The sequence below is a fragment of the Botryllus schlosseri genome, chromosome 3 (assembly GCF_051294905.1).
Source record: "Botryllus schlosseri isolate E-star chromosome 3, Bs_hap1, whole genome shotgun sequence".
NCBI lineage: Eukaryota > Metazoa > Chordata > Ascidiacea > Stolidobranchia > Styelidae > Botryllus > Botryllus schlosseri.
In genome coordinates this window covers 21,651,622-21,723,710 of record NC_137238.1, presented here as the reverse complement: position 1 = coordinate 21,723,710, position 72,089 = coordinate 21,651,622, and the positions used below count along the sequence as shown (strand labels likewise).

The window sequence follows — 72,089 nt, the reverse complement described above, 5'->3', positions numbered from 1 at the left end:
GAAACCGCCGTAGCCTATATGCCGTGTTTTCAACGAGGGAAAGCATAGGCGCTTATGCAAGTGGCGACGGATTCCTAGTTTCAGAAATAATATATCATTATTGAATACAAAGATAAAGCTTAACAATGACACTATAAGTTAGGTGATCTTATTGGGCTCAGGTTGCAGTACATAGTTGAAGTTTTGAATGCTCTAGCGATCGGCTGAATCAGACGGTTAGGCTTAGCACTCATCAGATGTTTGCAGCAAATTGAATTCACTTGTAAATGTTTTCAAAGTCCCTAATGATGTCGCAGAAACGAGGTTTAAATGCATGCACAGGCCCTGCTTGATATGATATGCAAACTACGCTGGATACTATGCACTATGCAGCATTGTCTGTTTTTACCTTTACACCCCTTTTCTGCGCGATTATTAAGGAATTTGACATATCATATCCGGCATATTATGTGCTTACTTTTACGCCTCTTTTCTGCGTCATCATCAAGGACTCTGACAACACTTGCAAGTGAATACAGTTTGATGCAAGCATCTGACAAGTGCCAAGCATAACCCGCTGATTCAGCCGACCCTTAGAGCTTTCAAAACTTCAACTATGTACTACAACCTGAACCCAATGAGATCACACAAACTATAGTGTCATTGTTAAGCTTTATCTTTGTATTCAATAATGATATATTATTTTTGAAACTAGGAATCCGTCGCCACTTGCATAAGCGCCTATGCTTTCCCTCGTTGAAAACAAGGCATATAGGCTACGGCGGTTTCTTTCACAATAAAGCAGTCATGCTTTAGACGTTTTTGTGAAGCAGCTGTTGTTTGTTCATCATGTATTTCGTACCTCAACATACCCTTAATCAATCCTAAATCATTATCTGTCAACCTACATACAATGCGCTTTCAGAATCGCCGCCAGTAGCAGACTCCTTGTTCACCTAATCAGCAAGCTGCTGCTGACGTGGTCATTGAAGCATAGCCGATTATCCAATCAAGAGCCGTGGTTTCTTGATTACTAGTCTTCTCGCCGTTCTATGGTCGGTGGCACGCCCATTCTTCGGCAGCTACTTTCAAACGCTTTGTACGAAATCTAAACGGCCTTTCTGTGAGCTTCTTTCAGGCTCAGTGTCGTTTTTTATCAATAATCTATCGAATAAGACATTACAACCGAGGATTTGTAAGATTTTCCAAATTATGGACAACCCTATTGTCTATGCATTGGGCAACGAGAAGGGCATCCACCCGCACGCGCACTCCCGCTCTTCACTATCTCTCGCCCTCGCTCTGCAGGCGCGCAGCCAGCCAAGCAAATAAGGACGTGGTTTTGAAATAAAATGGCGGGGTTTGGATTTTCATTTATTTATATTGAATTCATCAACATAGCATCAAATCGTTATGGCTAAGTACACGCGCAAATAAAAATTATACAATCCACTCGTGTTGACGATTTTACGCGCATAATAATCTTGTCGACGAGTCTGGGAGTGCTATTATTTAGCAACTCTCTGATCTGTCATGAACGATTAAATACCAGCGCTTATCAACGCGTCGAACAATTGAATACCCGCGCTTATCAACGCGTCGAACAATTGAATACCCGCGCTTATCAACGCGTCTTTAGTAGCCTCAACGACGATTTGCGCAAGTCAAAATGTCCGAGTTTTTACGGAGTATGTGATATAATAACGGCGATTCTAGGCGTTTCCAACCTTTTGTCTTATACAACACGTATCTTCTGATGGTTATGTTCAAGTGTTAGCGGAAATCAATTACCCATGCACCCACGCGTTGCACGTGCTTGCGGACATTCGAACAGTACTAAAGACTTGCGCAAACCTTCTCGCCCCCACCTAATACTATCGAGAAATATCTTTAGTACTTATTTCCCTATTAACAGTTCAGTTTGTCCTGCCACGCGATAGTTGTTATACACGAATTTTGGTTATTTAGTCGAGCAACACCTCTAAAATATTTTTAGACCCGTTATTACAGTACTTTTTGTAAATAACATATATTAATAAGAATACGACAGACATGCATACTGCGATAATTATGGAATCAATGTTTCCCGAATTTATCAATCCTCCGCCGTTGTATTATTTAGTAAAAATGTTTCTTACCGTGTAAGTCCGTTCAAGTATTTGTAAATTATACAATTCTTCGTAAAAATCAAAATCACTTTGGATCAGTTCGTCATTTACGGTGTTCTGCGATGGGCTATGTTCATTGGAAATCGTCATCTTTAGTTCTGTATTTCCTGATCCGATCGGCAAAGCCTGTCTGTTGGTAGTTGACGACAAGATCGCCGTACCGTCTCTCGGATCAATTGTTGTTGGTCCAGATGTGCCATTTGCTGATGAAATTGAAGTGGTTATTTTGGTACTTACCTTTCGATCATGCTGTGGGATTTGGCGATCCGGCCCGGTGATGAAGAGGTGCGTATTCGTCACATAGTACGGCTCTGTTTCGATTGTTCTTCCAGCCCGTTTTATTTCCATCACATCTACGCGGCGTTGCATTGATATTGTGCGTCGATGATTTACGCGCAAAGGTTGCGTATAGGGCTTGGTTTTTAGGTTAATTTCGAACGTCTCTAGTAGTCGTTTCTAAGGCATTTTTTACACTTCACTTTTCGCACCAATAGTCCGTGCTCCCTTAGAAACCGTACGTAATCACCTACGTTGGGCAACGCTCCCGCTTGAATTGATCGCAATACGTTGTATGTCCTTCCATGAACGCCTACGTAAGCTAAATGGTAGGGCATGTGCAGGTTTTCGGGTATCTGCTGTTTCTTGTGGGGAAACGCCATTTTTTTCAACAGCGCGTCGCTAGACGGTTCTCTCCTATCTGTTTCCGTGCTATGTTTAGGCAGGGCGGATAATTTACTTGCTCCATATGAGATCTAGTGAATTTAAAAACCTTCATTTCAATGTTCATGTACAGCACACATCTTATTAAAGTGAAACATTCACACTCCTATCGCACACCCACAATTAAGTGTTCCACACTGGCGCCGTCTCTATTTACGGCGCTTACTTCACTTGAACCAAAGTTTTTGCAAGATAACGACTGAATTATGCTATATCAATAAATATGTCGCTAACATACATTGGGGGTCGCATCTGTATACTACTGGGCTCATTTGGCAAGGACAGGATTATTCGACGTTTAGACATAGCAAAATCGACGGTATCAGTGAACATGCCTCTATCATTTTGTGCAAATGTTTTGTCGACGATCTAGCTGCGAGTGCATAAGCGAAGCCGCATGTTGTACGACACGTTATCTCCTAATTGCTAATAGTTAGACTCAATTCGGTGAATAATATGTATTTATAATTTTCAGAAGGGGGCTCAAATACTGAATGCAAGAAATCTAGTGACAACGAATCATGCGAAGTACCGGGAAAAATTTCAAGTCAAATGAATCAGCTATGAAATATTCTACTTTATGGTCATACGAAGATTTGGGATAAATGTTGCTGGCCCCTGGATACGTCAATGCGTCAGAAATGTTGTTTTAGTCATCATCAAATTTCGCGGTCATGCTAATCAAATTTTGGTTGGCCTTGCAATTGTACCTGATGTCATAAATAATTTCGAGAATTACCTCGCAGGCCACACCTAACCTTCTCCTCTGCCAAATTTGGCCTTCATGCCACGGGCTGGCCGCACCTGATATGTATGGTTATTAATAACAGTGATTGGTGGTACATAAAAATTATATTGAAAATTCTTTGAAAGCAAATGTTTTCATGATAGAGAAGTTGGAGTCGGAGTCGGAGTCGAAATCAGGGTCATTCTCACAAACTCCGACTCCGACTCCAGTCAGTATTTTCCCACCGACTCCGACTCCGACTCCAGCTATTATAGTTTTCACGACTCCGACTCCGACTCCGACTCCATCAACCGAAAATTACCCCGACTCCGACTCCACCGACTCCGACTCCGACTCCACAGCCCTGGTTAGACTACCGTCAACTAAGTAAATTGGGAGTTTGTACAAGTCTGAGGCACAGCCTCCAGCACACAGTATTTCGCCATAAAGTGTTTTGTTTCATACAATATGGTTACTTGTGATACAAACACTCGAATAAAATCGTTACATCATTCTAATCAAAAATTTTACAATGACTTTATATATGAATATCTAATAGAATCACAGCATCTGTTAAATTGATGATAAAACATCGTTTCGGAAATTGCATAACAACCATTGTTTGAATACACAGATACATATCTTAGATTAAAGGCTATAGTAACATATTATTACCAAACAAAAGCTGTTCCATACTGCGTAAAATATATGTATCCAAATTCGCCCTAAACTGCAATTGAAATATATAGTTAAAGCTCGATACACGCTACAGCAAAAATATCTCATAAATATGTGATTTATAATTAGATCAGATATTCGAGAAAAAAGTCATTCCTGCTAACAAGATTAGTAACTTTGTACCAAGCTAGGATTGAATTTGAATACGGTAGTCACAACTGGGATTCTTTAGTGAAGGCATATTGGTGCATTGCTGAGCTACGAAATCACTAAGTAATATAAGGTAAATTATGATTCATCATCTAAATAAACACAGATCATGAAACGTAATCGATAGAACATGAATAGGAAATCACCGGTGAACTGGTAGTACCAAATCGTACCGTCTTCAGCAATTCATTAACAATCAATGATTATCCAGGATTTGGGGTTGAAAATCATTTTAGTTCTTGATACTGTAAAGAATTTTTTGACGAAGTACACAGTAACGTGTTTAGTCTGGTCCCATAGTAAAGCATATAGCAACAAAACAGATTTGAATCGAGTTGCCTTTATCGCCACCGCTCGTCCAAAATGAAGTCAATCTGCTCCATTGGTTTGATGCTTTTTACGTGGTAAAATGGAACAATTAACCGTGACCAAAATAATTAAAAATAAAATTCCCGTGTTCTGAATGATCATCATCCATTTTCAGGACTAGTTGTTTCGAATTCAGCATTAGTGACATTAGTGTGAACACTGGGTTCAGAGATACGCTCCAGTGCACACTGCATACCCCAGATACTAAGAGAGCGCATGTAACCGAGAGACCTGTAATGGTTATGTTTCAAAATTGCTGCTGGAGTTTGGAAAGCCATCCCCAAGTCTTCCCAAATAGTTTTATACATCCCTTCTGCGGTCTTGAAGGCTTCATCCACCATGTCTTTATGAATCATAGTGGCAGCAAGCGCATAAGTTACACCGGACCAGACTTCCTGTGATTGCATACATGATTGGTCAATCTCTCTGTTTGGTCGCATACCATTTACAGCCCCGCGTTTTCCAGCAGCAAAATCCTGCACATTGAACTTGTATATTGTTTTCAATGAACTGGTAACTTGTTCAGGAGGAAGAACATCTGCGATTTCGCACGCCAAAAGATACCACTGCGCTACGCATTGGTCTGCCATTATGCTGTCCCAATGTTTGGTACTTCGATCGCTACAGTAATTGAAGTAGTCACCATTCCAGAGTTTGTCCTGGTAGGATTTTGCAGCTATCGTCAGGATTTCCTCATATTGTTTTACTTCACTCTCCCGATCAAGAATTTTTCCTGCCTCTAGAATGCAACGCAATGCACCAAGCCATAATCCACCACAGTAAGCACTGGGACCAGACATGCTCCACCAATATAAAGTCTGATCTGCGGTTCCGTTGTTTTCGATCAAGCCGTCTTCATCCAAATCGTACTTCATGCTCGTCACCATCACTTTCAGACAAACAGGCCACATGTCTTTTAAAAATTCTATGTTTTTTGTGATATAATAGTCTCGGAATACCTGTAACACAAACTTTGGATTAAGATCAATCCAATAGGCGGTATCATGAATGAAATAAGCATTGACTCGTTGCCATGGTTCGTCTTCAGGATCACCAAGATCATGTGGTACGACATCTGGAGATTTAACAAGTCCATTGTTTCCATCCATGAAGAACTTGAATGATGTGTCGTCAGTTTGTAGAATACTGGCTGCAATGTCATATTGGAGGCTCAATTCCAAGTTTGGCCAGAGATGCGCAAGTGCAATAGAGGCATGAAAATGAGAGTCATACCTGTTGAACACTCGGCAATCATGTCCTTCAAGATATGCAAATCGACCATATTCTTGGATGATGCTGGAATTTTGAAGATACTCTTTCGTTACAGACGAGGAGTTGTTTTGTGCCTGATTATCGGACGATACGCCGGCCTTTGGTGTTTCCAGCCAGATTGTTCCCCCATCTGTGATGTAATAGAGTTGATTGAACAGTGCAGATTTGTACCAGCTCGGCAAATTCGAGTTTGATAATATCGGGTTTTGCCACCTTTCAATTTGCTCCTCCCAATTCCTATAGTTATTGAGTGCATAAATTGCGATTTTATGCCCCGCCTTGCCATCAGATCCAAAGTAACGAGTGTACCTTCGACAATATGAAAACTCTTTTGATCCAAAATACACTACAGGCATGTCCCATGAGAGTCCAAAATCCAAACCTTCTGCTGTGCTTCTCGCATTCACAGAACTTCTAATAGCGAGAGCACAACCTAAAGCTTGGCCTGACACCGTTCTATTGCTTACTGTGTCAGCACAGTCAAAATCACCATCCTTGAACAAATCATCCCATAAAGAAGAGCCATCAGATGCTGGGTCAAAGTTGAGGAATTTTGATACATTTTTGTCATCCGCTTGCCTGCCGCCCAATGTCATGGTATATGGCATTTTATCAAAATAGGTATTGTGCATCGTAACACCAGTACAATTTTCATCGCTGTCGAATTGTTGATTGTAATTGCCTTTTGTCAAACGCGCAGCTTTCGTACCAATCCCATTTTCCATAGCTAGAGCGATCGTGACCTGATAATGGCGAACTGAATCGTTTTGAATGTACCAAGAGAAAACGACCGCAGGTATGCTGGAATCTTTATATTCATGTGGAATGACCGGTGATATTTGACGGCAAGTTAACACAAGACCAAGATGAGGAATTTCATACACAGTCCATGCACGAGGGTAGAGCGCATGGTAAAAGGCTTGATCTGCTGGAAAATCCCACACCCATGATTTAAGATTTTTTTGTAAACTAGGATCTGGACTGAGGACCTTTTGATAGACAGTTTTTCCATTACGTCGAACACAGACTATAAACTGATTGGCAGAAGTCGTTACAAATTCATATATTCCTGGACGCAACTGCCAACGACTAAATTCTCCTCGCCAGCCTCGATTGAAGGTACCTCCTCCAATACCACCTGCCGGAACACCGTAGATTTGTTGAAATATCTGTTGATCAAAGTAGTTGTTTATGCATGGTCGACGATTGATATTCTTCAAGCGTCTATGAAAAAGAAGGTAGCGATGTGCCAAGCCTAAATGTGCGTAGTTTTGGTATTTGAATGGCAGCCTCCATGCTGTCCTCTTTTTTGGAGGAAATTTGTGACTCAAAGCAATCCTCCAACCGTATTGTGGCACATTGTATCCAGGTGAATTACCTTTCCACGATGACATCAAACTATTCTCTTCTGGTTTTTCGGCACCTGAAATTAAAAATTATTTTTCACGTAATGGTAAGACGGTAAAATCTTAGGGATGAAAGCTTAAAAAATCATCGAAGAAGGTTGCAATCATAGGGTATTTTGCATGGAATCTAAAAATAGCAAATTTAAATTTGGTGAAGGCACTGCGGCATTGTTTCAAACGATGTGTCATAACAATGTGTCAACACCAAACATACACATGTTGGATCAAACTAAAAGCATATATCATTTCGTGAGACGCACATGATACCGAATTCGCATTTTCTCACGCATTATCTTTCTCCATGCGCCTGGTCATCAATATCAAATGGTTTGACCGGCATTCAGCTCTCATTTTATTCCCCCGACTTTTTCGCCATCGATGTTTTTTTGCAGCGCACTTCTCAGAGTCGCATTTGGCACGAAATGTTATCCTGTCTCGATTGTCCTGACGTGACAACGACCGGCACCGAAGGTCGGGTATGAATAGGCCCACATCCAACAGGTGGAACACCTCTAGACTAAATTATTCCAGCAATCTCAAGTGATGTTAGTGATGTACTGTACTGTGCTGTTCACTCATAAGTGCGAGTACAGTTGCACTCAACTCGGACTGTATTTTATGCATTTTATTCATTTTACTAACTTTTATGAGGTGGAGAGTAGGCCTAGTTATATCAAAATGAAGAAATGCGGCGACACCGAATCGCTCGACACGCTAAGAAATAACTGCCAGATTAATAAATCTGCTCAGAAATGCTCTACGATATGTGGATACCGGTATACGAAATAATCATAGGAAGATAAGCAGTAAGCACCCCATCGAACTTTATCCCCCGTTGAGTGGATGAACAACAAACGAAAAAACTCAAATAAAAAAAAATCATTATCGCTTAATTGTGCTCACTCATTGAAATTTGGGATAACCCAAGAAGCAAACCGAGATACAGAATTGCAGATCAGTCAAGTAGAGGTAGATTGTGATGCAGGAAGCATAGTTTTCCTGCATGCATGCTCAGTGAGCATTGCTCACCCAGTTAAACTCCTGCAAGGCTAAATCTGTCAAGTATCGCCCTTTGCAATTTCTTGAGATTGAGAGCACGTAGCATTGAATTTCCAGTATTTTTGATTTTTTTGTATGTAAAATATCGGCCCCGATATCGATAATCGGGAAATCACCAAACATCGGCCTCGATAATTGGCCCGGTCGATAATAATCGGTCGACCTCCAGTTCACACTATCTCCAGTATTACTATTTTCCTAGACACACAAATAGTTTGTTGCGTCCATTGTGGAACCAAAAACAAAGTCATGGCGTTCTGAGTCACAAATCCTCTGATCTCGAGTTAAGTCGAGTCATTTTACATTTATCACCGAGTCATTCCGAGTTCGCGTATCGCCTACTAAAACATGGTTCTATGAAAGGTCGCGTCCGATTCCAAGTCGCAATTTTTAGTCATGAATCATCCACCGGTCATTAATAGGCAATGTGACGTATTACCAGATATTCCACCGCATGTTAGCGTTTGTTAGTGGGGAAATGGTGAAATTTAAGCGGTAGGCCAAGTAAAATACTTGAATATCTAAAATTTCGACGAGGGGCGCACAAAATGCGTGTTTGAGACCCCTGCACTAAAGCCTAATTACACCGGTCGACATGAATTTTGTTCTTTGGCCAAAATGATGACTACCAAGTCATATTTCGTACGCTGATTACGAATATGAAGTCGGTTTTTTCCTATCACGTCAAAATTTTCTATAATCTGTGATTTACAATTTTGCGCATCAATGCTAAAACAGCCTTTTCTTTGACGTATTCCTTGCTGTTGGGTCATAGCTATAACCATTGTGACACCATCAGAGGTGGTCAAAGTACTTACCATAGGTACTCAAGTAGAAGTAGAAGTAACGCTTTATAAGTATGTAAAAACGTAAGTATTCTAGGCCTAGTTTTTGATATCAGTATAAATTTATTATTATTTTCTTCCTTTCAAAACATCACAAGACTGCGATGCAATGAAAAGATAGGACGGCTTCGAAACGACTTAAAGTAGTCTTTGAAATCAGACACCCACCTGGGCTTAGGCGATGTAATGAAGAGAAATTCACAGCACACTGATTGAAACATAAAGCGACATTGAGGCTGTGAAGCATTTGAAAACAAAAATCTTTAGCATTGAGTGTGCCAATGGTTTGGAGAGAGCCACGAGGACATGTAAAAGATTGTTGCTTTTGCAACAGTAGATACAGCTAAAGGTCCGGTGGGGAAGTATTGGAATACACTGAACGATCAAAGGTCCTTGGTGGAGTATTGGAATATACAGTGCAACGCCAGGAAGCGGAACAGTAACACAGGACGGCTATCGGTACATAAGGAAAGGACAATCCATATTGTGGGGATTGGTGCCGGTAATAGGACTTGCTTCATTCATAATGATGTTGGAGAAAAGGACACACTTCTGTTCAAGAAAACAGTAAGTTGGTAGGCCTATACTCTAGTTTTCATAATGACTCCTGGTTAAGGGAAGAAGTCTGCAAAGGCTTCTGGTTTTGGCCACAATGGTGTTAATTCGCGGAATTCGTGAAGATAACGTAGATTCGGATCCTAATAGAATCAGGGCCGAGGATTACAAGCATGGTCACACCGTGGTACCGGGCCGGAGAACTAGAGGAACCTCCGCAGTATTTGAAAACACGAAGCAAGAGTTTAACTTCCGTGTCAAATGGTTGTTGCGAGACTGCAAAGATTTGAATGGCCTGATAGAGTCTGGGGACAATCAGGATGATGTTTCTAAAGCTTATTTGGAGATGCAAAGAACATTTGGTGAATTGCAAAATTTTTGGAGTGATCTTGAGCCTCGTCTTAGGCAAGAGGAATCGATAGCATTTTCTCGTTCGTTCAAAGATATACAAGATCATGTAGCAGAGACTGGCTACGACGTAAAGGATTATTTGGATGAGTACAATGGCCAAGTGAAGGCCAAGTCTACTCAGCCTGCTCCAAGATGGAATAGGTTCGCTGTACTAAAAGATTTGAACTCTCTTGATAGCGAGACTGCGAAATTGGTTGAACAAATGCAACGGGACCACGAGCAGGAGATCAAAGACCTGATGGCTCAGCATCAACGAGACATGCAAAGGCTAATTGATGGAATGCAGGTGTCGACACCGAGTTGTTTAATGGATAACATTGAAAATGTGATGGATTGAGCTCCTAGTAATGACGGTGCCAATGTGAGCCATAATGTTCATGCAAATTTGGATAAGGTTCAAATCGGAAGGGAATTACTCAAAGGAAAGGCTCATTGCACTCTCATTATGTCAAAATCGAGAGCTGCACCAGTGAAGCAAGTTTCGATTCCAAGGATAGAAATGACTGCAGCTGTGCTATCAGCAAAGATAAACAGTTCTCTCGCTGTTGAAAGGTTGTCAAAGGCAGAAATGATCATCTTGAACAACTTGCGAAGTGAATTATTTCATGAAGAAATGGCACGTCTTGATTATTCATTGAAGTCGAACGGTTATGTTATGAAGAAAGGCAGTCAATTGTACAAACCGGATCCATTTTTAGACGGTGATGGGTTAATGGGTGTGGAAGAAAGATCAGCGATGTACAGTTTTTGGAACGATCTATCCACAAATTGGTCGTGCTTCTCGCTGCAGAAGAAGTTACCGAGGATTCCACCGACGAGGAGCCACTAATGGACTAATGCTTTACTTAATAAAACGTTATTTGTCAGTTTATAATTTTTTTGGGGGTGGGGGGGGGGGGGGGGGTGGGGGGGGGGTATGTTACTGTGGGCATTTCATGTTAATCTTGGGGGGGGGGATTCGATAATTTAGGAGCCATACTTGTATTCGCTAGATGGCGTATGCTTGACGATACTTCCTGGTCTGGTCTAAGGGAATATTCTAGATATAGCTGTGATAGGGTAAAGTTTGTCAATAGTAATTGGCCCACTGGACGTTCCCCCACTGTATCTACCGAGCTTGTTTGGACAATATCTTATTCGTGCTACTACTGTGTCATATTATGATTTGGATATAAGGAAATCGATCAATTGGAACTTCAAGCAATATACTGTTTCTGCCGTACTTCAAGATCGCGTATATTTACATCGGGAAACTTATAGAACTTTGCGGCGCCGTAAGTTGAAGGGAAGACAGCTTACACAGAATCATATAGGCAGTTCAGCGACCGCAACAGGGACAGTTGAAATCATTGAATTAAACGTAAGTGGCCGATGAGGGAGTATCTTACACCAGGCTTTGAAATGTTCCAAAGCCTCCTCTTATCGACAGATCTAATATTGTATTTCCACCGTTATATATTAAACTGGATCTCATGAAATATATTTTTAAAGGCTCTGATCAAAGCGAGTGGATATTCTAAATACATTCACGAAAGGTTCCTTAACATGAGTTGATACGGTGGAGCAGGGGTTCTCAACTTCCCTTGTATGACGGGCCGCATTTTAACAGCAAAGGACGTTGCGGGCCGCATAACATTATTATCATGTATTCGTGGGCTACAATTAAATGTACGCTACTGTAGTCTATCTACCTATTTACCAGTCGTATACGGGCATTTTTTATCCATTCTATAGCATTAATGGACAGTTTTCGTAAGTTTGCAATTGATATTTTTCTGTGAATATGTATCCGCCAGCGGCGCAAGTCAATCCCTTCGTGGAGGGTGCATTGCATTCGCTGTCAAATCGGTATATGCACCTTCAAACTCTTCCACCAGAGAACCAAACTCTCTGTTTCAATGCGCGAGCGCGCAAGTATAAAATTTACAGAGGCCATTATCACTTTGAGCTCTTAGTGATATGAGGAGAAGTCTGGCGTTCGGCGTCATTTCTGAGCAAACCAATCAATCCTTCTTTCTTTCCCCCAGGCTGGAGCCTGCACCAATATAGTTACAGAAGTTGGCTTTGTCAAGTTGATGTTTTTCCCTGGCCCCCTCCCGACTTTTGGCATGTCAGCATTTTATCTACAAATATGTCCAGGTCCACTCTGATTAAATGCGCCCCGACTATTGAGCTGTCTAATGTGTGTGAAGTTGGTGGATTCGTCCAATGCTGGGCTTAAGTAGTCTACGCGGTAACGTGTTTCAGAACATGCGACAAAAGATCGACTGTCATTGCTGTTTCTCTTCTAGTCACGGTTGAATCAACTGTAGCTTCGAAATTTGCTGCCAAGTTCCCGAAACAGCTAATATTCTCACAATCTGTTAGAGTTTTATTGAAATGCACCTTCTCAAGCAGATTTCTTGGGTTTAGCGATATTCAAAGCAATTTTGAACGATGCGACTGTAACGTCGGCAATATTAACAATGTCTCGAAATATGGATTGCTGGGCTTGACACCTAGCTAGTAGCTACCAACGTTTTTTCTAGGAATCAGGCGATATGTATAAATCTAGAAGAAACTGCTGTCTTGGTGTCTGCTGTCTTGGTGTCAAGCATCTACGCTTCGTTAAGACAAATAGGACACATCGGTTTTTCATTTATATCTGATAAAGCAAATTAATTGTTCCATGCAGAGTTACAGACCCAGTTTTCGACATTTAATTTACCGTTCCTTGTTCTTGTTTCTGTTCAAACCATTCGCAGTGAGTGAAACACTCTTTAAAACTGTGTTACGCAGCGGGATTCCATTGAACCACAGTCCAGTCGAATACCGATTCAAAACAATATCAATCTAAACTCGACACACCAAAGAATGAGTAATCAATCGAAACAGAGGCGGAGCGATAAGAGAGCTAAGTCGCTTAATTAATATGTAACAATGCGGTGCCCGGGGTCTACGATATTCAAATGTCGTAGGCCCCGCCTTGCCAGTAGTAATTGAGTTGATAATGAAAGATGTCGCCGGCCGAGGGTTGAGAACCCCTGCAGTAGAGGGTGGGTGTATTTGTAGGACCTCAAATCAGAACACTCACCAAAATCCCCAAGTTCTTATTAGGAAGGCGGATTTGGAAAAAAATATACATGGCGCTCTTTCATTGAAGTTGCATCTAAATGTCTTGGAAAAGGATCTAGATTATTTGGAGGGTTTAGTTCAAGATAATAACACCTCAAATCCAATAAAGTAAGTATAGAGAGCTTTGTAGGATGTGTTTCGTATCATATACGGACCTAAACGGGCATAAGCGCCCTTAATACAGCTGTTTTTGATTACACTTATTATTTGATTTTCGCATAAAATTGTGACGTGATGAGCGAATTCTGACGGCAAATTCGGAATCAGCATCGTCAAATTAGGTAAATTCAATTATTCGTTCTAAAAAAACAAAAAACAAAAAGTTGAAAAATGTCGACCAGTGTTATGTGTGTAGCAGGGATCGTCAACTGAAAATTCATAATGGTCAGTTAACAGAGTAGGCGAAATCCGTGAATTGCAAGAGCGCAATACCAAAGTCCAATATTTCAAAATCTACCTACCTTTGAAAAATGGGTCATGAAGCATTTCTTTGGGTAGCGGGCGATTTTTGGAATCATGACTTAATAACTTTCGGATCAGGCGAAGCAATCGTTTCTGTTTCTCTGGGTATGGATGCATGGTTTTTTTAACACTTGTCAAGTCAGGTTCTTTGTTCTGCATTATGTTTATTCGACGAAACGCTGGGATTGGTCCATCATACGGATGGGCACCACAAGAAAATAGCATGCTGAGAACTACGCCGATAGAAAATGAGTCCGAGCGGTAAGAATATCTTGGAGGCTTCTGATGAATTTCAGGTGCTTGGTATCCTTCTGTGCCTACTATTGGTTCGCTAATGGTCACTGTAATCTGTCCATCCTGAATCTCTTTGCTCAGACCAAAATCTGAGATCAAGCAGTGGCCTTCCATTGCAATAAGAATATTTTCCGGCTTAATGTCGCGATGTTGAATTCCTTGGTCATGGATGAATGAAGCTCCTTTAACAATTTGCTCGGCATATGAAGCAGACTCATCAAAGTTTAACTTTTTCAGATCACTTTCATTGATGACGTCATTCAATGTTTTTGGACAACGAGGCATGGATATATATATGAAAGGCAGAGTCTCTTGTTCCATAACTTTGGCATCGTAAACCTTAATGACATTGGGATGATGCTCTAGTTTACGTAGGATAGCCACTTCCTCGTAGCTTTCTTCTCTAATGTGGATGCAGTTGACGATTTTGATTGCAACTTCACACCAACTTCGAGTAAGATATTGCCTTCCTTCAAAGACATTTGCTCCTTCTTTTATAGGCCTTTTATTGTTAAAGTACAAAGTTTCAGAAAGTCGTTTCCAACCTGAATGAAAGAATATATTCTTACCGAAAACAGATAGAGTCAGATTTCAATCGTCGTGTCCAGCAATTTGTAATTAAGTCTTCCTAATAAATATACCAACAATTTATCAGAGTTACTATTCCAGTTGCGGAGAAGTCAGTACCATATATGAGAACTAATAGGTTATAGCAGCGGTGACCAATCTTTTTGAAACCATGAGTACTTACGTATTGATTAATGCGAAGGGTTACCAGTTACTCCCACCGTTTATCAGTGCACAGTTGGATTACTTCAGAAATTCAGAGCTTTGGGCAGGGTTGACGCCCCTTACCAACAGCAAAAACTGTCACTCACTGGAACTCAAACCAGCGTCTCCGGGATCAGTTAGGCTACGTATCCGCAGTGCGCGTCGAAGCACCAATGTCCGCGTTGAGACTCGGGATTAACTGGATTCCCGTTAAGCCTCTGCGTGGGCGAAGACGAGCAACGCCCCGATCGAAAACTGCGTCTTATGTTCGTTAGGGTCGACTGACCTATGTTCAACTGCTGTTCACATCGAATCGTTCTCCACTGTGACCTTTGATTTACATTTGAATATTTGCTACAGCGACCGCGGGCAACTCATTTGGATCTCGCGGTAGTCCGCGGGCACCACGTGGGTGACCCCTGGATTATAGGCACCATCACATTTGCCTTCAAATATGAGTTCAGGAAGTCGGTGTTACGATGTATAATTTTCAATGTGCGATATACCACTCAGTGTTGGTGTCAAGTCAACATTGGTGGTGGGTAGTTCATCGCAGCGGCCGAGGTTCTTCAATTTCACCCATACCAGCTTTCAACATGCAAATGTGAATTTGGTCATGCCATAAATACGGGGAAATAATTTACAATTCAACAAAGTTTGAGGTTTGAGCATTTATTAGCTACTGCAGAAAGCCATATTCACGTATTGCTCAGTAAGTAGATTTTTCTTCTGCCACAAAACTGACGAAAACACGAAAAAAAGTGTCTGCTTGATGAGCTGACACCGAGAAACACCATTTCACTAGCGTATTAGAATTAGGAAATGTGGACATGGCTTGTTAACAATAGGCATCTATCGTACTGAACTTTATCAATCATTTGCAGGAGAACTTTTGACCTGTCGCAAAATGCATTGCTGCAGGAGCTACATTCTAGGAAACGAGTAAAATTGAGCATATTAAGAGTGGCTATAGTCTACGATTATAAACAGCTCCGCGTCTAACCCTGCGTCTAACCATTCTAGATTATATTAACAGGGCATGTTTGCGCTTGCGCAATTCATTTGTTAATCCTGATTTCAGTAATCATTTGTAATCAAGCCTTTTCAGATAGGCTGTTCTTGCCGCTATATAAAGCGTCTGCGAACCACCATTTGTTGGTTATTTACGTTGACGCAAAATTAATTGTAAATCTTACATTAGTTACGTTTATCTTGATTCTGTTACGTTCGCCGGCTGTATGTTGCTGTTGCTGTTGCTGTGCTTAGTGTCAGCTATCATCATCAAGTTGGGCGTGCTATTTTGTTAATAAAGTCATGGATCACGTGTATGAATTACAACGATTAGCATCCGTAGATAACCCCATAGACAGGCTTCTGCGCCTATAATCGGCAGCGCAAGATTCAGACTGCCGCGCAGAAACAGGGCATATGCATAACATACGACATGAACTTATAAGAAAGTAGGCTACTTACTGCACCGCAACCTTGCACCTATCTACGTAGCCTACTCCAGTGAAAAAGTAGCTGTAGCTGTTACGTAGTAGCCTACTTCTAACTCGAAGTTGTCTTCTGGTCAGTATGAACTCTGGTATCAAACGTCCTCACACCGATGAGACACTGGGACCGGAAATACTTGAAAAACTCGCCATGATATTCCCATGATTACACTCCGTGAAATATTGTACAGATGCATGCTGGCAGAATCCTTCCTCGCAGGCAAATAATTTTGAACTGAGCGAGTTATGGAGTTTATGTGACATATGTTATCTGTTTTGGGAGGTATAAAATAAATTTCGCTTTTCTTTGTAACCTTTAATACGAACAAATCGGCAGTCACTTTTAATGTGAAAAGTAGGGCTTGCATCAGTCTATATGAAGACACATATTTTTGTTATTCAATATCATCCTGAAGTGGATTTTTGCAATTCAATTACAAAATTTGCAGCGTGCTTGGGGTCGATGATATCATATCCAAATCATTCTACAACAGAAGCAGACATACATACAAAGAGGCTCTATATCATAATGACCTGTGATATTTGATCGCAATAACAAGCTATTTGGAAGTCACAATGTCGATTTACGGGCAATATGTAAGCCTATGTCCCCTCAAATGTATGAGTTCGAGCCTGTATCGAAGCGTCGTGTTCTGCCAACATTTGACTTAATCTTTATTCTTTATTTCTAAGGTTGCGAGTTGCGACCAAACATTCTTTTTTGACTTGCTGTAGCTTCGATAGTAGTAAAAAGTTCAATAAAAATTAAAACATCCGAGTTTTTGATCGCATGTTTCAAAGGTCTCCAGGTCGTGTGTCTTTGCACCCACCCAGTGGTTGCCGATGATATACTATCAAGCAACAAAGCTTGAACGTTAATAAATATTTTGTGAGAAGGCGGATATTCACATATAGGCCCTATATCCGCAGTAGGCAGAAATTGTATCCAAGTGTTGGGCCGGCAAAAGATCCGCTGTTCTCGGTTGAACATTTGGGCGCTGAGAATCATTTTGCAATTTTTGATCCATAGAAATACATCTCCGCTGTTGTAGCAAATAAACAAATGCATGCACAGCAAAATTGGTTCCTACCCCGACAATGTATCATTACTGTCGGAGGGCCTCAAGCCCCCTTGGTATCTTTCACGTCCCACAGTTTCAGAACCGCTGAATGAGAGTGTCATTACCGAATTAGTCTATCCAATTTGCATTCACTTCAACAAATATGGACAATTGGACATGAATGAGTATGCGAATTCAGTGTCTCTTGATGCCATTGTGATCAGCTAGTTTCGTCACTAGTATTATTCACAATATTCGAGCCGTGTTTGTGATACTTTAAACCAGGGCTGGCCAACCTTTTCGGCCAAAGGGCCACATTCGATTGATGAACTTTTGCGCGGGCCACTATTCGCGCGAAGCGCGAAAATTTTTTGAAGTTCATAGGTCAATAATATTGTCACTTGACTATATTGCGGGCCTGCTGTATATCGCTGGGCTAAGTTTGCGAGGACTGGGCTATTCGGCGCATGGACATATCGATATCGAAAGCTGTGACCAACATGCGTCAATCATTTCGTGCCTATAGGTTTCACGGTGGACGGTCTTACTGCGAGCGCAAACGCAAGGTCGCATATATTGAACGACACTCTGTCTCGTAATCGCGAATATAGTCAGACTCAATCTGATACATTGGGTGTTCTTCCATTTTCACAAAAGGGCAACAATATTAAAAACAAGAAATCGAGCGACAACATATTGCGCTAAGCTTGTAGAAATTTTTTACCTTTGATAAATCTATCGCAAATTATTCTGCTTTATTGTAGTGTACGAAGATGTACCAATATGTGAATGGCTGATGGATCTGTCAATGCATCGGAACTGATATTTTCGTCATCACATCTCAAGTATTGCGGCCAGACTAATCAAAGTTTTGGTTGGCCTTGCAAGCTCAAAATCTGTGTAATTCATTTTTGATGATATTAGAAATTTCGGAAATTACCTCGCGGGCCACTCAAAACCTTCTCGCGGGCCATGGGTTGGCCCGCGGGCCACGGGTTGGCCGGCCCTGCTTTAAACGAAATTAGAGTGGTTATAGGGAGTTGGGAAATGGCACTTTTGATTGAGTGATAAAGATGTGGACTCAAAATGTAAAATGAGTCACATTGTTCAATACACATTTACCATATATCTTATCCCATAAAATACTATAAAATTACCCACCTTCTCCAACAGGAGCATTCTTGAAAGAGTCAACTTCGTGACTTGAAGGTAATGAAGGTTTTTGAAATTGATCTTAAGGAAAAATACATTCAGATCCAAGTAAAATATTGGACTTCAATAGTAAACTAGTACCTAGAATTAAAGTTGTTGTCCAAATCGAGAATAGTGATATATCGCGTCGGATTTTATATGCCTTTTTTTGGCCTGACCACATGAATTGGTGATTCAGAGTTAGTCAGACACCATGCAAAATATTTTTTCATGTAATCAATCAGGATTTTGGTTTTAGTACTACTCAAGTGGTGATGTTTTCAAAACTTCCACTCATATTTCAACAGTTTCTCACGACACACTACTGACTTTTTACACAATTTAGATTTTATCAAGTATAAATTGGTGCTTGGAAACATTTTCATCACTTCTATGTATGAATTTTTCATATAAACTAGGCCATGTAGCTTTTGCTTTACGGTAACAGAATATGATATTAAAATTGTCGCCGTTATTCAAGTTTTTTTGTTCAATTTCTGCCATATGATCAGAACAGAATACTGAAATGGCGTTTGGTTAAATTGGCAGCACTGGTATACGGTACTCGAGCTGTAAATAGCTCTTTGGAACAATATTATGTCATGAGGTTTCACCCATGTGAAGTATGAGTAAAGATTAATTCTGTAGTAGCCTCCGAGTTTACTCATAGACTATTACCTAGCTAAAGCGTCCCTTGCGGTCACATTAAATAACGGTCATTTGATGCAAAAATCCGAAGTGAGGACAAATCCAGGCCAAAGTCATATCATTTTTTGCTTGAATTGTCTTAATTGGTGTGCTATATTCGTTTGTATTGGTTGAACCCAGGGCCACAATATTTGATCCCTGTCGGCCAGGTTTAAAAAATGAGCAATAACACAAATAAGATTGCGTTATCCGGTTCATTTAACTATTTTGTAAAACCAATGCAACGATGAGACAAATTACAAACATCACAACTAGGAACATAGATATTAGTATGACTTACCTGATACATTAGTTAGTGCCATACTATATAAATTGTAGACAATCTTGTCGCCATAAACATGGTCTCCACTATCGACTTTAATTGAACTGTTAATGAACGTTTGGCCAACAGATTCACCTTTAGCAAGTGTTGCTGCAAACAAAACATAAAAAAGCGATACTTTTCAGTATTCACACAGAATAAAAAAGATTTGTAAGAATTTAATTCGGCTCGTGGTCCCGGAACCCCGAAAATTAGCCTCGAATTTTGCATTGTAACGGAGTTCGATATTTTGACGCAACAATGCCGTCTGGCAGCAAGTGAGGAGCAGTGCACACCGCAAGTGTATTGTTCATTGTTGCGCAAGCGATTGAGCATTCACACTCTCACTCTCACTGTGCACTTACTCCTGCGTTGCGCCATACTATTCCAGAGGGCATTGTTGCGACCAGGGCTGTGGAGTTGGTGAATTTTACCACCCACTCCGGCTCCGACTCCGACTCCAATAGTATTACCAATGTACTTCGAACATTATATGCCACAGTGACGGTTAAATAACTATCATATAACCATTAAACATATGCAAAAATATATGATTACCGATGGCATGTAAAATTGTTTCATTGTGGCACAGCTCGAATTATACACTATGCAATTAACATGAAAAAGTGATTTTCAAAATATCCTTCCTTTTCATATTTTATAAGTTTTTATAACATGAACTTTCTAATATCCTAATATGTATGAATCATTCAAATATGACATATATCCAATCCTGTATAATTAAAATGTTGATGAAAAATATAAGTGTAGCTCTTGCACATGTGTATGAGTCAGCAACTAATAAAGAGATTGAACTTACTAATTTTCTTATTACACACTATACTGATTACATGCACACACACTCTTACTACTAATAGACATTGGTCATAAATGAAATTTAGTAAGTAGTCAAATACCATAGCCTATATCTAGTCTACGTGTACTTAGTCAAGTATTCAAGGACCATGACTTGCAGTCTTTCTTAATCATTTGTTCGACCCAAACAGCTAAGCTACACTACAAATATTTTTGATTTTGTCAAGTGGGAAGCATCGTTTGGTTAGATTTACATCAATTATATAATTTTAGAAAACCAGCCGATGCATTTTCTCAGTCACAGTATCATGGTATAGTTCCAAAAATTGCATCAATTAGTGACTGCATCGCGAAACTGCATATTGCGATTTTCTTCCTCTATGCAACTGAATTGTAATTTACAAGTATATTGTCTAATTTTATCGATATCAGGGGTAGCCAAGTTTTTCAGCCTAAGGGACACTTGAGATTTACGAACCGTTGCGCGGGCAACTGGAATAACGTTTTTAGTCGTCCGATAGGAGCGAACCGAATTAGGTACCATTGTAAACAAGACTTATATTACTACGCTCCAAAATTGATAAGAAATATGTCATGAAACTGTGCAGTGTATGGTCATGCCATGGTCGCGCCAAGCGCGAAATATTTTCCAAGGTAATGACTGAATTCTATCAATGAATATGTTACTAACATATATCGCGGGTCGCATCTGTATACCACTGGGCTCATTTGGCAAGGACAGGATTATTCGACGTTTAGACATTGCACTATCGACGGTTTCGGTGAAAATGGATCTATCATTTTTTGCATATGTTTCGTCGTTGACGATCTCGCAGCTTGTGCACAAGCGAAGCCGCCCTCAGGCTTTACGCTATTTCGGCTACTTATCATCTAGGTTGAGTGTGAGTAGCATTGTCTCGTCTATCCGCGCCAAGCGCGAAAAATTTGTATAATTAATGATTGAATCGGTCAATATGATCGAGAATTGCATATAGATTTTTATTCTCTCTCTGCTCACGTATTAAGATTTGCCGGTAGAGCGGAATGAGGTGGGTTTGAAAAGGTAGGACCACTCAATAATAATAATTAAACATATCCAGGCATAGGAGAGATGTGGTACCGATGGATCAAAAATTGCAAAATGATCTCTGGCCCTCAAATCTTCAGCCGAGAATAGTGGATCTTTTGCTGTCTCAACACTTCGATACAAGCTCTACCTATCGCGGACATTTACATGAATATCCGCCTTTTCAAAATATATTTATGAACGTTTAAAATTTGTTGCTCGAACGTGTCATCGGTCCCCACCCGGTGGGTCCAATGGTACACGGCCCTGGGACCTATGAGATATACGCTCAAAAACTCAAATTTGTTAACTTGTTTTGCTGTGTACTATAAGCTAAGCTACAGCTAGCCAATGAGGAATGTTTCGTCGCGACCTTCAAGAATAAAATAGATTATATCAACTCAAATGTTGGCCTAAAATCATGTTTTGATTTACGCCTGAACTTAAAAAATTAATGCCACATACATATTACCCGCAAATCGACATTTTGACTTTCAAATACCTCGTAATAGCGATAAAACACCACAGGTGACCAAGATTTACAGCCTATATACAGGTAGGCGAGTTTCTGTTGTTAAGTGATTATTTGGCCCATCTATTTTGCTTGATTTGGCCACCGTATCACAGGTCCCCCACCCCATAAATATTGTAATTGACTTGAAAATAGTCCACTCGAGGATGGTATTGATTCAAAAAATATGTGACATTATATACCCTGATACAAGCCTATTACTTCACATCACAAATTATGGCGGGTTTGTTAGTCTGAAAGGTGATATAGAAAAATGCAAATGTCGATCCAAATTTACTTTACACCCCCTAAAACGTAAATCATTCGTCACAGACCCTATAACTTACGCAGGTCGATTTTTTTTGCATGTGAGGAAACATTCTGTCAGCATGTCATTGTAGACAAATTCACAGAGTGTAATCATGGAATTATCATGGAGAATTTTTCAAGTATTTTCGGTCCCAGTGATCCATCGGTACCACATCTCCCCTATACCTGTAGTAGGAACGAAACAGCACTTCGTCAGGTTCGAAAAGAACTTGGGTCTTGTGCTCCCATAGGGTGATAAACCGACTCTCCCCCCTCCATCACGTTGTTCGCTTTTACCACGTAATTAGTAGTACTATGTAGTGAGCACGCGCTAAGCGCGAAAATTTTCAATGATTCATAATAAAATCGGTCAATAAGATCGAGAATTGCATATATATTGCTATCAATTTCTTGTCCTCTCTACTCGCGTAATCAGATTTACCGGTAGAGCTGAGTGAGGTGTCTCGGAAACTGTAAGGCCCGTAAATAATAATTAAACATCTTCGGTCGGGTGGACCCGGTGGCATGAATTCGTTACACGATGTTATTTCGTAACCTCCACAATATCAAAAAATTGTAGAATCGCATAAATGTACTAAACTATAGCACGCACACGATTTGAAATAGGTATTTCTTCACTGGCATATAATTTTTCCGCGCGGGATGGTGTTTGTCTTGTGAGGTTCAGATTGCCAAGACAGAAACATTCTGCGCCCGTCATTTAGGCGCCTATGGACAATTAAACTTATACGTATCAGCATAAGCGCAGTACTTTTCGGCCAAGGTTTTTGTCGCTGCCGATCGTTCTAGCACACCTCTTGGAGTCGCATGTTACATCACCCAAAACTTTATATCTCGGTGTGACGTGACGCGGTAATGGCCAACGCCGATGTGCCCATTTTTATAAATCTTGCGTATTTTTTCTTTGGTGAAGAGTACCCAATAATCAAGATATTTGGCAAGCAGAAAAAGCGCGGAGCGCGAAAATGTTTTGAAAAAGCTGCATAAATTTTCAAAAAATACTCTATAATTTATGCTAATTTACGAAATAATTTTGCGCCCCCTTCGAGCCCCCCCCCCAATTGGGGGGTTTTGGGTGCGGCAGTTACGGTTCTGTATTTCACACAATATTACGAAGATAATAGCATAACGGGAAAATTTAAAATGCAAATATCTCAAAAATCGGATGTGTCAGCAAAGAGTATTGGCATTTCCGGAATCAGGGAAAAAATTTCTTCTAAAACCATTTGATTCCATCCTCGTTTAAACTTTGATATCGACCAGCGATAATTATTATTTGATAACATAGCCTAAACTTCAATGTAAATGAGACAGTTCATATTTTTGACTTTTTTGTTGCGACTCTGTCAAAGCTGAGATTTGTGATAAGCAGCTCTAGCTTGACATAGGTCTCACCACCCTTTCAATATAAGCCTACTTTCTAAAAATGCAGTATACTGATCACATCGTGAATTTCATAAATATCAATATCCAATAAAAGCACATTAACACCTGTTCATATTCATTGATGGCAAGTAATACCGAAGCATGTAGGCTTACTAGTTTATCTGATATTAAGTTTCAAATCGCAACTGAACTATGTTCAAAATGTGAAATTACCGACAAAACGCACAGTCATACACTCGGCATTTAAGACGAACAAATCACTTAAAGATGATGAGTTGAAATGTGCGCCGATATAAATTCTTACTTTCCCGGTTCAAACCAGGCATATCGTCACTTACCGATGTCACTGTGTGATGAAGGATTAGCTGGATGGGAATCCGCAGAATGAGAACTTTTGCCTCCTTCAGCCATGAAAATAATCTGAGATAGGTGATTCAAGTAAAACTATATATAATATAATCTACCAATAATAGATGAGGTAAGTCATATAATAGTAAAAATATAAAAACACAAGTATAACCTTATAACAGTTGGTGTCGAGTCAGACAATGACAACAAAGGTATGTACGGGCCACTCCTTGAGTAAAAATCGAGTGATGGTTTATTATAATTTGCTGGTAGGTCCAATGACTACAGACTTTCCAAGAGGTGCTTTAATCAATTTTACTGAATTGTGTTCAGTTGAAAAACCTGTTTGTAACTCAATTTTCAAACCAGGCCTATGTTACAGAGAAAATTTAGCACTTTCGAAAGGTTTAATTCTGTACTGCAACGCAACTCAGTTCCATGCCACATCGAAAAGTGAGTCATTCGAAGCAATGTAGGCTACTGCTGCTTTCCTGATGCAGTATAGGCATCAGCTGGTCATAACTAACACTTCATTCTCAAATTTCCTGACTCAAATCATCCATATACATTTTACAATTCTATTAGCTTCCGAATGAGGAAGGCAATATTTACCTTATAAACACCACCATTTCGATAATTTGCATAATTGTTGTGTAGTTATTGCACATGCTGTGATAATAATATGGCAATCAAATCAGAATAAAAGTAAAGCTATTGAAGATGTCCATCCGAGGTCCATGATGTAGCCTATGCTGGAGAAATACTCTCTACAACCCATTTAAAGGCCTCTATAAACTTGTTAACGGACGCAGTCGTTGGTAATAAATACACAAAAGGGAAGGTCGTAATCCATTTATTTATGACTTATTAAACATTACAACAAGGTTGGGTGGGCCAGATAAAAGCACAATATTGGATATAAAAATAATATTACATTCAGTAAAAATAGGCGGGGTCGGATTTAAAATGAAACGTGCACAACGCATATTGATTTACTCACCGTAACATTGTTTTCTTTACTCATGAAGTCACCTCGAACAAAATAACGGAATATTCTAAGCCTTTTTGCCGAACATCATGAGGCAACTACACCGAATCAACTGACTATTAAGCTTAACATAAAACGGAGTATGGGCTAATATACTCAGAGTTCAACCCAGGTGCATGGGTTAGAGACCACTGTATTGACAAAAATATGTAACCATAACCAGGGCCGTAACTGCCGCACCCCAAACCCCCCAATTGAGGGGGCCGAGCTCGAAAGGTGCCCTAAATAATTTCGTGAATTAGCATAAATATTAGAGTATTTTTTGCAAATTTATGCAACTTAGTCAGAAGATTTTCGCGCCGCGCGCGATTTCAAGTTGCCAAAGGTCTTGATTATTTGGTACTCCTCCCCCAAAAAAATTGCGCAAGATTTATAGAAATGGGCATATCAGCGTTGGCCATTACCTCGCCACGATGCACCAAGACATATACATTTTTAGGCAGAGGTGGTCAAAGTAGTCAAGAAAGCTACTCATGTAGAAGTAGAAGTAGCGGCGAAAAAAATCTACTCAAGTACGAGTAGAAGTACTTCTTCCGTAAGCTACCTAAAACTACTTGAAGTAGAATTGACTGACTTTAAATTTACTCAAGTAAGTAAGTAGTTTTGAAAATAGTCATAATTCGTTCACATGGACTGACAAAAGCTGCAAATTGAGCTATGCAGAAGGTGCAGAGAGCTTGATTCGTATTGATGCATCCCAGGAGGTGTCAATTTTCGACAGAATATACATTCTTTCGCATCATGGGATGCAAATTATAGTATTGATATGAAAATTAGATACTAACCCTTTGTGTACTATAAAACCCCGTTTTATAGAATATCATAACATAGCGCCTTACCCCATAGTATAAGGTCCCAAGTTTGGGCGAAGCGCAATACGGAGAAGTTTTATCGGATACGGTTTTAACACTTTGCGCGATTAGTTTACGTTAATAACTAATATTGTGGATTGTAAAATTTATATTCAGTGTAGCTTTATTTTTGGAAAATAGAGGCATTACTATACACTTGCTTTTATGCTTCAACATGTATGTTCTGCAGACAAAAGAACTGAAAGTAATTACAATTTAAAGTATGATACTCGGAATTCAAAGTGAAATTTAAATACCACTTCTAAAAAGCGGAATATATATTTCATGTCTTTTGTCAATTGTCCATAAAGCTTCAAAATTGATCTGCTAAAACGGATGTAACGTTCAAAAAGCACTTTCCAGATTAGCAAGACCCGTCATGGGCTGCTAGATTACGATATGATAGGTAATTGCTAGATTGCGAATCGGTAGTTCTGTAATATTACGGTGGGCCATATTTACTGTGATGAAATATTTTATATGGCGACAATGCGACAATGCGGTATGAGCGGAATCAAGCAATCCGGTTACTAAATAATATTCACTGATACTTTCGTGAAAACATATGTGTCACTCCATATAACCACTGTGCGCGAAGCGCAACAAAATTTCTGGGCTTTGCTTGACTTTTATGAATATTAAACGTTGGTACTCCGTGAAAACTGCCCCCAAATTCCTCATGCTATGTTTCGTATTGGGGGATAAAACTACTTCTACTGGACAAACTGAAAATAGCGAAAAGTAAGTAAGTAGATCACAAAATATTACGAAGTAGAAGTAGAAGTAGAGAAAATCAGATCTACTTGAGTAAGTACCAGAAGTAGAGGAAAACTACTTGAGTACTTCCAAAAAGTAGATATACTTCGTTACTGACCACCTCTGTTTTGGGCCATGTAACATTAGGGTTACCATACGTCCTCTTAAGAGGATTTGTCCTCTTTTTTGACTTTTTTGAAAGTGTCCTCGGCGGGTGCCCAAATGTCCCTTTTTTTGAGATTTTGTCCTCTTTTTTCGAGAATTTTGGTTAAATATAGGGCCAAATTCGACTGTAATAACGCTCCGGCGGCTAATTCAGGACCTGGGCTGGAAAGCTGACTTTTTAAGTCAAGCGACCAGGAAATGGGAAAAATTTAACTTTTTTCGTCGGTTTGAAATTTTTGAGAAAGTGATTTCCAAAATATGGTAACCCTATGTAACATGCGACTCCAAGAAGTGTGCAAGAACGATCGGCAGCGAGAAAACTTTGGCCGAGAATGACTGCCATTATGCGGACCGGAAACTTCGTTATATATACAAACTACATACAGGGTAAACTGTCCATAGGCCCCTAAATGACTGGCGCCGAATGTTCCTTTCTTGGCAATCTGAACCTCACAAGACAAATACCATCTCACAGGGAAAGATTATATGCCAGTGAGGAAATACCCATTTTAAATCGTTTGATCTTTCAGTTTAGTATACGTTTGGGCGATTCTATATTTTTCGATAAAGCAGACCAACGGGTCCGCCGCCCGAAGATGTTTAATTATTATTTAGGGGCTCTACAGTTTCAAGAAACCTCACTCAGCAGTATCGGTAAATCTGATGACGTGAGCAGAGAGGAAAAGAAATTGATAGCAATATATATGCAATTCCCGATCTTATTGACCGATTTTATCATGAATAATCGAAAGTTTCCGCGCTTAGCGCTGGCTCACTGAGCAGTTTTGTGGAATAGGCGAGCAACGTGATGGGGGTCGGTTTATCACCCAATGGGATTCCAAGACACAAGTTTATTTTGGGGGTCTTGCCTGACGAAGTGCCGTTTCGTTCCTGCCAACGGGTATACACCTGGAGATGTTTAATAATTATTGAGGGTTCCTACACCTTTTCAAACACACCTCACTCAGCTATACCAGTAAATCAGATTACGTGAGCTGAGAGAGGATAAAAATTGGGAGCAATATATATGCAATTCCTGATCATATTGACCGATTCAGTCATGAATTATAGAAATTTCTCGCGCTTCGCGCGATTAGGCGAGTAAAGCTGACGCACCAAATAGACACTCAGTGGCGAGATAGCGCAGTGGTATAATCCGCGGCTGCAACACCAATGGGTGCGGGTTCGAGTCCGACCGAGGTCAACTTCCGAATTTCGGTACCTAAGTGTTGGAGGTTTACCTAGGCTCCTCCTCGTCACCTCATCCGCGTCAGCGGTGTCTTACAAAAATCCTAGAGGTGGGCCGTGCTATAAGTCGGCAGTTACGGAATACAAGAAGAATATCGGCCTGGTGTAAATGACCATAGTAGTCGACAAACACCATGAATACCCCAAACCAAAAAAAAAAATTCAAATGAACACTCAATGTAGATGGTAAGTAGCGGTAAACGGCGTACAGCCTGTGGTGGGCTTCGACCACCAGGCGTTCGGTTTATGATCCTATGGAGGTCTCAAGACCAACGTCTTTTTTTTTTTGGGGGGGGGGGGGGGGCTGACGAAGTGCTGTTGCGGCCCTGACGATAACTCTTGCGCAACGCATATTCCACGCCCTAATATATCTTTCATAAACTCATTTTAGGCTACATAATTTCAATTTAGTCACATTGCGCGCATTCATAAAAGGTTTTCACATGTTAAAAAGTATACGGACTGGATTTTTTCGAAAGAAGTATCCCCAACGTAGAGGTTGCTACGTCATGACTATGGTGCATCCAGGATGGGGTTGGTGAGGGGCACTTGAAAATGGGTGGAAAGAGAAATTGGTAAAAATTTTTGCCTAACGAAAACAGATTTCGTCACATATCAATAGGGCTGGGCACAATGATTCGAGTACTCGAATCTGAATCGAGTAATAAATCTAATGATTCGAGTCGAGCAGTAAAAGACGATTTTTTCGAGTACTGAAAATAGACGCTCCTCACCACCGAAAGTTAATCTATCAACGAAAATTTTAGTTTGGATAGTATTTTCCACTGCGGATGCCTTCAAACCTTCATTGGCAGTGACACAGCATACGAAACAGATGATACAAAGATACGAAGGTTACTGGAAATACCATATTTCTGAAGTCACGATTAATTCACAGCATTGTCACAAAGTGCAATGAAATCGGTATGATTGAAAAAATACCAAAGTATCTTCAATGTGATGGATAGCAGGCATTATATTATTTGTGGCATACTGCATACTGCTATTACGTCATAATGAGTAATACTCGAAAACTCGACTCGACTCGAAGCAGAATACGTGATTCAGAATCGAATCACTCAGGTACTCGATTTTGCCCAGCCCTACATATCAATGACAAATATTCAAGTACAAAACGTGGCTAGGTGCCTTTCATTATCTGGATCAGAAAGAATGAGGTTAAATAATTTGTTGCTGGGCACCTTCTTCAATTAATATTAGCACTTGCGGCTTTCACAAACTCTGTGCAAACGTTTGAGAGCCACTGCTTTAGACCGTTCCTGATTGTAAATATCAAGGCAGAAATTACAGGCAGTAGATAATGAATTACTTACAATACTTAGTAGAATCTGGTAAGCTGTAAGTTATAGATATGTTTGTTTTGAGGTATTCATGGTATTTGTCGACTACAATGGTTATTTATACCGGGTCAATTTTCATTTGTATTCCGTAGCTGCCGATTTGTAGCACGACACAATTCTAGGCTTTTTATAATACACCGCATGCTTCCCGCCTAGTAACCTTATAATTAGCTCTAAAACTGCACATAAAACCGGACACTACTCGTCAAACTTCAATATCACATCTCTCTCAATAGTTACGATGCGCTGGACGATCAGCTATTAGGTAACATTAGCTGTTTATGATGGTAAATCATGACACGTTGATGATTCATGACAGAAAATTGTCATTTTGACTTGGGTGCGATCTTTTGTACAATTACTCGAACTCGGACTGAATAGGTTATATTATAACTCTAGCTGAGTCGGGTCAAACGTTACAATCTGAAAACGACTTTTGACTCGGAACGCCGTAACTATTGATATACAAGTCCAGAGGTGGTCAAAGCAGTCAAGAAAGCTATTCAAGTAGAAATAGAAGTAGCGACGAATAAATCTACTCAAGTACGAGTAGAAGTACTTTCTACCTAAGCAACCTAAAACTACTAGAATATTAATAATAATTTATAGAGCGCCGAATATAACGCTGTATAAGCGCTGTACATAAAAGGCAATAAAATATAAAAGTAAACGATATGTATAAAAGACGAAGTGCACAGTTGTAGGGCGGAATGAAGTAGAAGTAGAATAGACTGATTTTAAATCTACACAAGCAAGTAAGTAGTTGTGAAAACGTTCGTGAATCGTTCGCGTGGACTGTCAAAAGCTGCTAATGGGGCTATACGGAAACAGTAGAGAGCTTGATTCATATTGATGCATCCCAGGAGGTGTTAATGTTTGACATAAGCAGCCGTCCACATCATGGGTTGTAAATGAAAGTATTGATATGGAAATGCGATACTAATCCTTTGTTTACTCGAACACCGAGTTTAAGAGAAGATCATGGCGCCCGCCCTCATATTATAAGGCCCCTAGTTCAGTTGAATAGCAATACGGAGAAGTTGTGGCGGATACTGTTTTAATACTTTGCGCGATTAGTATACGTTGATTGAAAATATTGCAGATCGTAAAAATGCTATATAGCGTATAACTTTAATTTCGGAAAATATAAGGCTATTACTACACTTTCTTTTATACTTCAACATGTATGTTCTCCAGACACAGGAACTGAAACTATAATTAGAACTCAACGTATAAATACTCGTAATTCAAAGAAAAATACAAATACTACTTTCAAAAAGCGGAAGATATATTTCATGTCTTTTGTCCAGAAAGTTTCAACGGCGGTCTGCTAAAACAGGTCTAACGTTTAAAAAAAGTCAAATTTCACTTTTCCAGTTTAAGACACGTCATGGGCTGCTAGGCTAGAGTGCGAAACGGTAGTTTCAAACGTTATGGCGGACCATACTGTGATGAAATATTTGATATAGGCGACAATGCGGTGTAAACGGAACCAGGCAACCCGGTATCTAAATCATATTCAGCGATACTTTCGGTAAAACATAGATGCCACTTCATAGCTACTGTGCGCGAAGCGCAACGAAAGTTCTGGCTATTACATGACTTTTATGAGAATTAAATGTTGATACTACCTGAAAACAGCCACGAAATTTCTTAGGCTATCTTTCTTACTGGGGGATTAAACTACTTCGGCTATCCGACAGTCGTCGAGCATGTCCGCATTCGAGTCGAAATACAAGTAATTTCTTCGAAATGTATACTAGTGAGCCTTCAGGATTACCGGATCACGACGTAACATCGACCTCGCCTTCCACCACATACCACCTCATTTTGTCGCTTGCGTCTTATATTCTCTGCATTACTTTTCATTCAGTGTGCACGCACGCTTCTTTACTTCGCCTAGGCCAAGGTGGGTGTCTGACCTTAAAGACTACTCCAAGCTGTTTCGACACCTGCCTATCTTTTCATTGCATCACAGTTTTTTGGTGTGTTGAAATGATGAAAATAATTATAAAACTGACTGACTGACATTGGCATTCTGTTGCCCACTTGATGTATATAGTTAGTTACTGGGGATGGTGTGAACATGAGGTTTACGTTCGCGTTCTGTGTGTGAACCTCGGAAATTTAGAGGTTCGCGTTCACAACAGAACCTTGGTAGGCTCTGCACTGTGAACCTTTTTGGTAAATTGTAATTTGCACTTCATTATAAGATCTTTGGTTCAAATTTATTGCATTTCAACTGCGGGTCACTCTATGCATGGCGCTGGCAGCATAAAAAATCAACACTAAACGAGCATGGACCCTGACAACCTTGAAAGTTTTACTTGCTTTTTTGTTACCAAAAATTTCTCGAAATATCCAGCTTTCCATTTGTGAATATTTAGCGATCGACCCACTGCTGTGAGCTTGACGCGCAATCACACAACATCACGAGCGATATACGTAGTCAGCGAATGATGCTTATTCAACCAATCAATGACATTGATATCGTTTTCTGATGTAAAAAATCGAGCGGGCGTACGGGGTCAATCTCGACTTCATATTTTTACTGTATCATTGAAACCAAATCCGTGCGATTAAGGTGCTGGCTACTGCTATATAACTTGTTGTTTATGGCATCGGTAGCGAGTATAGAAACCCGTTTTACACTCTGCTCGACATCAATGTAGCAATACTCGGACTCCGAACACATTGTCTGGTCTGGCTAAGACCGTTAAGGCGTAAGCTTATATTCCCTGGTAAGTCCTCGTCGAAATTGTTGGCAAAGCAACGGAATGTATTGATTTTATGAGAATATTATATCTTTTGATAACCGCGGTTGATACATTTAGCGACGTTTAAAATGCCAATATGTACTTCAGCAATACGACATTATGTGGCCCGAGTCTTCGCTAGGTATCGTGTACGACCACGTACATTAATATAGGCTAGGGTTACCATATTTTTGTTTCACAAATTCCGGACGCTCTTCAGCGCCCCCTAGCGGATTTCAAAACGAGGTGTGAGCGCATTGTCGATCAATATGACGTCACTCCAGCAACGCTTTGTCTATCGACTAGAGGTGGTCGCGATCCGGTTCAGGATTATGTGGTTGTGTATTGTATGTTGTAACCTGGACCGAAGCCACATATTTTCAACCTCATCCCGCTCAAATAAACACTGATCTTGGGCCCATCGTATAGGGTATTCGATGCAACTTCTGGGGGTTTACTATATGCATCTGGTCGTTAAATGATTTGAATGAATTGTGTCAATAATATTGTTTCTTCCATATATTACTGTATAATTTTATTCCTCTCTCCGCCCACATAATCAGAGTCGGCGGTAGAATAGAGCTGGTGGAGGATGATGACTTCGAAAATGCAAGGGGCGTAATTGTACATCGTTAAATCATGTTCATGTCACGCCGATAAGATTATTTATCAGCCTAATGCGGGTGTGCACTTCACCATTGAGCTATATAAACATCGCACGTCCGGTGGTTTCCAACCTTTTATGGTCGCGAATCCATTTCCAATTTGAAAATGTGCCGTGGCCCAGCTCAAAATTCGATGAACTGATTACTAATTAAAGGTCGGCATATTTGCCCAGGCTTACCAACAGCCTACTTTGGAAGCTAATTACGTTCAACATCTTCGCGAACCCAGGAATAAAGGCAAACTACCCCCAGGTTTAGAACCTTTGAATCTTTGAATATAACATCCAAACGACCTAAAACGACGACTCTATGAATACCGTTATCTTGTAATTGCGATTACAATTAGACTTCTTTTTGTAAATGAATGTTATTTTATATTTATTTTTTGATCGCAGTTTTGCGAGGGTGGTAGTCCCCATATTAAAACCAATATATATGATACTAAATCGCGCGCAGCGCGAAAAAAAATTTCATGTTGCAAAAATCTACCCAAAAATAATTTTGTTTAGGTTGATTTACAAAAAAAAAATATGAGCTTACTTCAAGCCTTCAAAATTCCGGACATTTAGGCATATTTTAGAAATTCCTCCCGGACGCAGTTTTAACAGTGAAATTCCGGACATGTCCGGGAAATTCCGGACGTATGGCAACCCTAATACAGGCTATCACTTCATTGAAAGATAGGGTTGGAATTAGCAATATGACGTCACGAGGTTCACGTTCGTGTTCACACAGAACCTTTTAAAAAGGTTCGCGTTCACACGAACCCGAACCTTTGAGAGGCTCACACCATCCCTATTAGTTACATGCTGCGTCATCTTGGTTCTCTTTTGTCATGTTATTATCGCCTATTAAAGGTGGCGAGTAACGTGGATGGTAGGTTCCACAGCTTAAACATAACACCAATTGATTCTTTTGAGATTGGATATTTTTATTACTACTGTACATTAATCATTATACTCAAATTGTTATTGATCTGTTCGAAAATTCGAAGGTAAATCTAGAGCTGATTTAATTTGACTTTGGTATTAACATGATCAATAGCCTGGTTATCAATAGTATGCCAGAATCCCGGATTAGGCTGTGCTGTTTCTATTCTTTGGTATCAGATTAATCTTTGTTCAATTCTAAAATATTCTACCCATAGCCTAATTGTGGCACGTCAAATGTATGGTAGCTGCAAACTAATAACGCGACAGATTTTACGATGCCATGATGCATTTGTGCGCTCGAATTGTGTCTATAACTAACTATCTTGACAAACTAAGCCAAGTACACCAACAATTTAATTCAAATATGACGAGGAGGAACCATGATAAACCTCCAACAATTACGTAGGAATTCTTGAGTCGGGCTCGAACCCGTAATCCATTGATGTTGCAGCTGTGGATGATACCACCGCGCATTCTCGCCACCAATAGATATGTAAGCTACAGTACATAGATATCTGGTGCAAAGCATGTTGACTTAATGCAGAATCATACTTCTATCACCCAATACAACCACATTACAACAGTTTGAAGCATGTTTCATTTTCTATCGTAAAAAGGTAAAATTCACGGAGTATACACTAGGGTTGCCATATGTCCGGAATTTCCCGGACATGTCCGGAATTTCACTGAAAAATCTGCGTCCGGGAGGAATTTCTAAAATATGCCTAAATGTCCGGAATTTTGAAGGCTGGAAGTAGTCTCGAAAGTTTTTCGTAAATCAACATAAACAATATTATTTTCAAGCAGATTTAGGAGAGAGAGAGAGAGGTATGGTATTCTTTTTCGCCTCCACCATCGAGATGCTTTGACGACGGAGGTGCGATACGGCCTTTTAAGTAAGGTCATCTAGTCTGCACCCCCATTTTTTCTCCTCCATGCTATCCGTGATTGCTGAGCGCCTAGCAGGATAGCTGCGGATACCAATTTTCGAGTCTTTGGTATGACCCGACCGGTGATCGAACCCACAACCTACCGATCAAGAAGCCGGACGCATCTCGCTCAGCTAGGCAATTTGAAATTCTTCTTCGATATTGTATGAGCGCCAGGCACCACCCTTGCCAAAATGCAATCAAAAATAAACATGAATAACCATCATTTACTGAAATAAGTCTAATCGTAATCGCAGTTATAAGCTAACGGTATGTTCCTAGAGTTGGTTAAGGCCGATTGGATGCTTCAGTCATAGATAGTGGCTCCAAATCTTGGGGTCGTTTGCCTTTATCTGGGGATCGCGATGAGGTTGGACATAATCACCTTCCTAGGCCGGGAGTAAGTTTGAGCAAGCTGAATTTTTTAGTAATCAGCTTATCAAGTTTTCGGCTGGGCCACGGAACATTTTCAAGTTAGAAATGAGGTCGCGACCATAAAAGGTTGGAAATCACCGGATGTGCAACCTGCTGGTTCATTTCATAGTAGCCTAATGGAAGAATCAAAACAGAATTCAATTAAAATATTCAACAGCCAAACGCATATAGTAATTGCCCGAGAAGCTACATCGATTACCCTATGGTGAGCTCAATTTCAGTGCATTTTTTTAGGCGGAAGGAGGCAGAAAAAAATGTTGTTTCGGACCCGATTAAAAAAACACACAATCAGATAGCCGCCCCGACCTAACAGTATAGCAGGGCTGTCAAACACAATCCCGACAGGGCAGACATGGCCCGCCAGACGATTTCATCCGGCCAATGGGGAAATCTATTGCAGACCCTAGCAAGTATCAATCACCATCATATTACAGATGGCCCAATTTATGACCCATGTTCCACCCCATTCCTGTATACAGTCATTTGGCAATGTTTTGCTAGTGTGACGTCATATTGACAGACGGTGTGTTATATCTAATTTTAAAATCCGCTAGTGGGCGCTATAAAGAGTCCGGAATCTGCTTCCCAGAAATATGGTAACCTTAGTATACACGTAACAAGACATGCCACCACTACTGATTTTCGCAAATAGAAAAAAGTGCGCTCCATTCCAGCAGTTGCTTACCGTAGATTTCAAAATTGCAAAATTAACCTATGTGAATAATAGTGAATAGCAATATCTAATGGTTCAACAAATATGGGCGATTTCAAAACGTCTTTCTTTAACTCATACTTCAAAAATGTTGATTAACCCATCACGGTATAAGTAATTCATTTGTGATCGCTTCAATACACAAGAGGTAACTCTTTATTGGCACCATGAGAACACTGTGGCGAAGCCCGAATGTAATACGTAAATTGGGATCATTAAGTTGGACATATCAATGGTTCAATGATACAATCTCTGATTTTCTGCAGATTCAATAATTTTCATTTGTATCAAATCTTTAGTAAAAATGCCACAAGCCAGTATGAAGGTTGCAGTGCTGGCGACATAATCGTGAAAACTTGTCCAGACGTTGGAGAACGGAGATGCTCTAAAAATCCATATCCTGAAAATTATGCAATTTATGTCTGAGCTGTGATAAAAGAGACACTGATTCATAGCACCGTTTAATGGATTGAGTAAAATCTATAAACACTGAATTCTTAAACCTTGTTGCTAATTTATGTGATTAGACTGAAGCGAGTGGATCTTGGACAGAGTATAGGCCTCCAACCTCTATGTAAACACTTTATAAATGGTGTTGATCAAACATTGACATTAAAAGTACATAAATATTCGCAAGAATAATTTTAGTATCCCATTCAATACTATATTCATCATGTGAATATATCAAAACCTGAAGTGTTTCAACCTAACCCTCTTTAGGATCCCATCGTCAGGAAATGAAGATTGAGGGTTTTTAGAAACTTTCATCTTACTGCATTGCATGGACCGAATTATGAATTCATAGAAACAAATACAACATGAGGCAAACCTTCAGTGCAGCTGGTGGCCAGCTTTCAGCCTGGACAAAAGCTCCTTCTGCTGACACTGTAAGTGTGGTGGATGGATTTTGATTAGGGTCGATTTGATGGCTGATAGATGGAAAAGTGAGTGGCCTCTCCCCAATATACAGCATAGTGTTTAGGAGCACGAATGGGATTCTCTGGATGCCCTAGACATCCGATAATAACCAGCCATTGTGTAGAGGCGATTGTTTGTAGGAAATGCCGAATTCGAATTTTATAGGCGATTTTAGGGAGGATTTTAGTTCGATTTGGCCAGAACTGACGTGTCATCACAAATCATATGTATGAGCTGATCTTATGTCCACGGAACCCCTGGGTCTCTCTGGAACCTCTAGAGTTACATGGAAGAACAGTTAAGAGCCAATGGATTTAAGTACCACTCTTTTTCAGAGATCGGTATCATAATTAATTTGTTCCTGTTTCCCAAAACCTAGTAATTTCTACATAAATTAAACTTTAATGATACCAGTGCAATCGGTAGCATCACGAGCTTATATTGACAGTCAATTCAGACAAACCGAATAATGACGACGAACGGTCAAGAGTCGCAGAGCACGCGTTGTGTTATCGAATTACCAACCATAAAAGTATAATTGAATGCTGAACTGTCGCGAGGGTGCCGTAGCGAACAATTATCTGCCATTGTGTGGCCATTTGTGGTATCACAAATTACATGCCGCTCAAAGTCGAGCTGTCATAATCCAACCCTAACCCAAGTTGAATGGATGGTTTTATAACCTGAGCCGACCGTAGTCCAAGTCCAAACCTTAATTCTCTCTAACATTACCCCTAACGTTCACCATAACCGCAACACAAGTAGACCTGGGCCCGACCTCATCTTTACCCTTAAATGCAACCATAGATGTGGTCATCAGTCCCAAAATGCATAGACTTCAGACTCAAGTAGATTTTGCTTACTTGCAGTGTTTATTAAAGTGTTTATGATCTTGGAAGGCTACTTCCACTTCTGCTACAAAGTTTTCAGTATCAAGGCAAAACAATGCCTGTTTTTTGTCAAGTGAGCTCACGAGTCAAATCGGGCAAGTGTCAAAGTTCGTAGAGCATGAGTGTCAAACTCAGCTTGGGTAGCGGACCGGATTCGAACATTTTGAACGCTCGTGGGCGTATAAGTCAAATGATTCCGAATAGTGTCACTTCCATGTACATATCATTGTGATTTAATGGAATGCTTTATGATCAAGCCTTTACAAAACATTGTCAAAAATGTGATGGTTGGTCGATTGAATACAGTTTATAAGCCACGAAAACTGCGGCTCTAATGATGATATAATTTGTCATATTTCTATCATCTCTTTGCTTTGTCGTAATGCGGCGTGCTGCGTATTCGGGTATCGTAACGAGAGGCATTTCGTTTTGAGGAATACTTGAGACTAAACCGTAAACATTGTCACTAAAATTTTGTTCATAATTTTGTATCACCATTCGGATTTTTCTGGAGACCGCGGAGCATTCTGGATCTGAATAAGGTATGTTCCTGTACCGGTGCGACAAGCGATATTTGAATTCGATTCCTCGTGTAACTAATATACTCTTGATGCAGGCGACCTAGCTCAGATACAACGATTTCGTATTGTTGGCATTTTCGTCTCTGTAAATGACTATTTTTCGTCCATTTTCCAGAAAACTATGGACTGGGCTCATGTAATTTGGTGTCAATGACCCCTATTTGTTCCTAATAGTGAATTTAGTGAAACTCAACACTATGGTTAAAACGTGGCTAATGGCCATGCTCGGCATTTGCTGTCCTGAGGGATTAATTATTATTTACGTGAAAGTATTTCTTACTGATATAAATGAGCCGCATAACAAAAACATCTTTCACATTACTTAGAATAGCTTCACGGTCCGGATTAATTGGTCAAGCAGGTCATATGTTTGACACCCCTGCCGTTGAGTCAAGTCTAGTCATCTCGAATTTTCAGAATTCGAGTTAATTTCAAATCACCCAATATCTCCAGGTCAAGTTGTTTGTGAGGGACTATTTACATAAATTGGTGAGAATGCTGCTCACGGAGTATAATACATGCTAAATAACTAACTAAATGGATAGCAGTTTGTACATATCGGGAGGACGTGGTTACTTTTTGGTGCCGCCAAGCGGTTCATTATGCTTTGAGAAGTGAAATTGACTTGAAAGTTTGATTACAGTAATTCTATATTCCTCAAATGACTCAAATCAAGTCATCCTCGGATAGTGACTCGAGTCAATTCAAGTCAAGTCATTCGGAAAACGTAACTCCATGCAAGTCATGACTAATCTCACCCCAACACTACCTTGGGGGAAACAACAGGGTCAGTTTTAAACGTGCAATCTTCTAAATTCGCTCATCACATTGACATGACGTCAAAATCGAGTCTCTCCAGTGTTTCTTTAGAAACAATGTTGAGCAGCGGTAGAAAATGGTTAACAACAATCAGTACCTGCCATATGTATGATGTAAATGACAACGTACCCCGTCCTGTTTCATAAGATGCACTGGCAATGAAGATGTCGATGTCTTCGCTATTTTTGCGGGATGAGAATGCTCAGCTATCTGATGACAAAAAATCTACTTTTGTACTAATTTTGATGAAAGTTCAATTTCAATGAAAACTGCAATACCGATTCAGGCTCCCCACATGCCATTGATTGTGTGCTTGGATTCCCCGCAATTGTATCCATTTCCTGTGAAGGAGAATGAAAGAATAGTTTAAAAGAAGTTGCAGTGCTAAATACTTTGACTTTGGGACACATTTCACAAATATTATAAACGATTTTTTCGCAACCAAATAGGCTGTTCCAAGTCCACAAAACTACTGCGAGTCGTGTTTCTTAAGTAGCCTACGTGTTCCAAGTCTAATATCAACTCAAATCAAGCTTACTTGTTCCTATGAGGTTTTGTAGGATATTTAACGGTTTGTGGGGTTTTAATTCGGTGAAATGTGCAGTTATTCATTAGTACAGTTAACTGGCTATTTCAAGTGGAATGGTTTCAGCTATCGATAAGTGTGTGTTTTATCGTAAATAACGAGCTGTTCCCAGCAGACTTGGACAACTAGAAAATTTTCAGCTTTTCCGAATTAGATTAGAATTAGAATTAGAGCTACACAAGTTTTTCCAAATTAGATTAGAATTAGAATTACAGCTACATTAGTTTTTCCAAAATAGATTATAATTAAATTTAGAGCTACACAGCTATTTCCAAATTAGATTAAAATTAGAATTATAGAGCTATACATTTTTTTCGAAATACTTGGACATTGAATGAAATTGTGAATGGGAAATAAATACAACAAAAACCAGTTCATATCAAATCACGGTGCATTCCCATCATCACGAGAATAGTGTACTATACCAGGGGTTAACGCAATCGCGGCTGATGATCTGATTTTGGAAGAATGCGAAATAAAGCATTTTGAAGTGCTAAAATTTATTTCAGTTTCAAAATATTGTTGTTGTTTCAAAATATGCCATTCGCCTGTGACCAACAACACTATTCCACACTCGCTGAAACGGTTTCGGCGATGGTAACAGCATCCCATCGATGGGGCGTCAGCTGTTATCAAAAAGCACATTGCCTCGACATGCAATGGCCCAGACACTGCCCAGACCGAGACGCTTAGGAAACGGCATAGGACGTCCCCACACGATCAATCTTTAGGATGAGATGGTCTTTCAGCTAGTAACATGTCTGGAGCCCCAACATCGATTCATTAGTCGTTGGGAAGCGCTGTCGGGTATCGTGCGCACGCAGCTCATAGCTCAAAATAAAATGACGTTTATGGTCATGATATTTCTTAGTGTAGGCCTATTTATTAGGGATGGCGTGAACCTCTGAAAGGTTCAGGTTCGCTTGAATGCGAACCTTTTTGAAAGGTTCCGTGTGAACGCGAACGTGAACCTCATGACGTCACATGACGTCATATTGTTAATTCTAGCCCTACATTTCAGTGAAGTGATAGCATATATCAATGTGCATTTGTACACGATACCTAGCGACGACTCGAGCCACATAATGCCATAATGCTGAAGTACGTACTGACGTTTTGAACGAGGCTAAATGTTTCAACTGGGGCAATCAAATGATTTAATAAGCTGATCCAATAAAATCAATATCTATCGTCGCATTGCCAAAAATTTCGATGATGACTTGCAAGGGAAAATAAGCTTACTCCTTAACGGTCTGCACAAGTCCGGATAATGTATTTGGTGTCTGAGTATTGCTACGTTGATATTTAGCGGAGTGTAAAACATGTCTCTATACTTACCACCGATATTACCCCATGAAAAAGTTTTACAGCAGTAGCCAACACCCCAATCGCACGAATTTGGTTTTTATGATACAAAAATAAGCATATAAAGTCAAGATTGACCCTGCACGCCAGCTAGATTTTTAACATCAGACAAGGATATCAACGTAGTGTCCTATATGGTGTCGACACAGCCAAATCTCACGCCTCAGTGAAATTGTATCACGTCATTATTTCCATTTGGCTTCAGGCAATTTAACGGTCATTTTTGACCGGCTTGCCAAGCATTAAATTTGGAAAAACGGGTATCAATCGAAAGCTGACTCTGCACTAATTACGAAAATATAAATTTTACTCCGCTCGTGGCCCTGGAACTCCCACAATCAGCCTCGAATTTTTCATTGTAATGGAGATTGGCATTGGGACGCAACAATGCTGTCTGGCGAAACGAGATAGTAGCTCAGGACGTAACAATGCTGTCTGGCGAAACGAGAGAGTAGTTCAAGAAAAAAAGAGACAGACACCATTGTTGCGTCCCAATGCCAATCTCCATAACAATGAAAAATTCGAGGCTGATTGTGGGAGTTCCAGGGCCATGAGCGGAATAAAATTTATATTTTCGTAATCAGTGCAGAGTCAGCTTTCGATTGATACCCGTTTTACCAAATTTGATGCTCGGCAAGCCGGTCAAAAATGACCGTCAAATTGCCTGCAGCCAAATGGAAATTGTGACGTGATAGAATTTCACTGAGGCGTGAGATTTGGCTGTGTCGACATCATATAAGACACTATGATATCAATTTCATTGATTGATTGAATAAGCATCATTCGAGGACTGCATGAGTAGTGTATTTTGTTCTTGATGTTGTATGATTGCGGGTTGGTGTCTTAGCAGAGAGTCACTAAATATTCACAAACGGAAAGCGGGATATTTCGAGCAAACTTTTGTAATCAACTTTTGTTGATTTTGTTTATGCTGCCACCGCCATGCATAGAGTGACCCGCAGTTAAAATGCAATCAATTTCATACAAAGATGTTATAATGAAATGAAAATTGTAATATGTGAAAAGGTTCACAGTGCAAAACCTACCAAGGTTCGTTTGTGAACGTAAACCTCTAAATTTCTGAGGTTCACAAACAGAACGCGAACGTGAACGTGAACCTCACGTTCACACCATCCCTACTATTTATACTAGTTTAATAAAATATTACTTCTTTTGTTGTAATCATGGGCTTCGCCAGTGTTAGTCAGCACGGCGGTGTACTAACATAAAGTTTTAAAAACTAGAATGTTGTTCGCAGAATACAAGCTACCATGCTCGCAGGCTATTATTCGTCGTCACAATAACTACTATATGACTACGTTGTAAGTAAGGCGATGGCGGCTTGGCACTGGTTCTCCCTGTGTCAGAGGGATATTCTTGTTAACTAGCTGCAATATGTCTCGGACAAAGAGGCATTTTCAGGAAAACAGTAAATTGGATTAGAATTAAAATTAGAGCATAGGGTCATTTCACAAATTAGATTAGAGTTAGAATTAGAGCATGGAAACATTTCACAAATTATAATAAAATTAGATCACTGGAATTTTGCTCTAGTTATATAGTTGTCCAAGTCAGATTCCCAGTCTATTCGTGAGGTCGGAGATGCATTTGGTTTATTTCGTTATGTTGTCAGCAATTGACGAATACTAGGCTTGGTCGCATTACAGTAATTGAGTTTCGCAACTACCCAAATAAGTAGGCTACTTTTGAAGGCATTGGATGTGTAAATTGGAGACTAATAATAAGAACCCGTATAAGAGTATGGAAAGCTAATTATACACTACTGGCTTCAATCACTTCTTCTACGATTGTTGCTTTTATCAGTGAACAATAACGTCAAAAGTTTGTTGATTCAGAGATGTAGGTTTTTTATTAAAATTGATGTGGTATGAAATATCACAGACTCACCTAGTGCAGTGCATAGTTAGGGTCAGTTAGGGGTAAGATGAGTTGTGTCATAAAGGTTAGAGTTAAGAATAAGGTCACGTTATATCGGGTTAGAGTACAGATTAGCTTGTGTTACGGCTGGTCTTAGCCTAGACCAGTGGTTCCCAACATGCGCGATTTTTAGAAACAAGAGGCGAAAATACCATAGTGAGCAAAACTGTTGGTACGTCCAGTGACATATATTTAATTAAGACGGCCAATAAAATGCACGCGAAGATGGCTTATTCTGCAAATGAGGCGAATACTAACTAAACAAAAATGGTCAACCCAACAGAAAGTATAGTCGCGAAAACCATTTTTCCGAGCACCACCTCGAAAAAAATCACAATTTTTATTCAATTCACAAGCGGTCAGAGTTAGGGTTAGGATTAGTAGCCTATTATAGAAGCAACTACTACTACTACTACTACTACTACTACTACCACCACCACCACCATCACCAATCACTTCATCGACCATCTTTGCTCATCATGGCATCATATGTTTGGTTGATGTTGAGCACAGGAACTCATGAAGTGAATATTAACAGAAGTGGTATGCATGAAATGTCAAAGGCAACAGGATTGAAATTATATTGAAACACCAACCTTCAAAGTTTCCAGGCATCCATCGGAATTAGATCGCTTCGAAGTTGTACCGGAGCCCTGATAACGAATTAAGTATACAAATTACGTTGAGGGGGTCACAGAAATCGCATTTGACATTGTTAATGGTTTGAAGGTGTTGAGTGATGCAAATCTTGCAGCTGATTTTCGCTAGAATACAATAACAGTCAACCCAAAAGGTAATTGGTGCCTATAAACAAAAAGGAAATAATATTGATGTGAAGTTGGCAAGGTAGCTATATCAAGTTGATAAATCACTCATTTGAAAAGTTAGTGATTATGCGGCAGTCTCAATTACAAGACAAACTCTTAGGGAGACTAAATTAACTTTAGAGAAACAAGTTATAAACTAAAATTTCGATCACGCTAAGGTTTTTGATAACGGTTTGTGACTTGTCGGATAGGAGGTTGGGCTCAGGGGTTGATAACATCCCGTTTCATAATTAGAAAAGAGTGGGTACGATCTCTGAGTGAGGAGTAAAGGATGCGTTGCAAAACACTGCTGGTTTAACACCCAAAATTCTGAGAGTCAACGAAATTAAAAGTATAGACACACAGCTAAGAAATTCAGGCTTGTTGGCCAATCCAAGTCCACAGTACCTACACAAGTCCGGTAAACTCTGAAATAAGAAGTGACAACATGTGCTATAAGAATCTCCAAGCTGTATTAATAACAAAAATTCTAAATCCAATAATTACGTTGTCATACTCACGATTCTAGCTTGTCCTGAGATACGTACCACTAGGTCAGGATCAACACAGTAACTTTCATTGGTTTCTGGAAATTTGAAAATCCAATTTCGTAGACTTATTTATACAGCAGTATGAATATTAGTAAACACGACGTTGATAGGCATGGCATAGTTCAGATATTGGAATCTTGAGACAACAATAGCTATAGACCAGTGGTTTCCAACCATTTTCGACTCATTGCTCCCTTATCAATCTCGAAACAAATTTCCGCCCCCGTATTTGCCGATCCGAAAAAGAGGACATTTAATCTCAAATTTTATTCACCTAACTCTGATCGCTGGTAAATGCACTAAACAAGACCATTTTCCCGAGATGGTAGGTGCTCGGAAAACCAGTTTCAGCGGCCACTTTCCGTTGAGTTGACCTTTTTCGCGTCATATGCACAATAAGGACTCATCACGTGCATTTTCTGACTGTGTTAATTAAATATATCTCACCGGACGGTCTAACATTTTCGCGCTCTTTGGAATTACCACCCCCTTGTTTTTAAAGATCACACACTTGGGTCGATATCACCCACGCTGGGAACCACTGAGCTATAGATAATTGGAAAAATTGGATGTTCAGAATTGTACATTGAAGGCTCAACTCGAATATTCGTTTTCCTCACTTCCTTGCATTGGAGTGGAAACATTCTGTAAAAGCGTAAAGACTGGACTTGTATTTCAAGTTGAATTTTTAATGACTTGGTTTGGAATGTAGAAAAAGTGCCATAAGGTTTGTATTTGGCCGGCACGAAAATATAACTTTTATGCAATTGGTGATGATCTATAGTGAAAAATCTAATTGATAATATATAAAAGTGGTACAATTTTGAGAGGCCTAATGAAGAATGTTCCGATTTGTACATCAAATTATCAATTCACCTATAGGCAGCGGATACCTCGTTTAATATGAGGCTGAAACTATGTTTTATATAATATTATATATTATATTATATAATATATGTCATCTGAAAGCAGCATAGTTAATTATGGCCTACATGCTGTTACCTACCTGATAACGTGCATACTCTAATTATGTTATTTGAGTAATTTCAACTGCACAGTGTTCACATACATACATCACCAGGACCGTGGCATCAGATGACGTTGTAAGAGTGTATTGCCGGATGAGTTGAACAAAAAATGTCAGGAGAAGAGCTACCGTTTATGGTCAAGGAAAACTGTTATGCCGAAATCCTGTCTATCATCTATGACAATGATGATTCCAAACTAGACAGAAAAGTATATGATGATCCTAAATTACACTGAATATCAGCAGGTAATTTTTGAAATAGTGACAGCCGAAGGAGCATTTTCATCATTTCGAAATGACTGAAAAACTTATGTGCATTCAGAACTATGGGGTACAGGCCTCGCTTATGCGTCTAATTGTGCCACACATACAAATATCATTACAAGAATATAATGTACAGCCACAGCCAAGGAGTCATGCTCATGCTCACCAATGCTCATGCTCAGTCAAAACTAGTAGGCGTACTTTACGCACCATCACTCTCATTGGAAGTGGATCCAACCCTTGTCATAAACACCACAAAATAAACAACCAGGAGTTTTATAAAGTAATGACCTACTTTTGAAAAAATCTTTGACGAGTACCTCTCTGGCAGATGGCCTCTTCTTGCGATCGTTATCAAGCATTGCCGTAAGCAATTCGATGAGTTGATGACGTTTTGCGGTGTATTGTTCATTAATTATTTTGATTTGGGTGAGGTTAGGTTCAATGCATCGTATAATATTGGCAACCCAAAGATGGTGATTCCTGCCAAATGGATGCTTTCCGTTTGAGAAAATGTAGTAGATATTAATGGCAAGCGGAAAGATGTCACAACTATAAGCGTATGTCCCATTCCCTTCGCCACCGTTATCCGTGTCCATATCATTATAGGTCTCAGGGGCCTTGAATCCGTCGGACCCAGCTGATAGGTAGGATACTTTAGTTTTAGACTCTCCATCTGTCACCATCCTGCTTAAACCCATATCAGTGAGTTTAATCGTTTTACCATCTTTTGCAATAAGAACATTCCATGGCTTTAGATCACGGTGAACTATGCGTTCTCCGTGTAGATATGCAACGGCAGTGACTAGTTGTTTGGAGAAATTGAAAGATTTATGAAAATCGAACAATTTTCCCTTGTTGTTTCTGATGTGGTCCGCCAAGTTTTCCGGGTAAAGTTCCATTGCAATATATATACACGGTACTTTCCACTCACACTTCCCAACCTCGATTATTTTTACAATGTTCTCATGACTCAATCCTGCAAGTATCTTAACTTCTCTTTCACTTTCTTTGCCCTTGTCCAGTAGTTTGATGGCCAGTTGCAAATCGTTGTTGGCGTATCTACCTTTGTATACCCGTTTAACGTTTTCTTTAATAGGTTCGAGAAGCATGGTAACTGAGTCTGAAAGCTGTATATCATCTGCAAAAGATTCATTACAGCTATATGATATTTAATCACGCAGAGAATTAATCAATATTATGACACACTTTCACGTGAGTATAGGCTAGCGCAATTTCTCAAACTTTTTCAATTCGCATATCACCAATTTGTTTGTTTTTTACTACAATGACCTTCTTTATCCGATCTGTAACATTACCAACAGTATGTCAGAGATCATGTCCAGGTTCAATTAAACGATTGACTAAAATGCCGAGAATCCAAACTGATACGCCCATTTATGATCTTACTTACAATAATTGCGTGGCTTCATCTCATGCTATTCAAAAGTAGCCTACATTCGAATTCACTAGGGCAGTGATTCTTAAAAATTTTTAGACACGCCATCCTTGGTTATACTGAAATTGTCACGCCCCTTCCGATATTCCCTCTATTTTTTCGCAAGTCTGTACAGACACACCAATTCAATGCGCGGTATTATGGTCAACAGTGCGCGACACCAGACGTGCATGTATCCCTTCAATCCACATGATTTATAGATAGAATCAAATTATACGGCATTTACATTTCGTTTTATAACACGACACCAGATAATCGCATTATGAGTGAAGAAGGAACTGCGCTCCAAACATTATGTGGTCCCATATTGAAGTTGGACCATTGAAGCCATTTTCTTCATAAAAAAAACCGCTGTAGTCGAGCTGCAGCCAAATGATGTTCAGAATATACACCATCATAACACAGATGCGACTCTGTGATGTTGCAAAGGGTTAAGAAGCAATGACGCGCGATGAGGATAAACCTCGAAATCACAGATATTGCACGTGTGGTATGTGGAATATTTTTAAAATACTTTCAGGTGCAGTTCGAATACGGTGGCAATCTGAAGAACGTGACTGCTGCCAAAAATGTGTCACTTTGTGGCATGCTATCATTTCTTGACCTCCCATCAGGATTGTCGGTAGCCTATAATGCAGGGGCGGGCAACTTCTCCAGTCGGCGGGCCGGATATAGAAAAATTAGGTGCTTGGCGGGCCGGTTTCCTGAATCGATACATTATTCGCGTATTTATCCACATATGGGCTACAAGGAATAAATCGTATTTAATGCAGGTATTTTAACGACAGCAATGACACATCAAAGCCATTTATCGTCGATAATGAGGACGGCATTGTGGATTTGAGAATAGCATTTCCATACAGGCATCCGCCATGTCTGCTTCTGTCTGTTCAATCAACACGCGGTGCAATCCTTAATTCTGATTTCAAGGCGTTCGATAAGGCCGGTACCCCGAATTTACCAATATATCAATTCATTAGGGCTGAGTAGGTGATCAGATAGCGTCGTTGTTCAACTGTGTGGACTAATTAATCTCGATATTGAATTCATGCGCCCCGCGTTCTCTACAAAATTTGAAAAGTGGCCCGCGACCCGTTTTGAGTTGGCGACCCGTGGCATGAGCGGTGTTTTGCAAAGGCCTAGAAGTGTGGCGTGCTACAAGTCGGCGGTTACGAAATCAAAAATAAGAAATATCAGCCGGATGTAAATGGCCATTGTAGTTGACAAGCACCATGATTACCACAAACGACATTAGGGTTGAGTACATCGTAAATGCCGTTAAAGCAAGTCTTCTCGCTTCGACTAAGTTACGCATAAGCTCTACTCTCTCACGCTGCATACACAAACATACAGTCACTCAAATTTGACCTAGTAAGCAAGTAGTGGGGAATCTCGGCATACTGGGACCGCGGTCCACATTATCATGTAAGAGGGAAAATTGTCTGCGGGCCGGTCAAAATCCCTTCGCGGGCCGTATGTTGCCCGCCCCTGCTATAGTGGAAAGATTTTGGAATAACCCAAACGTACCAGAAGCAAATTTCTTGTTGGTATTTCCGTACAAGGCGCATAATTTTCCTTTGCTGTTCGCACCTGTTTTTTTTTTTGTGCGTTTGTTTCATATTCATGTTGTTTCGCCTGCATTGGTCATTTTACGCCAGGCCAACATTCTTCATTATCATTCCGTATATACCGACTCGTAGCAGGGCCCCCTCAAGGCTTTTTAAGACACCGCTTACGCGGATCAGATGGCGAGGGAAATCCTAGATAGACCTCCAACCAACACTTGGGTAAGAATTCTGGAGTCGACCTCGGTAAAGTAGCCTACCACAACGCTATCCCGCCACCGTTCACATCTCTACTGTGAGGCTCAAATTGCCAAGGCCGCTATACTACATTAATTTCGAAAACCGAAAGTCACATTGAATCGCGCCTGACCCTTCTCAAGTCTGGCATTCTACAAAATGTGACCTGATTTAGTATAGTCGGAGTGGCTATACTTGGACGTTGTGAGCCACTTAGATTTAAATCCATGTTTCTTAGATTCAAAATGCATAGTATAAATGGCATATGATCTTATAAGGGAATATTTTATTTAACCATAATTGTGTGCCTTTCAATGCAACCTGCAAAGATGCTTGGCAGACAGACCCCAATAGCATCAGCTAGCAGCCACACGCATTCACTAGGTACTATTAAGTCAGATAATAATCTTTTGATCGGTGCGAGGTATCGGTATCAGTTAAAATCTATAGCATCGGCGTATGGATGGTATGACGCAACTATGGCATTTGAAATCCGTTGTTGAAACTTGGAGGTTTCAGCACAAATTAAACCCCTTCCGAGTTCAAGAATGATCATTTCTCTCAAATGGCTTCGGGCCCCCTTCAGATACTTCCAAGCCCCCATTTTTAGAACCACTGCGCCAAGGGATATGCTTGAACATGGCTAGTATTTTGAAAGTGGTTTGCTATATGTCAGGGGCAGGAAACTTCTCCAGTCGGCGGGCCGGAATCCTGAATCGATACGTTAATCGCGTATTTATCCACCTCTATAAGAAATAAATCCTGTTTGATGTAAATTTTGAGCGTGAAGCATAGGGAACCAAACACAGTAGTCAATGAATTTATTAACATAATATATACATGAATATCCGTCTTTTCAAAAAATATTTATTGACGTTCAAAATTTGTTGCTCGAACGTATCATCGGTCCCAACCCGGTGGGTCCAATGGCACACGACCCGGGGACCTATGAGACATATACTCTAAAAAACTCAGATGTGACAACTTTTCTTGCTCAGTATTATAATCTAAGCCACAACAAGCAAAAGAAGAATGTTTGGTCGCAACCGTCAAGAAATAGAATAAATATTAACTTGAATGTTGTCATAAAATCACGTTTCGATTTAGGCACGAACATATAAATTTGAGGGTACATACGTTTTGCCCCAAAATCGACAGTGTGACTTCCAAATACCTCGTTATAGCGATAAAACATCATATGCAATTATTACAAAAAGATTTTCTGTACGTAGGCATGTTTCATTTGTTTCATGATTAGTATGCTTGATTATTTCGCTTGATTTGGCTATTTTATCATCGGTCCCCACCTTACGAATTTTATGCATGAATCGAAAAAATTTTCACTCAACGAAGGTACCGAAAAAAAATAATAGGTGTCATTATACAGCCTGATACAAGCCCTACACTACGCAATGATAATGATTTCTGGTTTGTTCGTATTGGAGGTTACAAAGACAAATCTATATGTCGATCTAAATTTAGTTTACACCCCCCCCCAAAAAAAACAAAAAAACATCTGTGAGAGACCCAATAGTTCGCGCACGTCGATTTTTTTTGTTTGTGAGGAAATATTTTGCCAGCATGCAATTGTAGACAAGTCCACGGAGTGTAATCATGGAATTATCATAGAGAATTTTCAAAGTATTTTCGGTCCCAGTGATCCATCGGTACCACATCTCCCCTACTGTGGTCGATCAAAGTTACGAACAGATTTTTTGAACTCTGGCTGCATGCTTGACATACCAACCCGTAGTAAAGACTGCAAGTGAACATAAGTTATATTAGAACGCCGCTTTTTCTTGTTAATTTTGATATTTGAAAACGTTTGCTCCCGTTGTAGATACACGGGCCTTGGGCCAGGGCTTTGAAGCCGGGTCCGGAGCCCGGAGCCGTGCATTTTTACCAGAGCTGGATCCGGAGCCAGAGCTCTACATAAAATTCAGTCGGAGCCGGAGCCGGAGCTGGATCCAGTTATTTGAGAGGTAGCTCCGGCTCCGACGTATTTCATAAGATGCTATTATATATGCAACAACCATATCTACTGAGTTCACTTAATTCAACAGCAGGCCTTTGCGAAATTAAGAATCTTTTTCTCTTAGGCGCTACCTTTTCCGACTAACCATGTTCCTATGGGGATTTAACAGCAGAGCAGTGGTATGTTCAATTTTCATACATGAATGCCGAACCTCGGTATATGTATTATGCCTGTGAATATTGTTGGTATTCGGCATACCGGCAATTTCATCATCAGCACAATCTTGTTGGCCCATTGTACGGTTCGAAAATAATGATCACTATGTATTACGCGAAATGGGAGAGAGGTTAAAAACGTGATTTCATTGCACATGTCGATATGACGACCATGAGCCGAGAAGTTTTATATTATTATTGCTTGGGTTTATTGCGGGTCGACTGTATACCGCGCGCTTGGCTCAGTTTGCAAGGACATGACTATTCGGCATCTAGACATATCGATATCGAAGATTTCCGCTAATATACGACAATCATTTTGTGGCTACATTTCATCGTCGACGATCTTTCTGTGAGCGCAAGGGTAGGCTACAGAGAAAGAAATCGCGTGACAATTAAGCACGCGATACGTGTAGAAAAATTTTGCTACTTTAGTTTATTGTAATGTACGACGATTTACTAAAAATGTGACTGCTGGATCCTGTATCTGCCCATGCGTCGGAACTGTCATTTTAATCATCAACATCCCAAGTGTCGCGGCCATATTTTGGTTGGCATTGCAAGTTCACAATCTAAGCAATTCAATTTCGATAATATAATGGGAAATTAGCTTGCGGTCTACTCAAAACCTTCTCGCGGACCACATATGGCCCGCAGGCCGCGGGTTGCCCACCCCTGATATAGACAGACACCTTCGATAGTTTTCAGAGCCGTAGCCGGAGCTGGAGCCGGAACAGTGGTAATGATGCAGCTCCAGAGCTGGAGCTGGAGCTAATGTATGAGAGAAGAAAGCTCCGGAACCGGAGCTGGAGCAATGCAAATTTACAGCTGCTCCAAAGCCCTGCCTTAGGCAAGATTATCATGGAAGAGCGGAAGCTGTCCACGGGTCGCTCGAAATCCAGTTGCGGCAATAGACAGATGGTTAGCCTACTGATTTATGCATCAATAATGCGTGAGGGCGACCCCAGCTTGCAACAGACTCATGAAATCTACCGTCAAGACTTCAATGAATTAAAAATTCATGAAAAATACCTGTCTCAGTGCGTGAATTGTGAGAGTCTGATTCAGTCATAGAGACAGCCGCATGATCTCGTGATTCATCTGCAAAATTATCAATTTCATCGCAAATTTTTATTGACTTATTTTTAAATATCAATAGCAGCCTCTGGTATTTCAACGCGGTGAGCCTGGCTTCATAAAATTTACTGTCAATAATCTGTAGCAATGTTCTAAAAGGGTATTATTGAAACTAGGAAATATGTGCTAGTCCCGTACATTAGATATCTCGATTTTATATTCCCATTTCCCTAATTGAAAATCCAAGCCTAAATATCTTGACCTGCAGAGTCTTTACTAATTAAATAGCATTCTATTTACTGCTTGGTAATTTATCCCAAAATATTCATATTCAATACTTATCATATTGATGTTGTACTGTGAGCTATTGTGCTAGGTTAGGTTGCTAGTATTTGAACCTGCCTTGCAGTATGAATTTGTTCAGTACCTAACGTTAGTTGCATCTATACCAGACCTGGGCAAAGTGCGGCCCGCGAAAGATTACTTGGAATGCAAAATATAAAACTTGCCTTTTGAATGACTAAAACCATAGATATTAGTTTAGGAAATTAGTTTACTTTGAAGCCTGATCCTCACTGTACCACGATTACGCTGCATATACGTTCCTCGAATGCGTAATCCAGATTCAAAATAAAGGCCACGCGGCAAAGAATGAGCAGAAATTAAAGTTACAAGAAATCACTCTTTCCATATAGTTGAGTTCATATCTTCTTTGTTGCCATTGCAACATTACGTATTATACGGTATGTGGTTCAAATTGGTATTGTTTCCAAATCCGTAATACATAAAACGAGTCAATCAGTGCTCGTGATTACTATATGACTCATCGTATCTATCACCCATGAAGAATTAACGGGCATGTCAAAATAAGAAAGCCTAAAACTGAAATTCAAAGATGGTTTAGAGCACTAAATATTTGTATATACTGGAATCAGGGTCCCAAGTTTATTGAAAATGTTGGTTGCGCTCCGCAGCATCTATTAATAATGCAATTTAGAAATAAAATTAAAACACACTGGAGAATATAGCTAAAAATTTTCACCCGCCCACCCGACGTACTTTTTATTTCTTATTTGGCCCTCGGAGCAAAATAATTGACCATCTCTGATCTACACCCATGATAAACATGTAAAAAATGTCATTTCCGATTAAATAGGACTGCTTTCAGTTGTGAGATATGGATTAATATGATTTATTTGATAACTAGTATCTTCACTTATGCGTTCCATCCCTTATCGTCAACTTATCCTCACGAATTCGCCAAATTGTGGCGGAATTATATCTATACTAAAACTAGGTACCCTACCTATCTCAAGATTATCTTTGTCAAGTGCAGGATAACTGGTAGAGTTCCGATGAAGTCGTGATGAATCTGAAAGAAAATCTCAGTTCCATGTAAATTGAGACACAGTCAACACTTTCATTGCTTATGACGCTAATGCCTTGATAGAAGTAATGTTTTATATCAAAACACAATACTTGATTAAAAATAAAGTCAATAAATTTATTGTTGATTTGAAGTTTTGGATGCAACTTGAATCAGTAAGGGTATGGAATGGCAAATTGATTTCACAAGTTGCTTGAACTAATTAATTGAGAAATAAATACCCATTGCATTGATAGCATCAATGTATATGAGGCCATTAGCATAGTGCCTTGTATCGCCAGATTTTAGCACCTAATTGGTCATGAAGTCAATTTATTTATTACACATTTATCCAATGCGCGGTAAATACAAATAAATCATAACAAACTGCAACATTTTCAAGTACAAGTACTTCTGAAAAATAATTTATCTTTCGACGCAAAATAACTACCGTAGCCATTTCTTATGGGTGGAGCAATATCCCTTCAAGGCTGGGTTGAGAGCATCGTTGCAGTTTTTACTTGAGAAGCGATTTTTACTGGTGTGTAATATAAGAAATTGAATAGGACGAACTTCAGTAAAAAACTTGAATAATTAGTGCGCGCAGGAAAAAGCTAGTTTGCGAATATTTTTGCAATGTGCAAACCAAATCTACACACCTTTCTTCCGCTCTTCTAGTATTCGGATTTAATTCGAATGAGTCTTCAATAAATAATCAAAAAAAAAAATCATCATCGGTACCAATCAATGGGGTCATCGTAACATAAACTGACTGATACCATAGCCATAAAAGATATTTCTGCGGCTCTGTTCAGAATAATAATAATACGTGAAATTTTAGAGAAGTTCTTATACCTAAGAAAAATGCGTGCTCCAATATCTTCTTCGGTTTCAGGCGGCCTTTGGGATCATGACTTAGTAAAGTCAGTATAAGATCAAGCAGTTGTTCCCGCTTTTCAGGATATGGTTCCATCAATTCGCCAACACTTGACAGGTCGGGGGGTTTATTATTAACTATATTTGCTTGTCGCTCAAAGTCATGAAGACCATAAGGATGAACGCCCTCTGAGAAAAGCATGCTAATAACTATGCCTATGGAGAATGCATCCGATCGAAATGAGTAGGTGCTAGGATCAGCGTGAATTTCAGGAGCTTTGAATCCTTCTGTAAATGTCTTTTGTGAGCTGACAGGATCCACTGACTGTCCCTCCTGCAATTGCTTGCTCAAGCCAAAATCAGATATCCCGCATCTATCATTTGATGGGAAAACAAGAATATTTTCAAGATCAATATTTCGATGCATAATTCCCTTTTCATGTATGAATCTGACTCCTTTAACGATTTGTTTAGCATAAGAAAAGTATCTCTTGAAAATAAATGGCTCGTGTTTGTTTTCATTGATGAATTCTTGTAATGTTTTTGGACACAGCTGCATAACAATATAAATAAATTGTTGACTGCCTTTTTTGAATTTCCCGGCATCATACATCCTAATGACATTGGCATGCTCGAGATTCAGCAGATGGGTAACTTCATCCCAGTTCTTATCATTGTGATCTATGATTTTGATTGCAACATCACGCCCAGCTTTATCCAATATTTGCTTCCCTGGATAAACGCGCGCCCCCTTTTTAAGAGGCTTGGAGTAGTTAACATAGATGCTCTGAGAAATTTTCTCCCAACCTAGAAAATGAAGCACATGTTAATCATCGATCTTCTTGATCAACTGAGTTGAACTCATTTGATATGCTGGCTACTTTGTTTTTTAATTGCAGATTAACCTGCGATCGAAGAGAATATTTTTAGTGCACTGACATATTTTAAGTAAAAAGCAAGCTGGCGCCTCCGGCTCAGCTTTGCCTGAAATATCAAATGAACAATTACTTTTGAAAATAATGCTATACACACTTATTATGGAATTTTAAAACGTGCTTCATTCTCTGTGCTACATGATTGGAATATGGATTTTGTGCTAATGCAGAGACCCTGGCAACTTCAAGTATATATTCTAAATTTGCTTACATTTCCTAAGAGCAATGAATACTATTGGTCAGAACAAATAATTTTCTCAATTGTGCCCCGCCATTTGATTAATTTGTCAGCTTTCCAAAAATATTTACACATCCAATTTGGCTCGAATCTGTAGAAAAAAGCCATACAAATTTAAATTGTTTACCATTATTTAAGATCATAGTATTCAGAGTTGTCGACTTCCTTCTAGCTAAGCCTGTGCCAATATTAATGCTTTTCACACCTGCAGGTTTGTACAGAGTCTTAGTTGATAGAGGAAAAATATGACTCTAATTTAAAGAACATTTATCAACTTCAATAAAAGAGACAACAATGCTATGATGATTAGCAAATGAGACACCTGGTATATTCGAAATTGTTTGTTTTTGAGGTATTCATGGTGTTTGTCGACTACTATGGTCATTTACACCAGGCCGATATTCTTCTTATTTTCCGTAACTGCCGACTTATAGCACGGCCCACCTCTAGGCTTTTGTAAGACACCGCTGACGCGGATGAGGTGACGAGGAGGAGCCTAGGTAAACCTCCAACACTTGGGTATCGGAATTTGGAAGTCGACCTCGGTCGGACCCGAACCCGCACCCATTGGTGTTGCAGCCGCGGATGATTAGCAAATTAGCAAACACCTGGCATATTCGAAATTAAGGTTGAGACTGTTTTCGTTACAATATACATTGTCAATATTTTGTCACCAAGAGTCCTTTCTGAGCATATTGTTGATGAATCATTATTTCTTTAAAAACAAATAGATTTCTATGAAGCACTATTGATGCTTTTTACAATTGTTTTCAAGGTATTTGTATGTATAAACTCGGAATATTTGTTACCTTCTTCTATGGAAATATCCACGGAACTGTCTTCGTTAGTATTAAAAGAGCTTTTCGGTAGTTCTCCAACATAAAACATTTCTGTATCAAATCATAATAGTTAAACATTATAAATGATGATTTTGGTGCGAAATACGAATAATGTAGCAAATTTTACTTACTGCTGGATTTTGAAGCTGTCAAAAAATGAGTATTTGTTAAAAAAGCATTGTAGAATTAAAAAAAATACATGCGTTTATTACCATCCAATTAGGTAAGTAGCTCAGCCAAACACAAGTTAGACACATGTCAACTCTGATGTTGTACTGACACTATACAGAGCCATCACCAATCAAAGCCGGGTGGAAAGTATTGCATGTGTGATCAGAGGTGGTCATAGTAGTCAAGAAAGCTACTCAATTAGAAGTGGAAGTCGTACTTTAAAAAGCAGCTCAAAACTGCTTGAAGTAGAAGTAGAATTTAGGGACTTTAAATCTACTCAAGTAAGTAAGTAATTGTGAAAACGATCGTAATTCGTTCGCATGGACTGTCAGGTGTAGAGAGCCTAATTCATATTGATGCATCCAGGAGGTATTAATTTTCGACAGAATAAGCATTCGCCATGGGATGCAAACGATAGTATTGATATGGAAATGCGATACTAATCTTTTGTTTACTCGAAGATAGATATTATAACGGCCGCGTCTTAGTCGAAAAACTTTACCGATAAGCTGTATCGGATACGGTGTCAACACTTTTCGTGATTAGTAGGGCAAGTTTTTGCAACTTTTGCAGTTTCTCTAATTTTCATACAAATTTTCACGGTAACTTTCATCAAATAATGCCTCTAAATGTGAAGGAGTGCTATAAAACATGCTGTAAACTATTATTTCCGGTGTCACTCTATTCTCTTTGATATGCATAGCAAAGAGCTGCATGATGGGTTATCTGCATCTCACTGTGTTATCTATCGCACAATGACTTGCAAGTAAGACGTTCATCGTTCAACTACTCCTTCCAATCACGACCGCGTCCGAACAATATGTAAATATATCGCTTTGCTAATTTTGTCGTTTAAATTTGAGATGGTTTTCCATTTCACGAACGCCCAGGCGAGACCTTTGAAAATACATTTTCAATGGGTCACCTTCTTCAAGCTATTGATTTTGTTAAAGTCGCCAAGAGAGAATTTTTCTGCAACGCCTTGGGTCAAGTTTGCAGACTTAGGAGGTTTGAGGTGTGTCATTTAACTTGTTTTCGGGGGTGAGGGTTATCGCTATGTTGTTGTGGCTTTTTTGTCGAAAATAATTCCCGCATTGCGTAATGTTCTTGCTGTGTAGGCTACCGGGTAAAATATATTCGGGAAAAAGCAGAGTAACAAATTTGACAGCTCTGCAGGAATTAGGTTATGCAGCGGAACCTTTCGAGTATCTAATACCATACTAATTCAACAGAAATCATTATGCAACTTTTTCCTGCAACATGAAGTGCATTTTCTCGCGATTTTAGTGCAACAAAAACTTCCCCTAGTGATTAGGAGGGCAAGTTTTTGCAACTTTTGCAACTTTTTTACAACTTCCGGCAGCTTCCTATATACTCTTGAGTTATGTAGTATGGTGTTTTAAGCTGTTTAGAGGAATCTTATGTTGCAACGTTTTGCAACTTTTCTCGATTTTTCATTCAACTAACATTTTACTAGAAATATTTGGCACTATATGTTAATAGATCGCGTGATTATTTCACTGTCGTTTAAATTTTAGATCCTTTCATATTTGACGTACATTCAGGATAGACCGCCGAAAATTATATTTTCACAGGGTTATTTTTTTCATTCCATTGATGTAGTTGAAGTCGCCAAGACCGAGTTTTGCTACAGTGCCTTGGATACGGATCGATTCGAGTATCTCATACCACTAGTAATTTCAAGTAATTTTCCATAAAAGCAGCTTTTGACTGCAACGTTGGTGAAAAATAAGTGCAGCTTGCCTAGGATTTGACTGCAACAAAAACTTGCCCTAGTGATTAGTATACGTTATCTAAATATGGCAGATCGTAAAATGCCATTTATAGTATAGTTTTATTTTCGGAAAAGAGAGGCATTGCTTTTTTGCTTCAACATGTATGTTCTCCAGACAAAATAACTGAAATTAATTAGAATTTTAATTACACTACTGGGAATTGAGAGAGAAATACAAATACTCCTTGTAAAAAAGCAGAGAATATATTTCATATCCTTTGTCCAGAAAGTCTCAACCTTGGTCTGCTAAAATAGGTCCAACGCTCATAAAAGTCAGAGTCCACTTTTCCAGATAAGGACACACCATGGGCTGCTAGATTACGACATGATAGGTAATTGCTGGATTGCGAAACGGTACTTTCAAACATTATGATGGGTCATATATATTGGGATTTGATATGGGCAAGAATGCGGTGTGAGCGGAACCACACAACCCGCTACCTAAATTATATACACTGATACTCTCCTGAAAGCTTAATAGTCACTTCATCTCTATACTGTGCGCGACGACAATTCTTGGCATTACAAAACTTATGAAAACTAAATGTTGGTACTCCGTGAAAACAGCCCCGACAATCCTCTGGCTATCTTTCTGATTTGAGGAATAAACTACTTCTATTTGACAAACTGAAAATAGCGAAAAGTAAGTAAGTAGATCACAAAATATTGCGAAGTAGAAGTAGCCAAAATCATATTTACTTGAGTAATTACCGCAAGGAGCGGAAAACTACAGAAGTACTTGGAAAAAGTAGAAGTACTTCGTTACTGACCACCTCAGTATGTGATACAACCGGCTATATACACTTGAAATACAAGATGTACCACTCAAGTGAAATAAATCCATTACAATTCATTTGATTTTTTCATGACTAATTCAGAAGAAAAATGCTATGGTTGGCCCACTCCCTTTGCAATACAGGAGAAAAAGCACTATAACAAAGGTCATAATATTTATTCGAAACGAAACAGCAGCCTGCTACAAATTCCCGCATAACAAATGAGCTAATAAGTATTAGAGATAGAATTGGCGTACGCTACAGTTTATACCCCCACTAGGCAGGAATAATGACAACAGGTCCAGATTCAAATTAGGAATAACTCCCAGTAGTACATGAATATGAATTTACAATTGAATAGCATATTCATATTAAAATGAACCCGAATATTTTCGGCTGACACTCGTCAGGGGTAATCGTCAGCAACTAGTAGAGAATTCGAAAGAACAGCGTATATCAACAATCGTAGCACAAAATATGACGTCACCAGCACGAAATGTCGAATACGAGAGCGTTCAATATGAATTTAAAAAATACAACATAGGATATAATAACAAAACAGAGCCACCAATAAGAAAATTAGTGTCACTCACCTTGTGAACTTGCACTTTGTGATACATTAAGTATTGTATTGTGGATATGGACGATCTTGTCACCTTTAACCAGGTCTCCACCAACAGTATTGACATCACTGTTGACAAAGGTTTGACTGACATGAACACCTTCAGCAAGTTTGGCTGGAGACAAAAGAAATAAGATGCAATATTATCGGAAGTAAGGACATGAACCTTAATTTAGATATATGTCATAATAATTAAGTACCATTAGGGCCGTCACCGTCATTAATTTCCGATTTTACTATTTTCGATTTAAAGTCTTACAAGAATTAGCAATACAAAAATTAAATGACTTCAGAATTTAGACAAGATCGTAAATGCAAACCGATATTCACCACCACCTGAGCAGTGCTGCTCACTGCTCACACTTCTCCAGTTTGCACCGTTAGCCCCAATAAATATTAAATGATTTAACAACAGTCCACCCCATTTATGTACTGGATCGGGATGATTGAGATTTTTATGCATATAATTTATTGTAAAATGATGATGATGACAGTAAACATATACTAGATACATATTGCAAGAACTTGAACTGAAACATTATCGGAGTCAGATCGGCAACACTGCCGTTACGTAACGGAATCGCATGAAAGTTTGGTTTGGATTGATGTTTTGTTATTATTGCTAACTAATTTGTGGACGCTGATTCCCAAAATTTCAGTTATTCGCTATAATGGATAATAACCCTCTGTGGGGTGAAAGTGGGGTAGAGGGGTAGAGCTGAATTGCAGTACACTACATAATAAATATCACAAATCCCATTTAGCAGTATGTGACCATTGTTGTGCTGTGGGTTCAGGTCTGCTAGATAAGATTTGAAGAACCGAAGGGAGTACAAAGCTCAGTTAACTCATTTTTGCTGTAATGTTGTCGTAAACTGCATCAGAATAGCTGGCTCACGCTAGTTTTGCAAAAATCTATTTGTAAGCTATTTCTTTTTCCGTGCAAGGGTTCAACACACCAGGAATTTTATATAACAGAGTTACTTCTCTTAGTGTGATCACTTGTCATATTAACCTTTCTTGAACTTTTTTGATATGACAGAAGTAGCACTTGGTAAAAGACAAAGGGAAATTCACCAGATTTATTTTGTAATGTTCGTTGATATTTTTTGGCAGTAAAACATTCCGATTAATATAGTAAAAGAAGCTAAGTAGTGGACAGGAGGTTATAGACTACATAGTGGTATGCCTGGAGACTACTAAAAATGGGATGAATGCTACAGGCTAGACGGGCTAACATGTTGCAGATGACGATGCTGTCTGGAAGGTCGGATGAGGGGCTCCAAGACGTGGTTCTGTCATTTTCCATTCCAATAGTTCGCAGAGGGACAAAATATCATGATGAGTTGAAGAATTATTACTTCTGTATGATAGGGTTGCCATATTTTGGTATATAACACGTGAAATCGAGCTTTGGCTTACCTGTTATTGCATATTTAAAGATAATTTTTAAAAGTTTTCCATAATTAATCACCATGTAAAATTGGCTCAATCTGCCAACACACATACGAAGTTGAAAGCAGTGGCGGCTCGTCCTATAGGGCAACTGGGGCATTGCCCCACCTAAAATTCTGTTAAATAACAATTCTTTACCATTTATAGACGCACACCTATCTATATAAACCGAAATCGCAGCGAAAATCGTATACTTCTTGTCCTTCCGCTTGTAAACGCCCATATATAGCGAAGTCTCTGCGAAAATCGAATTCTCTTCTGTGTTTTCGCTTTGCGAATGCCTAGCCGGGGCTTGCCCCGGTAGCGCTCATAACAAGCTTTCACTATCTATTCTCTCAAAGCCGCGCCCAATAAAGAAACGGTGATTTACTCTCTCCTATTCATAAAATTACCGAGCAACCGGGGCACGATAGCTCTGTGCCCTTAAGGTGTGATGTAACAATCGTATCTATAGCTAAACTCTGTTACCGTCATATGCGTTTAGTCGACCTTTGCTGGTATAGGTCGATTTTAATGGGGTTTCACACCATGAAAACTCTTGAAACTTGTTATGTCATGTCGTGATGGTGGTATTTAACACTGCCCCAAGTTTCAGGGTTTCTACTTAAAGTTTAGGGTAGTAATTCCGTTTCCGAAGTTGAGTGTGTGCTGATCCGTCATGTATCGCAAACAGATTTTACTCAAAAGCCGGTATTGGTATCCATTGGTTTTGACGATGTTCAATACTGAGATCGGTTATGACATTTGGCACGGTAAGTCTTGATGTTAGTATCGAACGCTGTACCAAGTTTTAAGTTTGTCACTGAACTGTTTTAGTGGTAATTTCGTTTCCTAATTCGAGTGAGAGCTGACTCGTCATTTATCGCTAACAGATTATACGCAAAGCCGGTATTGGTCTCTATTGATTTTAACGATGCTCCTTATCTTGATCCGTCATAAGCTTTTGCACGGTATGTCTTGATTTTAGTATCGAACGCTGTGCCAAGTCTCAAGGTTGACACTCAATGATTAGGGCAGTAATTTCGTTATCAAGGTCGAGTATGGTAAAGATGTGCTCCGATCTGACACTTTAGCCTACAACACATTGCGGATTTCACCCAAAAGCCGGTGTATCTGCGGTAACGTTAACTGAGATGATGATATCATTCTCAGTTTGCATTCAAATATTTACTTTGATATTATATTCTCCAATGTCAATTTCACCGTGAAATTGTGGCCTTCAAGCCCTTTGCTTACAACCCCCTGTCAAGCGCGATAGTTATTTGGTTTTCGATGGCGGCTAACAGCTGATCACTTGATCAGCCTATTCCTCAGTAAATTTTACGCAGAATTCGGTGTTGGTCTGTTCGCATTAATTTTGACAGTGTACCATACCGAAAAGGGCCATGAGGCCACTTCTCGATAATGTCATGTAACAGTGTACCAAGTTTAAGGCTTTCATCCACGTATTTATTCGGTAATATATTTTCCAAAGGCGATTTCGCAGCAGACCTATAAGACAGCAATAAAAACGTATGTGTCGTGTTACAGTCTCCAGTTCCAAGGCCAAAATCTCTTATGCTGTACCGACTACCGAGACCAAATTTCCGAGGCTGCTATTCTTAGTTCTTTAGAATGATGTTTTGGATTCAATAGGACAGGCCCAATCTATGAGATAACAATTGCGTATCTGTCCGAATTCGATGACCTTTCCAATTAGGCTTACGCTATCTCTCGAGTTATAGTCATTTCCATTTCTGCAGATAATTAGTCAGGTCTAATGCGAACATGAACCGTGTTGAATCTTTGTTCCGTACGCCGTTTACGCAGTTACCACACTTCAAGTCACAGCTCACCAGCGGACCTCTCGTGTCACATACGTTAAAATCACTGTTGCCGGGAAATTCATGTTACCGTACCATCATTAAGTTACTTGTTTACGTTGGAAAACGCCATTGTGACGTCATCTTGATAAAAAGTCGCTTGCAGCCCTTGCCCCACCACCCGATATTGTCACGAGCCGCTACTGGTTGAAAGTATATCTGCTTACCCCTCGACGAAGTCGCATTATCCAAATCACAATCAGCAGCTACCAGACTTTCTGATTCTGCTTCAGCCATGATTTCAGGTATCTGGTTTAATATGGAAGTATTATCGCCCAATGAGACTAGTAGCCTACGCTAAAATTCCACTATTAGAAGCATTATCATCAATGATTTTACCTAGCAGTCTCGGTGCAATAAGAAGGCCTAAGTTTTATTTCTGTGCATCGTAGTGAACATATCAAGGACTGATATGATGACCAAGAACCGAGACTACATACTAATCAGGATATTGGAGAATTCAGATACTATTTTAACTACAGCGATTCTCTAGAGTTGTTTCCACCGAAATATCAGTAATGGACAACCAAAAGCCAAATTACAAGTTTACAAGATGTATCAGAATCATTACTCAATACTTTAGGAAGGTACTCATTATTTCCATGTTTGTCAAAACAAACATTTCCTACCGCTGTTGGTTGACAAAGAGAAATACTTCAGGTATGGAAAAATAGATTGATGTGGCAATGCTTTCACTTCACGTGGAGTTGGAACATAAGCCTGCCACGCGATAGCAGGTAAAAAAGTCATTTTCACTTATTGAAAGTAGAGCTACTATTTTTTCATCGCTCTATTCGTTTACTTTTGGCATTTATTTGAAGTTTAAGAATGGGGAATGTTGCACATTGCCATTACTGTCATGTATTCATATAATGCATTATCTGCCTAGGCCTTGTTTGCAACGTAATTAATCCTACCGGTATTTAAATCGGCAGTCATCTAGATATCCCACAACTGATTTACGAAGTGGACTATTTGCTGCGCAGTAACCACTTTTCAAAACTGCACAAACCACATGTTATTGCGGTTGTGGATGCTATCAGATCTGTCAATAATTCGAATTCGCAATAGATGTAGATTTAGATCTACAAGTATCCTTGCGCACTATTCGATATTACCTTATGTTTGCACTATACAATAAGTCAGTGTTAAAATCATTATACTCTCAACATTGCCCTCAAGCTAAATGCGACAGTTGCACATGCGATTAACGAATTACTACACTGCGCCGTGCCAGAAATAATATATTTACAGTATTTATTCGAGATATGTCGATTGTAAGTATCTCTAGTGCTCTTATTAAATCCGTAGTACCTATGCTCTCAATATCTCCTCGGGCTAAATAAGACAGTTGTGTATGCTGATGTAACAATAACACGGAGAAAAAATTGATTCACAAAGAGATGAATTTTACCTAGTATATATAAAATTTACAAATCCTCCATACATGGAGTCAAAACCTTCTGAAGTTGTAATGAGTAATAGAAGTCAATTTTACTCAGAATAACCTAAAATATATACTTTGTTGCGCCGATAGCAGACGATATATATAAACGTAAGACCTTGATAGCTTTCACACCCTATTTAACGTCCACGTTAAATAGGGTGTGAAAGCTATCAAGGTCTTACGGCTAAAATATATAGGTTCTTCCGACCACATTTGTAGGCCTACACAATGCATGACTCTGTACTTGATACCCGAAGAACGTCATGATGTCTGCTTCAAGTCCGACCTTGTAGGAGGATTGGAGTTGTTAGTTGAGATACCAGTAGGCTACATTTTCAGTCAACTCCGCTCGATTCGGGCGATTTGGTTCCGAACACTTTTGGCGGAATTAAGCCGAGAAATGGATTTGTCCGAAGTAATCAGAGAATCAATTGTTCGTTTCATTGTGATTGGTCAATGGTCAATGGTCTTGTCATACATAAATGCGGGTAATGCGGTATAAATAATGCACTGTTGCTTTGGGAGATGAATGAATCTGTGCCGCTGTTAACTGCAGCAATTGGGCACTGATCGCATAAAACGCGGGAGAGCTGTATAGGGTTACCATATGTACTCATTCAGGAGTATTTTTCTCCTTTTTAGGAATTCCCCTTCCTTTACAGTTTTGTCGGCCAGGCTGATGGACAAGGACAACTAAAAACGCCATAAATACCTTCACGAAGCGAGTCAAATGATGTTGTATTACCGTGTAACTGACACATGTAGGGTTCATATATCACAGGTATTCTTCAAATATGGTAGTAAGCTATACAGGAAAGGTTGAAAAGGTATCTTCATTTGATAATTCTACATCATGATGCAGTGGGAATGAATATCAAAAAGCTTTTAACGGAGCAGAATCTTATTTATGGAAAAGCTATCAATGCTAGTTGAAGGCTAAATCCACAAAATAATGCCTTCATGGGTCCGTACGTTATAGCTGAAATAGGCGTCAAGTAAGGTTTAGAACACTGTATAATGATGCCGCATTTGCTTCCACAGCAGTAGCCCAAAATCGACATTTCTGTTCCATTCATTTCTGCAAGATGGACGCAGTTTGTTTGAAATTAAGAGTGACTGTGCCACTGAGACGGACTTATATCAGCTCATTGTCCCTTGTTACAGGATGGACCGCGTTTGCTTCACCATATTCACTCAATGGCAGTGTTTTCCAAACTTTTCTGAGCTACCGCCCCCCCCCCTGGACAACGAATAAAGTGCCAGCGCCAACCGACCCCCCTCACGACGCCTAAATCAAACGAAAGTTGTTGTGTAGGCCTATTAATTATAGCTAATAATGAGACGAATCAAGCTTTTGTATTATTATTATTATTATCATCGTCCTCGTCATATTGGGTTTGAGTTCTTATAAGAACAATCTCATTCTGAAATCTCCAGTCTTAAAGCCCCGTACTGTAAAGTCGGTTTCTGCTGTGAGTCAGAAACCTTGTCATGGCAATGAAAACACTATTAATTAAATATGAACGGGTACGGGCAACGACAAAAAAGTCAACCCGACTCCAGTAAGAGTATTTCTATTTGATTTAATTGGGAATCCAGAACGATTGATTGGAGATATTGATCTTCAGTTTGAACTCACAATTGTTATACCTGCATTACAATCTAATGAGATCAATCATTTCATGCTCGGAAACTTTGCAGAATGGATTGATAATCTGGTACGGAATTGCTAATTGAAATATATCCTGGAATCAAATCACCATATCATTGTTCAGTTTTCTAAGATGCTTGATTGGTGCTTCTCCGTCACGATCGGGTATTCGAGCTGGGCTGGTAGCTCATGTAAGCTTGAAAATTCAAACGGTTCAGGTCTCTCAAAACTTAGGTAAAATGTCACGGGCTTATCACTGGATCCCGACAGCGGGGTTTTCATCTTTATCTGTTTCATTATTACTAAGAACGAAAATATCACACTCATAAATTTTGGAGAATATGAGTAGTAGGTATGATCGCTCGTGAGCGGCTATGGGGTTCTTATGGGCCCGCTCGCATGTCGCCGCGAAACTCGTGTTGGCATATCGCGCTTTTAGACCCCCCCTTCCGCTGGCACATCGCCATTGGTTCTTATGGGTGCGTTCGCATGTCGCACTTTCAGGTATAGTCATCTCTCGCACATCGCATGGAAAACTCGTGTTGGCACATCGCACTTTTAGGTATAGGCATCTCTCGCACATCGCATGGAAACTCGTGGTCGCATTCGCCATGTGTTCTTATGGATGCGTCGACATATCGCCCTTTCGGGTATAGGCAACTGTCGCACGGTGTTGAATATGTATCAAGTAAATAGTCATGTGATTGATCCTTAGCTAATGTGTATATTCCAAATTACGGTGAGTACGACAATGATATATCGTTATTCTTATGGACGCGGCGACGATTCGTACTTTCGGGTATAGACTGCAGGCGGAATGTCGTACTTTCAACAAAAAAGGCGTGAAAATAGTTTGCAAAATCTAGGAATTACTTGCTTGGTAATATTTTGATAATTAGTTTGCCACAGAGCCGGCGTAGACGGCGCTTCAAATACCAACAATAGCCGCGTTCACATACTAACACTTCAAAAAGGTGTGAAATATATAACAAACCCCGCGATCGCCCACAAGATAACACCTCAGACATAGTCATCTTTCACGACTTGGTGTCATAGCCATACCGATCGCTCACGCGGTGAAAATTTAGTAAGCAGTTTGTCACAGAACTTGATTTCGCTCGTAAGATTTAATAAGTAACGAATAACAGACCGCCAGTGTCGGTAACTTGAATAGCGACAAATTGTCACTTATTTCCGCTCTAACCCTAATCCTTTGTGAGGTTACCGCATACTCAAATAGGTGTGAAATAATTGTAAAATCCCACGATCGCTCACAAGGGTAAAGAATAACCGAACCACAACGGCGGCGACTTGAACACTATCAAATTGTCAATTGTTGGTATAACTCGAATCTTTTAAGAGTGTAAACCTTTTGAAACTGAATATTACTTGACTTGACCAACTTTCAACTCCGTTTCCGGATCATTCACACATTCCACGCCGCTGTTTTAACACTTATAGAATCAATACCAACTATCTCTAACCCGATAATATTCAATCATTTTGGTAATTTACCAACTTTAAATCCGTTCGCGGGATGTACTAAAGATAAATCCAAATAATCCAGAATGAAATATTTTGACTTTGACATAGTCTGAATTGAAATAGATTGACAATCATGACTACCAACTTTGATCCAGTCACATTTCAAGATTATACTTTGAAACAATCCTTGAAACTGACAACTCTATTCACGACTCCGTTTCCGTTTGTAAAATAGAGTTTCAGAAATACTATCACTATGGCAACTCAACATTTTAACATCTTGCCATGTACAAAAGAGTAAAATACAAAAACCTTGGTAAGTCAATCCGTTTGTAGTAACTCACCAAACCAAAACAAAAAGTTTCCGTATGAAAAGTATACAAGACTACACGAGTAATCGCTACAACCCACAAACATACCAACTCAGTTATATCCATATCCCATATTCTTTATTCAACTGTGAGATGAAGTAATTACTACTTGGCGCGCGACTTGAGATTAACATGTGATTTGAATATACGACATTTGAAAGTCTGACAAACGTAATTAAGAATTCATTTCTTACGATCAAACGCCGGTGTTACATTGAAGGTTATCATACTGTAAACATAAGGATTGACACAGTGATTTGACATATGACGTATATTTTGTAATGCTGGACCATGACTTGATTATTAAATTATTCACGGTAATTAGACTCGGTGTTTTGATAAAGGTTATTATGACAGCAACAAACTTTTCACTACCATGGTTATTAAAACATCAATTTGTAAAACTAGACTTACATGTGCGAAATGTTCTTGATTGGGAAATTATTCCGGATTGGTACAAAACAATCGTTGTATTGAAGACAACAGAAAATACTTTAAAAATGCAATCGTTTACAATAATTAGGACTAAAGATGAAACAACAATATCGGTATTATTACATTCAACAACCAGTACAATTATTAAAATCCATCGTTTGCGATAACCGGTGCTAAAGATGTAATAATTCCATTATTCATACCTTGAACATCCGATACAAAATGCTTTATTATCCCGATTCGCAACGGGTAATTGAAGTGTAGAGTCAGTATATCACAATATCGTTACTATTGAATCCAACAATTGATACGATTTATTGTCGGAATTTGTGACAGCGAATTGAAACATCCTTACCTTACGGAGTGTGAAAATATCACTTTAGGTATCGAGTACCAGTAGAAGTGGGTGAACAATACTTAATTCGTGACTCGTCGTTGTACTTGCTAAATGTAAAAAATTACAAGGTTACACTCTAAGACCTTGATCAGCACAAGAGCAATTTGGAATATCATTACTGGCTGCAACCTATTCTACTAGACAAAACTCACAGCGATAATAAAATCAAAATATGTGCTACACTGAAATCTACAAAATTAGGGATCATATATTATCATATGAATATTCTAAAGTAATTATAATCATAAAACCAAACCGCTGAAAGTCATTACCACCCCCACAAAACAATTTGTATGATATTCACCAAACGCATCACAACTCAGTATACAGAAATTATTTGTAGAGTGCATACCGACAAAGAAATCATGAACACAACCAACACCGAAAATGATAAACACGTTTCGCGTTACTATTGATACAAGTTCATTTCTATCGGGCGAAATAAATGCCACCACAAAACTCACAGCATGCAAAGGTCTTGATTGATATGCATTTCGATTTGTGTCTTATGATACCAGCAGGCATTTTAGACATATTACGAATTGTTAAACCAAAGTCGTACGTCCGATTAATAGTTGATTGGAAACTTGTTCACGTATCTCAACCATTACAGAAAAGTATAACACCATTGTCCGACAATCTTTTACAAAAGGGATCGAAACCAAGTCACTCAAAGTCGTTGCCGTCACATAAACAATTAGTACGACGTTTGCTAAATGCGTCCTATAGTTAGGTGTACTAGAAATATTTGTAAAACACGCTATTGCAAAGAAATCGACGAAAAGATATCCTACACGTAAATCTGGTAAAACCATTTTGCACTTTTTGCTCGTTAGTATAGTATCAATTTGAATTTTTCCATTTCCTCTCGTCAAAGTAGATGTAATCATAGTCACTAAAGAACTTACTTGAACGTGCTTGAATTCAAGACATAGTTCTGATTTACCCGACACAAGACCCAAGGACAACCCTAGTTTCAACCGAGCACACACATCCAAAATATCACACACTTCGCTATTCCTAAAACCCAAACACCCGATACAAAATATTACTTGTTGTGTTGTTGCGGTATCATCTTCACAATATCACACACAATACATGCTATCGACTTGAATCACACCAACATGGAAGAGGATTTACTCACTCTTTACATAACGATATTGACCAACATCACGTCGTCGGTTTGTACCGTTTTTTCTATAGATACAAACTACGCTAGCGTAGCGGAAAATAATGTAGTGTAACAAAAAACAATTTTCACTCTCTTGACTTGTGAAAACAACAGGCGAGTCTTCATTCAATATGTTGTTTGTGTCAACTAGTTACTTTGTATGATACGACTGATACCCCTCGCGACTTTTTTCAGATCACAATATGAAAGATATTCACATCACACAAAATACCCCTCTTGATATTCCATACTATACTAAACTGTGGAATGGTTGGTCAGACTCTACAAAACGTTTGACATCGTTTTTTACACGAACAGTCACGCATCCAAATATTCAAATAATCCAGTACACAGCTATAGTACTTACAGAAATATCATGTAGTTCTTGTAACATAGTTGTATGAATATACTATTCAATTGTATATTGACGTTTTGCACCTCCAAGAAGCTCTTCAAAGTTATATGTGTACAATGTATACCGTGAGTCCTACACATTCGTGATATCCACCCGAGTTTGGCTTTTAGAAAATATTATATCGATATCGCGACATCTTTCAAAAACAAAACCACGGTGACTGCTTGAGAGAGGCCTGCCGATGATATCACAGTAATGCAGTTACTTCCACAAAAGAGTATGTATTCGACTTACTTTCCACAAATCTAATGCACAAAATAATTTACTTTGCTAACGAAAAGTGCTGAGTCATCACATGGTTGTCCTCACAACAATACAGCTAAAACATACTATCATACAAAATGGTTGTTATAGTTTGCACACCAACGATACATCGTACAAGTAACAAGTCTCGAGAATCCAGTTATTGAAAAAAACTTTAAAGTGTGTCTCCTGCATCAAGTCGTTATGTTGACGAAAGCGTATACTGTAATATCATGGTCGATTTGCATTCGCTGGTCAGTGGTCACAAACTGTCACTACTCTAAATAATTATTTTTCACTCAAACACAAAAGCATACTTGTGGCCATTCGTTTTCATCAAGCACGAGTTCAAGAAACTTACTGCGACATGAATTGTTATTTTTATGTAGTGTAAATACATAATAATTAATTTTAGTAACACCATATCAACATCATCGAGTTGTGCGAATATATTTACATGTAGTCTTGTGGTTTTAATCGAAGCACACAGCGTGTTCTAATGTAGAGTCATCTCTATTGTACAACAACTCGGTAATCGAAATGTATGCATTAACATTTAAACAGCGATCTTGTTTCGTCACGCGAAAAATATGTTCACTATCGCGATACTCTGCACAGGGAGTGCAAATCCTTTTCACACTCGTAATAGTATACCAACGGCTACTGGCGACAACGTTTAACAATACCAACGACACTAAACATACGATACCTACCCAAGTAAAATTATCATTTTCACCTGGAGGTCAGGCGATACCAGAGTAAAAAATATCATTGTCCTTTGGGGATTTATCGTTTACTCAGAGTAACAATACATTTTCACTTGAGGGTCTATCGTTTCCTAGAGTAACAAACCCCTTTCCCTTTGGAAATATATTTTTTCCCTGGTTTACAAACCTTTTTCACTTGGAAATATATTTTTTCACCGGGTAACAAACCTTTTTCACTTGAAAATATATTTTTTCCCTGAACAACAAACCTTTTTCACTTGGAAATATATTTTTTCTCTGGGTAACAAACCTTTTTAACTTGGAAATATATTTTTTTCCCTGAGCAACAGACCATTTTCACTTGGCGATCCACCGTTTACCTGAGTAAAAATATCATTTTCCTTTGGAGATCTGGCGTTTACCCAGTGTAACAATACATTTTCTCTT

At 39.4% G+C, this 72,089-nt stretch overlaps 3 protein-coding genes, 1 long non-coding RNA gene and 1 pseudogene across 9 annotated transcripts in view; 1 reads left to right on the top strand and 4 right to left on the bottom strand.

The window, feature by feature from the left end:
* Positions 1–4,317: 4,317 nt before the first annotated feature.
* Positions 4,318–8,353, bottom strand: LOC145436059 (non-lysosomal glucosylceramidase pseudogene; annotated as a pseudogene).
* A 5,084-nt stretch (positions 8,354–13,437) lies between these two features.
* LOC145436095 (uncharacterized) lies at positions 13,438–25,156 on the bottom strand. Of its 2 annotated transcripts, XM_080313381.1 has the most exons (5): positions 24,867–25,156; positions 24,245–24,307; positions 19,777–19,908; positions 18,759–18,830; positions 13,438–14,814 (listed from the first exon to the last, which is right to left on the bottom strand). In XM_080313381.1, exons 3-5 carry the CDS (start codon positions 19,796–19,798, stop codon positions 13,967–13,969), a joined length of 942 nt encoding a protein of 313 aa, XP_080169507.1. In that variant the 5' UTR covers positions 19,799–19,908; positions 24,245–24,307; positions 24,867–25,156; the 3' UTR covers positions 13,438–13,966. The 2 variants fall into 2 exon arrangements, with proteins under 2 accessions (XP_080169507.1, XP_080169506.1); XM_080313380.1 differs by lacking the exon at positions 24,867–25,156 and having other exon boundaries at positions 24,245–24,850.
* A 10,854-nt stretch (positions 25,157–36,010) lies between these two features.
* Positions 36,011–56,937, bottom strand: LOC145436085 (serine/threonine-protein kinase/endoribonuclease IRE1-like). 2 transcript variants are annotated; one of them, XM_080313364.1, is made up of 10 exons: positions 56,610–56,937; positions 54,607–55,434; positions 53,692–53,757; positions 52,341–52,409; positions 46,153–46,998; positions 44,537–44,601; positions 43,806–43,862; positions 39,599–39,661; positions 39,450–39,530; positions 36,011–36,512 (listed from the first exon to the last, which is right to left on the bottom strand). In XM_080313364.1, exons 1-10 carry the CDS (start codon positions 56,686–56,688, stop codon positions 36,498–36,500), a joined length of 2,169 nt encoding a protein of 722 aa, XP_080169490.1. In that variant the 5' UTR covers positions 56,689–56,937; the 3' UTR covers positions 36,011–36,497. The 2 variants fall into 2 exon arrangements, with proteins under 2 accessions (XP_080169490.1, XP_080169493.1); XM_080313367.1 differs by lacking the exon at positions 46,153–46,998.
* Positions 56,938–59,904: 2,967 nt separating this feature from the next.
* LOC145436099 (uncharacterized) lies at positions 59,905–64,658 on the bottom strand. Its single transcript, XR_013914169.1, has 2 exons — positions 63,488–64,658; positions 59,905–60,118 (listed from the first exon to the last, which is right to left on the bottom strand). It is a non-coding gene; the product is annotated as an uncharacterized LOC145436099 (long non-coding RNA).
* Positions 64,659–65,502: 844 nt separating this feature from the next.
* The window catches only part of LOC145436083 (uncharacterized), a 117,434-nt gene continuing 110,847 nt past the window's right edge, over positions 65,503–72,089 (top strand). For all 4 annotated transcript variants that reach the window (XM_080313359.1, XM_080313358.1, XM_080313360.1 and 1 more), the window contains exon 1: positions 65,503–65,513. The gene's annotated coding sequence lies outside the window, so the exon portion shown is untranslated. The remainder of the gene's footprint in view (positions 65,514–72,089) is intronic.

Coding starts and splice junctions, on each gene's coding strand:
- LOC145436085 (XM_080313364.1), bottom strand. CDS start 56,688: ATGTTTTATGTTGGAGAACTACCGAAAAGCTCTTTTAATACTAACGAA. Junction 55,435..56,609: donor GGATATTTCCATAGAAGAAG/GTAACAAATATT, acceptor TTCATTTTCTAG/GTTGGGAGAAAATTTCTCAG. Junction 43,863..44,536: donor TCTCAGGACAAGCTAGAATC/GTGAGTATGACA, acceptor ATTCGTTATCAG/GGCTCCGGTACAACTTCGAA.
- LOC145436095 (XM_080313380.1), bottom strand. CDS start 24,317: ATGGCTGAAGGAGGCAAAAGTTCTCATTCTGCGGATTCCCATCCAGCT. Junction 19,909..24,244: donor TTCATCACACAGTGACATCG/GTAAGTGACGAT, acceptor TTTTGTTTGCAG/CAACACTTGCTAAAGGTGAA. Junction 14,815..18,758: donor GAATGCTCCTGTTGGAGAAG/GTGGGTAATTTT, acceptor TCTTTCATTCAG/GTTGGAAACGACTTTCTGAA.